Source organism: Zingiber officinale, chromosome 5B, assembly GCF_018446385.1.
Source record: "Zingiber officinale cultivar Zhangliang chromosome 5B, Zo_v1.1, whole genome shotgun sequence".
NCBI lineage: Eukaryota > Viridiplantae > Streptophyta > Magnoliopsida > Zingiberales > Zingiberaceae > Zingiber > Zingiber officinale.
Window position 1 is genome coordinate 54,586,237 of NC_055995.1, and position 72,089 is coordinate 54,658,325.

Here is a 72,089-nt window from a genome sequence, read left to right on the forward strand (position 1 = left end):
GCTAGGGCCGGCCAAGACCAAGTGGATGAGCCAAGTTGGTGGCCGGCCAAAGCTTGGGTCCCAAGCTTAGGTGGCCGGCCACTAGAATATTAAAAAGGATTTTTATTAAAATTATTTCTTATGTGGATATCATGTTTTTAAAAGAGAGTTTAAAAAATTAAAAATTTCCTTTTATAGCTTTCTACAAAAGATTAAGAGAAGAGATTAATCTCTTTCCTTATTTATAGATTAAAAGGATGGTTTTAATTTTTTTTTTTTGGTAAAAACTTTCCTTATTTGTAAATCATCCACATGTTTAATGGAGAGTTTAAAATTTGAAATCTTTCCTTATTTGTTGAAAAGGTGGATTTTAAATTTTAAGAAAACTTTCCTTTTTTAACCATGTTCATGATTTAAAAGAGAGTTTGAAAAATTAAATATTCTCTTTTATAAGTTTCTACAAAAGATTAAGAAAAGATTTGATATCTTTCCTTATTTATAGATTAAAAGAGATTTTAATTTTTAGAGATAACTTTCTTTTTATCCACATGTTAAAAAGAAAGATTTTAATTTATAAAATTTCCTTTTTATTAACCAATCATGAAGGGATGAAAATTATTCGAGAAATTTTTTAAATTTCCGGAGACAAATTAGGAAGTTTTAATTAATTAAAACTCTCCTTGTTTGTAGCTTTAATATGGCCGACCATTATAATTGATGAGAAGAAAATTGTTTTTAATTAAATAAATTTTCCTTTTCAATGGCAAAAGAATTAAGGAAGTTTTTATTAAATTTTCCTTATTTGCCAAGACCAAGGATTATAAAAGAGGGGGTAGAGGAGGCTTCATGGCTAACGACTCTATTCTATTTTCTCCCTCTTTTCTTCCTTGGTGTGGCTGGCCCTTCTCCTTTTCTCTCTTCCTCTTGTGTGGCCGAAATCCTTTATCTCTTGGAGCTTGGAGGAGGTGGCCGGATCTAGCTTGAGGAAGAAGGAGAGAAAGCTTGCATCCCTTGGAGCTTGGTTGGTGAAAAAAAAAGTTCTTCATCCTTTAGAAGATATACTTGGCCGAAACTTGAAGGAAGGAAGAAGAAGGTGCCTTGGTGGTTCTCGTCTCGGAAGATTGTTGCCCACACAACGTCCAGGATTAGAAGAGGAATACGGTAGAAGACCTAGAGGTTTTTGTTTGCAAAAAAAAAGGTATACTAGTATTTAATTTCCGCATCATACTAGTTTTATTTCTTTGTAAAAATACCAAATACAAGAGACATGCGATTCTAGTATTTCGAATTAGTTTTCGATGTTGTGTTCTTTTATTTTTATTTTTCTTGTGATTTGATTGTTCTTTTTGGTTGACCTAAAGTTATTTAAGGAAATTAAATATTAACTTTCCTTAAAAGACTTTGTCTAGGCGGTGGTGGTTGTTCCCATATCCAAGAAGGCCATGTGCCTCACCTTGCAGTCTTGGAAGCCAATTTGAGAAATTAATATTTAATGGAATTAATAACCTAGGTGATTTGGATCGAACGTGTTAAGTTCCACAGGAGATCCAAGTCTAAACCTAAAAGAACAAATAAATTAAACTTTGGATCAAACGTGTTAAGTTCCGCAGGCGATTCAGGTTTAATTTAAAAGAACACATGGTAGCTAGGAAAAGGTTCAGACCTTTGTATAAAATTTTTGTACAGTGGAACCATTAGGTTTTTCGAGTAGCAACCAACACCTTAGACCTGAAGTCACCATGGTTCCCTACATAAGGAGTTATGTACTTTGGTTTCGTCAAACGTCACCCATAACTGGGTGGACTATAAAGGCGATTACTGGGTATGTAACAAATTATGCGGAGGGATGTGAGTGATGTAGATGGGATCTATCCCTCCTATATGACGAGAGAGACATCGGTATTCTTGATAGAATGAGACCACGAAGTGCATGACCATGGCCAAATGAGTCAATATGAGATATTGAGCTCATTTGATTTAGTGAGTCTACTTGGAGTTCAGGATTTAGATTGATTAGAGGATGACACGCTCGCGTCACATTGATCAATCTGGATGTCTAGGATAGAAGGACACTTGTCATATTTTGCGAGGAGTCACAATTAGTAGTCACAAGGTGATGTTGGATCTCAACATTCTTGTAACTTGGGTAGTAATGATGTGTTGCTAGATACCTCTCATTACTTATGCTCCTAAATGGGTTTAGGGCATTGCCAACGTTACAAGAACCTATAGGGTCACACACTAAGGATAATTAGATGGAGATTAGGTGCATATGATGAACCAAGAGGATTAGATTCATTTGATGAATCAAATTGGATTAAGAGTATTCCTAATTGGGCTAATTGAGTTGGACTCAAGTTGATTCATGTGTTCAATGAGTCTAATTTAGATTATGACTCATTGAATTAATTTAATTAAATGAATTAGATTCATTATATTAAATTGGCTTGAATTAAATGGTTGGATTAGATCAACCATGAGAGAGATTAAGTCAAGTTTGACTTGACTTGAGAGGAAGAGGAAAAGTCAAGTTTGACTTGACTTTTTTCCACATCATTAGTGAGTTGGCAAGATTTGGACCAATGATGATGCTCCACATCATCATGGTTACTTAAGTGAGATGCCACCTCATGGAGGTTACAATTCTTCACTTTAATGGCTCCACATTAATTGCACTTAATGTGGAAATGGGGGTTACACCTTTTTGAAATTGGTCGGCCACTATTGTGAGGGGATGGAATGAATTTTTCATTCAAGGCACATTCACTTCATCCTCTTCCTCAAGCTCTCCCTCTCTCTCCTCCTCTACCATTGCCGAGATCCTTTGGAGTGCTAGCACACTCTAAGGCTCTCTCTCCATTGAGTTGTTTGTGGGGATACATATAGAGAGTTGTCTATGTTGACAACTTCGAGATCCGACACCATTTGGACGAGCGGGAACGCGAAGGGCTTCGCTTCAAAGGTATAACCTTTTTCCCTTGTAGATCTAAGTGTAGATCTAGGTAAACTCGTACTTGTAGTTTTTCAAAAAATTTTATTCTTCGCACGGATCCGTTGGCTAGGGAGATTCGGGGTTTCCGCGACGCGAAAAGCGGTTATCACCGCCCGAAAATCCCAACACTCACAAGGGTACCACTTTCTTTAGGAAAAATAAGCGACAAGTTGTAAGTATCCCCACACCTATGGTACAAGTTGTTTACGTATTTTCCATGAGGTTAGAATGCTTTAAAAAAAAACCTAGGATCACCTCCTTGAAGTTTCGGCCATGATCATCTCTAGGGTTCCAAGAAGCTTAAAATTAAATCTAACATGCTCATGGATCCCCTCATGATATGATATGAATTTAGCTAGATATTTATGCTTGTATGTTGGTAGAGCTTAATTTTCCCCTCCATGAATCTTTCGGCCATGATCATCTCTAGGGTTCCAAGAAGCTTAAAATTAAATCTAACATGCTCATGGATCCCCTCATGATATGATATGAATTTAGCTAGATATTTATGCTTGTATGTTGGTAGAGATTATTTTTCCTCTCCATGAAACTTTCGGCCATGAACATTACTAGGGTTCAAGGAAGCTTAAAATTAAATCTAGCATACTTATGGATCCCCTTATGATATGATATGAATGTAGCTAGATGTTTATGCTTGTATGTTGTTTAGGGCTTGATTTTCCTCTCCATGAAGCTTTCGGCCATGATCATCTCTAGGGTTCCAAGAAGCTTAAAACTAAATCTAACATGCTCATGGATCCCCTAATGATATGATATGAATTTAGCTAGATATTTATGCTTGTATGTTGTTAGAGCTTATTTTTCCTCTCCATGAAACTTTCGGCCATGAACATTTCTAGAGTTCAAGGAAGCTTAAAATTTAATCTAATATGCTCATGGATCCCCTCATGATATGATATGAATTTAGCTAGATAATTATGCTTGTATGTTGTTAGAGCTTATTTTTCCTCTCCATGAAACTTTCGGCAATGAATATTACTAGGGTTCAAGGAAGCTTAAAATTAAATCTAGCATGCGTATGGATCCCCTTATGATATGATATGAATGTAGCTAGATGTTTATGCTTGTATGTTGTTTAGAGCTTGGTCTTCTTCTTTATAAAGTTTCGGCCATGAACATTTCTAGGGTTCAAAGAAGCTTAAAAATTAAATCTAGCATGCCCATGGATCCCCTCATGATATGATATGAATTTAGCTAGATAATTATGCTTGTATGTTGTTAGAGCTTATTTTTCCTCTCCATGAGACTTTCGGCCATGAACATTACTAGGGTTCAAGGAAGCTTAAAAATTAAATCTAGCATGCTCATGGATCCCCTTATGATATGATATGAAATTAGCTTGATATTTATGCTTGTATGTTGTTTGGAGCTTATTTTCCTTCTTCATGAACTTTCGGCCATGAAAGGGATCAAGACCTAGGAAAGCTTAAAAATTGGATTAACATGCTTATGACTTTCCTTATGATATGATATGAAGTTAACATGAGATTCTTATGCTTGTATGTTGTTTAGAATTTAAGTTCATACTCTTGAACTTTCGGCCATGATGGGTTTAGGAGCCTAGATGTGCCTCACATGCTACGTTATGAATTAAGAGATGTTATTTAATGATTCCATGCATGATTATGTATTTTCTATGATAGGTGATGTGTTCATTTCCGTATACCTATGAACCATGCATAATAATGTCTCTTATGATGTGCTATGTGCTCAAGTATGCATGCTTTATGATATGACAAATAATATGCTCATTTATGTATGCTTATGATCCATGCATAATAATGTCTCTTATGATGTGCTATGGTTTAGGGCAAGTATGCATGCTTTATGATATGATAAGCAAAGGCCTAAGAGTTGCTTCCCTTTTTGTTGGGATTAAGAGCACTCTTTATGATATGATAAGTGAAGGCCTAAGAGTTGCTTCCCCTTAGGGACTAAGAGCACTCTTCATGATATGATAAGATATGATATGCTATGTTATGACATGAACCATGATATGTTATTTTACTTTGTATATCTTGTACCAAGGGTGGGCTCCATAAGCGCCCCTAGGCCAACGGACTATGAACGGGTCTAGTAAAGGGATGGGCTCCTTAGTATGCCCCTAGGTCGACGGTCATAGTACTAAGCTAGATCCCTAGTAGGTTCGGGGCTAGCTACCCTGTCCTAGGGATTGCGCGCATTTATGTATGTATGTGGTACAAGCCGGGCCCTCATGATGATATTATGTTCAAGTACTATATGATATGTTTTAAGACATCTTGCATATGACATGACACATGTTTTAAAAGACATCTTGCATGATATGATTTATGACATGATATGCTATGCCTTAGGATTTATATGACATGATGCTGATATGATTTATGACATGATATGCTATGCCTTAGGATTTATATGACATGATGCTCTTATGATTTATGATATGATATGCTTTTATGATTTATATGACATGATGCTCTTATGATTTATGATATGATATGTTTTTATGATTTATATGACATGATGCTCGTATGATTTACGATATGATATAGCATGATGATCTTTATGAGATGATATGATATAATGCTATGTTTCACAATATGATGTTAGATGATTATGTTTCCATCATCATATGCTTATGTGATTATGCTTTGATATATGATTTTTGTGAGTAGGAAAGGATCTTACTAAGAATGTGTGCTTATAGCTTACTTTCCTTGTACCGTAGATAAGGGCAAAGAATGGATGAACTAGGGGAGCTGTAGGAGAGGCAAGGAGATGTGTGTGGTGGTGGCTCGGCTAAGACAAATAAAAGACTTGCTTATGTTATTTTGTTATGTTGACATGAACTAAGTTTATTATGTTATTATCCCGCATGACTTCATGATATTTCTACTATTTTACTTTAGAAGAAATATTAATATGCATGTATGTTTCTGCAAAATAGTTAAGTAAAGTAACCCCGCCCCACTAGCAGGAGGGGCGGGTGTTACAAATTGTGCCAAAACCCTAGGTTTGAGACTCAAGTCCATCTCCAAACCACTTTGCACATTTCATGACCCCTCTAGACTCCCAAGTAAAATCCACTTGAGATCCATTGGCCATGAGTCCCAAATTGACTCTTTGAGCTCCCCCTAGAGCTCTTAGCCATAGCCACCTCCCTAGGTGACTCATCCACAATCGCTAGGCCACATCGGTACACCTCCGGTGACACTTGGCCTACAAACCTAACCTTCTTAACCTTGGAAACCTTGTCCTTGGTTAATTTCTCCTTACCTTTAAATGGCTTTACTTTGCCATTTATTGGTTTCTCCTTGCTATAGTCATATGCAACCCTAGCATAACACTTTTCCTTAACATTGGAAACCCTAGATCGGTATCCTAGACCCGATCTATCATTGTTGGGTCTTTGACTACCCAACACCATACCTAAACCCTTAGATCCAACATTGAATCTTTCTAGGATTTTTTCTAACTTATCAAGCTTTGCCTTCAAAGCTTTATTTTCCCTTTCTAGGTTCCTAAACCTAGAGTCAACATGTCCACCATGGACATTCCTAGACCAACCCATTTTTCTAGGCACATGTCTCCCCTTCTTGGGATTAATGCTTTGGGTCTCTTTAGGTCAACCATTTCTAGATTTATCATGAATTGGTCTCCTAGGGTTGTGATCTACAATTACCCTATTTCTATCATGATATCTAAAGTCAAAATTATGCATGGGTAAATAATAGCAATTATTTCTAGCATGCATGGAGGAATTTAAATTTGATTTCAAATTTAAACTAGGGTTTACCTTACCCTTTACCTTTGGAGATCCTCCTTGACATGAGCCTCTATTCTTCCTCTCTTTCTCCCATTTCTTCAATTGCGCTAGCTTCTTGATCTCTCCCTTCTTGGGGCATTTGGTGTGGTAGCGGCCCTTCTCCCCACACGTGAAGCACATAATGCGCAATTTCCTCCTTTGGGCTTCTTCATTCCTACAACCCATGTTAGTATTTAAAATAACTTGATTGGGTTTAGGATTTACCTTCTTCTTACCCCTAGGACATCTACTCTTGTAGTGTCCCTTTTCATTGCACCCGAAGCACACAATGTGATCTTTTGACTTTGCTTCGGTGAAGGTGCTCACTAGGTTGACTTCTTCCAAGATTTCTTCTTCATTCGTCTTGGACCCTTCTTCAACCCTTGAGGATGTAGATGCTACCTCATTTTCCTCATCCACACTTGTGGATGGCCTTTCTTCATCCTTCTCCTCCTCGGAAGTTGAGTGCTTGTCACCTTCCGGTTGCTCCCCTCATCTTGAGCCATTAAGCCCATCTCCTTGGGCTCTTCTTCTTCTTATGTAGGCTTAGGTTCTTCCCATTGAACCTTCTTTATCTTGTTCCACAAATCGTGGGCATTCTCGTATTTACCTACATGGCTCATCACGTCATTAGGTAAAATATCAATTAATATAGATATTACCTTGTCGTTTGCCTTTGACCGTGAGGTTTGCTCCTCCGTCCAATGTCGTGGTCGGAGCTTCTTCCCTTTCTTGTCCTTTGGGACTTCGAACGGGTCCTTGATCACCATCATGGTGTCCCAATCCGTGTCGAAGAAGACCTCCATCTTCATCATCCAAAATGTGATGTCCCCAAGGCTTCCTCCTTCAAACTTTGGAGGTTCAATCAAGCCGGTCATCTTCTTGTAGTTGCTCTTCTCGGTGGTTAGTCCGGTGAAGTATGAATCTCACTCTGATACCACTTGTTGGGGATCGATGGGTGGCTTGAAGGGGGGTTGGATAGACGGCACCCCCAAATTGATTGCTTCCTACACTCGTTAGTATGCGCAGCGGAAATACAAACTAACTACAAATATGAAAGCTAAACACTAAAGGAAAGAAAAACAAGCAAACCTCTAACACGTTCGTTTAACGTGGTTCAGAGATTAGGCCTCCTACTCCACGGCGTGTCCTTGAGGTGGATGATCCCGATCCGTCGGTGGATTAGCTCCCGACAAACTTCGGTATCTCAAGTAGCTCATTTTGGATGGAGAAACCTCACCATAATACTCACAAACACTTGAGAACAAGTAGACTACTAATTAGGTTTACCACCACTAATTTCGTCAGGGATAACCAAGCTTCCAAGCCTTGGTTATATAGGCCGAAGGTTGAAAACCCCACCCACCAGTCGACTGCCAAAACATGCATTCGACTGCCCTCTGTGAAAATTCGACCGTTACATCCCAACGGCTCGATACCAATCGACTGCAAAAACTAGCAGTCGATTGCTCCACACTGACCGAACGAACAGAAGCATTCTATTCGCTCTCAGTCGACTGCACCAGTCGAATGCTACAGTAATGCTACAGTAACGCTACAGTACTGCTACAATACGCTGTAGTAATACCCTAGAACTGGGATTTTATTCCGAGTACAATCTCTCATGCACTCGTACCCTCACCCTTATGACTCACTTGACGCTCCTTTGCAGCCTTGACCTCTTGCCTTCAAGCCTACTTCCTTTGGCTCTCGTCCCTCGGATGCATACAAGCCCACGGCTCGTCCCCAATGCCATCCTTCACGTATGCCTCGAAGTTGCTTCCCTCGGCCCTTGTCCTCGCTGCCTTGTTCACGGTCCCTCGGATGCTCCATCCTTCACCGGACCTGAAGCTATCAACCTGAGTCACATGTGTATCCTGCATACCTGCACACTCACATATATATATCAAATAATAAGGGTGAACCTAACTTAAACCCTTTGCCTAAATACCAAAACACATGGTCCCACGGACCATTGGGATTGCTCTAACACATGAGACATCAGAGATGGCTAGAGCTGGTCAAAGAATATGACTGTGAAATCCTCTATCATCCAGGGAAAGTGAAAAAGTGGCAGATGCACTAAGTAGGAAATATTGTGCAACGTTATTGTCTATATCTACTATGTCCCGTCCTCTACAAAAAGAAATAGTAAATTTTGGGCTTGAAATTATTACTGGGCAGCTCGACTCTGACACTAGTGTCAACCCTGCTTGATGATATACAAAAAGGGCAAGATGAAGATCTTAATTTTCAAAAGATCAAGCAGGGAATACAGAAAGGAGATAATGGGGAGTTCCGAGTATCAGACTGTGGGATACTATATTATGATAATCGCCTCTGTGCCCCTCATCAAGAAGAACTGCGAAAGAAAATTCTAGATGAAGCCCATGGAACAATCTATGTAATGCATCCAGGTTCCACTAAGATGTACCAAGATATAAAGGAACGCTTCTGGTGGTCTAGAATGAAAAGAGATGTTGCTTGATATATCAGTACCTGTCTGACTTGTCAACTGGTTAAAGCAGAACATCAGAGACCAGGGGGAGTTTTGCAGCCTATCCAGATCCCAGAGTGGAAGTGGGAGGATATATCTATGGATTTTATAGTAGGTTACGCAGAACCACAAATGGTTACGATGCTATCTGGGTAATAGTGGACAGATTGACTAAGTCTTCACATTTTCTAGCTATCAGAATATCCTACTCTATTGAACAGCTAGCGCAATTGTACGTTAAAGAGGTCATCAGATTGCATGAAGTTCCCAAAACTATAATTTCTGATAGAGATGGTCGTTTTACTTCACACTTCTGAGAGTATGTTCAGAGAGCTCTTGGCACTAAGCTGTGGTTTAGCACTGCATTTTACCCTCAAACTGACGGACAAACAGAACGAGTGAACCAAGTTTTGGAGGATATGCTACGGGCTTGTGCCTTGGATTTCAAAGGGAGCTGGTGAAATGACAAGTAAGTGCAAGTATAAGAAAATAGTATTTAAAAGAAAATATTTTACTTTAGAAAGGTATGTACTGGACACAAGGTCCATGGGTGGGCTCCTAGATCGCCCCTAGGCCCCTAGATCGCCTAGTAGTACCTTGATAGGTTCGGGATTAGATATCTCGGATCTTATTAAGGATGCGTGTAAAGTGGTACAATGCCAGGCCCAAAGCAAGTTGAATATTATTTTCACTAATTATATAATATAAAGTTTTCAAACTTCATGGTTTGTTTTAGTGGAAGTTTCCTAAGTAGAGAATTTGAGTCATATTGGGTAGCCTTGATGAACTTTATAAAATCCCAAGATTCCGGTGTTCCTTTCATTACTAGCAAGGTTTTTAAGTTGCTGGTTTGCATGATAAACTGGTTTAAAAATACATGTCATGTACATATTTTCGAAGTATGGTTTTAGTGTGAATTATAGTCAAGTGCATGTTATGTGTTTTCCCAAGTAGTTCTAAAAAGCATGTCCTCTTTTAATGTATCATTTTCTGAGTAGATGGTACTTACTAAGCATTTGCTTATAGATTTGCATTTCCTTATACTTCAGATAAAGGTAAAGGAGCTTGAGTAAGAGGGGGCAGCATGACCAATGCTTGGTGGGTGTGTGTGGGACGAAACCGTGGAAAGGATCCTGGAACTTACTAGTGCAGGGAATGCGTTAAAACTGGGTGTAGTGTAATTTCCTACTTTTTGGTTATGCATGAAATACTGTTAAGAGTTGCTTATGATGAATTTATAGTTTGCTAAAAATTAGTGTGTCAAAGACTCTTCCTCAAGTAAAGGCATAGAAGGGTAGACCAAGGAGGAGTACAAAGTGGAGAATAACTCCTTTTGTATGGCTGGGTGTGACCCTCACACGGCCCGTGACACGGTCGTGTGGATTCACACGGCCATGGTCCTTTCCCTTTCAGCCAAGGTGACACGGTCGTGTGAATTCACACAGTTGTGCACCTCCTGCTCTCGGCAAAGGTGACATGGTCGTGAGGTTTCACACGGCCATGCACCTCTTCCTGTCGGCGAGAGTGACACGGCCATGTGGATTCACACGAACGTGCACCCTTTTGGTCTCGGCCGAGGTAACACGGTCGTGCACCCCTTCTTTTCGGGTAAGATGACACGACCGTGTGACTTCACACTTAACACCCATAGGATCCCTAAGTTATTTTATGAGAATTATTGCATGATTTAACAAGCCTTATGTGAATATGACCAAAAATAAAAGAAAAAAAATAGAACCAAAAAGAGACATGACCAAGGTTTGAACCTTGGAACTCTTAGTAAGTAGTTCTATGTCATAACCAGTAGCCCCAGCAGGGGTGCGCTGTTAGAAAGGAAGGGACAAGATAGTTAAAGGTAAGGAAAAAGAAGGCTCTCTTCACTAAGAAGGAGAAGTTCAAGTTTTCTTCTTCTTCTTCCCATGAAAAGAGAGTTTGTTTTCTCCCTTCATTTAGGATGAGTAAAAAAAAGGGGAGGAAAAGTTCATTTTTCCTTCTTCCTCTCATTTGGAATAAAAGGAGAAAGAGAATAGAAAATTCATTTTTCTCTTCTTCCTCTTCCTTCCTCTCCCCACCGAACCTAAGCTCTCTCCCTCCTTGGTGCCGAATTCAAGCCAAGAGTCCTTTCTAAAGAAAAATATCACAAGGCAAGGTCATCTTCTTAGAGAATCAAGCGAGAGGAGGTAAGTATCCCCCTCACCTGCAGTACAAATAGCCTTCTACATTTTAATGTTTTGAAAACTTAGGATGGAACTTTGTTTCTTGAGTTTCGGCTATAAAAAGAATAAAGAGGTTAGGAAAGTTAAGATGTAAACCATGCTTGTACATGATCCTTTATGATTTGTAACTCACTACATGATGTTAGGTTAAGGTTTTAATGTTTGATGTTGCTTAAATCTTGGAACCTTGCTCCTTGAAGTTTCGGCCATGAAAAGATAAGGATGGTTAGAGAAAGTTTAAATGAAAACTATGCTTGTTTATGATCCCTTTATGATTTGTAACTCACTACATGATGATAGATTAAAGTTTTCATGCTTCATGTTGCTTAAAGATATGGAACCATGCTCATAAGGTTTCGGCCAAGAAGGAATAAAGGAATTAGAGGAAGTCTTAGAATCTAATTATGCTTGTTGATGAATCCTCATTATATGTCACCCACTATATGATGTTAGTTTAAGATTTTCATGCTTCATGTTGAAGAAAAAAAAAAGAGAACCATGCTACTAGGGTTCGGCCAAGAAGAAAAAAAAAAGCAAGAAAGGATTAGGTTAAAAGCTAACTAGGGTCTCTAAAGCTCTTACATGCTATGTCAAGTATTATAAGAACTCAAGTATTTAATTTCCATGTTTTATGTTACTTGAAAACCCAAGAAGCATGCTCACAAGTTTCGCCCAAGACAAGGGAATTAGGTTAGGAAGCTACCTAGGGTTCCTAAGGGACTCACTTGTTATACTAAATGTTATGAGAACTTAGGTATTTGATTTCCATGTTTTATGTTGCATAAGACCTAGGATTCATACTCTTGATGGTTCGGCCAAGTTAGGTTTTAGGGTTTGTAGGAAGTTCAAAACCCTAACCATGCATGATAATGATTCTACATGATATGGTATGAACTTTTATCCTATGATATGCTTTATGTTATCTACTCACATGCCATCATGTTATGATTCCTTAGGTTATGCTTTATGTTATGTATTCTATGCTATGATATGACAAGAACATGCTATGCTTCATAATATGCTAAGAACATGCTATGTTTCAAGATATACTAAGAACATGCTATGTTTCATGATATGCTAAGAACATGCTATGTTTCATGGTATGCTAAGAACATGCTATGTTTCATGATATGATAAGAACATGCTATGTTACATGATATGACAAGGACATGATATGTTTATGAAAGGCTTATGTAAGATGAAAATCCTAGAGATGCTTCCCTTAAGTTGGGATCAAGAGCACTCTTCATGATAAGACAAGAACATGATAAGCCAAGATATGACAAGAACATGATATGTATGATATGATAAGAAACATGATATTCTATTTTACTTTTGTATGGCTTGTACCAAGGGTGGGCTCCATAAGCGCCCCTAGGTCGATGGTCTATGAAACGGGCCTAGTAAAAGGGATGGGCTCCTAAGTTGCCCCTAGGTCGATGGTCTATGAAACGGGCCTAGTTCCTAGTAGGTTCAAGATTAGCTAGATTAGCTACCTTGGATCTACTTAGGATGCCCGTATTCATGTATGTATGTGGTACAAGCCGGGCCCTCATGTTGAGATTATGTTTAATTATGTATATGATATATGTTTTAAAAAGGACATCTTGCATATAAATTCATTTCATGATACATGTTTTCAAAAGAACATCTTGCATCTACAAGTTCATGCTATATGGTTTCCTTTATGCTTATTTAAGATGCTCTTGAAAATATGTCTATGATATGTATATGAACATGTTACCATTTTTATGATTATGCCCTCACATGATATGATATGATTTCATGATATGCTCTCACATGATATGATATGATTTTATGTTTATGTTCTCACATGCTATGTTATGATTTTATGTTTATGTTCTCACATGCTATGTTATGATGTTATGTTTATGCTCTCACATGATAGAATATGATTTCATGTTTATGTGCTCACATGATATGATATGATTTTATGTTTATGTTCTCACATGCTATGATGAGATTTTATGTTTACGCATGAGTTGTGGTTTTTGTGAGTAGGAAAGGGACTTACTAAGCCTATGTGCTTATAGTTTTATGTTTCCTTGTACTGCAGAAAAAGGAAAAGAGTGGCTAAGCTAAGAGGAGCAGCAGGAAGGGAAAGAATGTTGGGTTTTTCGGGCCGCGAAAACCGCTTTTCGCGTCGCGGAAACCCCGAATCACCCAAAGTCGTAGATCCGTGCAAGGAAAAATTTCGAAACCACAAATACGAGTTTTATACTACGATCTACAGTAGATCTACAAAGGAAAAACCATTTTACCTTCGATGCGTGCCCTTGCAAAATCCCGCTCGTCCAAGGTACTTGTCGGATCTCCAAAGTATCAAGGTAGATACTTCTCTAGTGATATCCACATGAACAAGGAGTGTCTCTCACACTCAAAGGATGGAGAAGAAAGCCCCAAGTGTGCTAGCAATTTCTAGAGCTTTCGAATGGGATTGGAAAGGAAGAAAAAGAAGAAGGTACAAAAGAAATCTTATACACTCACTAGTAGTATCCTTCCATTGTGACCTTCACTCTACCTTTGCTCTTGGATTCACTCAACCACCTTCTCCTCACCAAGGAAGTCACAGCAACCACCAGCCAAGAGAGGGAAGAAGCAAGGAAGAAGATAATAGAATGAATGCCCACATCAATACCAAAATCAAAACTACTCTCAACATTTGTGTGGCCGACCACACATTGTAACCCCCTTCATTAATGTGGTCGGCCACATTAAAACCCAAGGGAAGAGTGTAACCCCCATGAGGTGGCATACCTCATGAGGTGGAGGTGATGTGGCAAGAATGAGTCATCCTTATGATGTGGCAATACATCAAGTCAAACTTGATGTTTCAAATTCCATTTGGTCAAGTCAAAATTGACCAATTTCTTCCTTGTTGAGTTAAATCCAACCTTTGATTCAAGTCAATTTTAATTTAATGAATCTCAATTCATTAATATAAATTGACTCAATGAATCAAATTTAAATTAGACTCATTCAACAATTGAATATAATTGATTCTAACTCAATAAGTCTAATTTGAATCCAATCTTTGGTGCATCATATGAACATAATCCAATTGGTTCATCATATGAACCTAATCTCCATCCACTTGTTCTTTGTGTGTGACCCAATAGGTTCTTGTAACGTTAGCAATGTTTCTAAACTCCTTTAGAAACATAAGCAATGAGCGGCATCTAGCAATACATCATTGCTACCCAAGTTACAAGAAATGTCGAGATCCAACATCACCTTGTGACTACTAATTGTGACTCCTCACAATATGTGACATTGTCCTTCTATCCTAGACATCTAGATTGATCAATATGAGGCATAGACCTTGTCATCCTCTAATCAATCTAAATCTTGAACTCCAAGTAGACTCATTCGATCAAATGAGCTCAACATCTAATGTTGACTCATTTGGGCATGGCCATGCACTTCGTGGTATAACTCTATCAAGAATATTGATGTCGCTCCCGTCATATGGGAGGGATAGATCCCATCTACATCACTCACATCCCTCTGCATAATTTGTTACATACCCAGTAATCGCCTTTATAGTCCACCCTGTTACGGGTGACGTTTGACGAAACCAAAGTACATAACTCCTTATGTAGGGATCCATGGTGACTTCAGGTCTAAGGACTAATAGTCATACTAATAGCCACATGAGAAAGTATATGACACTCATATAACGATCCATGATATTTTCTCATGGCGGGTCATTCAGTATACATTCTCTAATGCATACCCATGTGTCAGCTTGATATCTCTATACCCATGACTTGCGAGATCAAGGCATAGAGCTGACCTACATGCTAGTCTTATTGTATTAACATTGTCCCTGAATGTTAATACTCGACTAGGAATAAATTAGAGTAGTGTTCCCTATATCATCTCACTATCGATTCAACTAATCGATTGGTATAGGTATGAACCTTCTACTCAAGGACGCTACTATACTTATTTTATCTGGCACTAATACAAATAAGCATAATAACCAAAAACCAAATGGCTTAATATATATATAAGAATATGATATACATGAGTCCATACAATCATCAAATGATTGGCTCTAGGGCTCTAACTAACAATCTCCCACTAGCACTAGTGCCAATCAGTATAGGCTCTAAGACCTAAAGACCTAGTGTGACCATCATGCTTCCTCTGTGCCAAAGCCTTGGTCAAGGGATCTACGATGTTAGCCTCTGTAGATACTCTGCAAATCTTCACATCTCCTCTATCGATAATCTCTCGAATGAGATGGAAGCGCCGTTGTATATGCTTGGTCCGCTGGTGTGAGCGAGGTTCCTTCTCCTGTGCTATAGCTCCATTGTTGTCACAATAGAGCTCAATGGGGTCAGCAATGCTGGGAACCACCCCTTCTTCTGATGATCCAAATAGCCTCCTTTCCCGCCTCCGATGCAACCACCCGCAATCCATTCTTGGACGAATCATTGTGGTACACAGCCACCAACTCGTCCCACCTCTATAGTCATCCTGATCGGTCTGGAAGCTAGCATCACTGTAACCCTTTACAGCTAGCTCATCATTGCCTCCATATATCAAGAAATATTCTTTAGTCCTTCTTAAATACTTAAGAATATTCTTGACCGCTATCCAGTGACTTTCACCTGGATCTGACTGGTATCTACTCGTCATGCTCAAAGCATACGAGACATCAGGTCGAGTACATAGCATAGCGTACATGATCGATCCTATGGCTGAGGCATAAGGGATCTGATCCATGCGGTCTCTCTCCTCTCTAGAAGAAGGACCTTGAGTCTTCGAAAGACTCACGCCATGTGACATCGGCAGAAATCCCTTCTTTGAATTCTGCATGGCAAACCGAAGGAGTACCTTGTCAATGTATGTACTCTGACTTAGGGCAAGCAATCTCTTAGATCTATCTCTATAGATCTGTATCCCTATAATGCGGGATGCCTCACCTTAGTCCTTCATTGAGAAGCAACTCCCTAGCCAAGTCTTGACAGACTGAAGCATAGGGATGCCCTTCCCAATGAGTAGTATGTCATCCACATACAATATGAGGAAGACAACTATGTCTCCTACAACCTTCTTGTAGACACAAGGTTCATCTTCGTTCTTGATGAAACCAAACTGTTTGATTGCATCATCGAATCGAAGATTCCAGCTCCGAGAAACTTGCTTTAGTCCATAAATGGACCTATGCAGCTTGCATACTCTGCTAGTATGCTGTGGATCTACAAAACCCTCAGGTTGTGTCATGTACACATCCTCGAGTAAGTTTCCATTCAGAAACGCGGTTTTGACATCCATCTGCCATATCTCATAGTCATGGTAGGCTGCAATAGCAAGCATGATCCTAATAGACTTAAACATCGCTACTGGAGAAAAGGTTTCATTATAGTCAATACAATGAATTTGCTTGAAACCTTTAGCTACCAAGCGACCCTTATAGATAAGTCCATCCATGTCAGTTTTTCTCTTAAAGACCTACTTACACCCAATGGGTTTTACCTCTTCAGGTGGATCAACCAAAGTCCATACTTGGTTGGTGTACATGGAATCCATTTCGGATCTCATGGCTTCTAGCCATTTCTCAGAATCTGGTCTAATCACAGCTTCCTGATAGGTGGTAGGCTCATCCTATATGAGCACAACGTCATCATGGTCAGAAAAGAGAAATGAGTATCTCTCAGGCTGACGACATACCCTATCAGACCTGCGAAGAGGTATGTCTACTTGAACTGGTTGTTGTTCCTCAACTCTTTGTGGAACAACATCATCCACAACACTTTGTGGTTCCAGTTCAACTTCCATCGAGGCATCAGTGCTATTGTTCGCATCTTGAACTTCTTCAAGATCGAACGCGCTCCCACTAGTCTTTCTAGAAATAAAGTCCCTTTCTAGAAAGACCCCAGTCTTTGCCACAACTACCTTGTGCTGACTGGGAATATAGAAGTAATATCCCTTAGTTTCCTTGGGATATTCGATGAAATAGCACTTGTCAGATTTGGGTCCTAATTTGTCTGAGACTTGACGTCGTACGTAAGCCTCACAACCCCAAATCCTCATGAAAGACACCTGGGCATCTCTCCCAGTCCATATCCTATATGGCGTCTTTATCACGGCCTTTGATGGAACTCGGTTGAGTATGAAAGCTGCCGTGTCTAGAGCATAACCCCAGAGGTATGTCGGAAGATCTGTGTGACTCATCATAGACCGTACCATATCTAATAAGGTACGATTCCACCTTTCGGATACACCATTCCACTGTGGTGTTCCAGGAGGAGTGAGTTGAGATAAAATCCCATACTTAGCTAAGTAGTCACGAAACTCATGGCTTAAGTATTCACCACCTCGATCGGATCAAAGTATCTTAATACTCTTGCCAAGCTGGTTCTCTACTTCATTCTTGAATTCTTTGAACTTTTCAAAGGATTCGGACTTATGTGTCATCAAGTACACATAACCGTATCTACTGAAGTCATCAGTAAATGTGATGAAGTACCTATAACCGCCTCTAGCAGTGACATTGAAATGGCCACATACATCACTATGTATGAGTCCTAACAAATCAGTCGCTCTCTCGCTGTGCCCACTAAAGGGAGTCTTGGTCATCTTGCCTCGTAGGCATGACTCGCATATCTCATATGATTCAAAATCAAATGAGTCCAGCAAACCATCCTTATGGAGCTGGGATAAGCGCTTGTCATTTATATGACCTAAGCGACAGTGCCAGAGATAGGTGTGGTTCGTATCGTTCGATTTGAACCTCTTGGTACTAACGTTATAGATAGAGCTCTCAAGGTCTAGAATATAGAGTCCGTTCATCAGAGGTGTACTACAATAGAACATATCGTTTAAATAGACAGAACAACATTTGTTCTTTATTATAAACGAGAATCCTTTCTTGTCCAAACAAGAAACTGATATAATGTTCTTAGTCAATGCAGGCACATAACAACAATCGTCTAACTCTAGTATAAGCCCGGAGGGCAGAGATAGAAAATAAGTCCCTGCAGCAACAGTAGCAACCCATGCTCCATTGCCTACTCGTAGGTCTATCTCGCCCTTTGTCAATGCTCTGCTATTTCTTAGTGCTTGTACATTAGTACAAATGTGCGAAGCACATCCGGTATCTAATACCCACGACGAAGAAATATAGAGGTTGACTTCTATAACATTTATACCTGAAGTTGAAATCTTATTTCTCTCCTTGTTAAGATCTTCCAGGTATCCTGTGAAGTTCCTCTTCCAATGCCCTGCTTGTCCTTGATATAGTTGACGAAGAAGTGCAACCATATCGTAAGCACCCATCAACTCATGTTGCTTCTGAAGCTCAGAGTTCATGGTTGCGAGCATTAGACAGGACACATCGAATGCGTCATCTTGATGCTTCTTGTAAGCATCTCGGTCTGCTCGCGTGGTAGTGGCAGGAGGAGCCTCCGGAATGGGCTGCTCTAGAATATACAGTTTACGTTCTTGGGTGAGAACTATTCTCAAGTTCCTGTACCAGTCCAGGAAATTTGCTCCGTTGAGCTTGTCCTTCTTAAGGACAGAACGCAGAGAGAAAAAGTTCGTATTCGACGTCATGGTTATCTACAACAGAAAATTTGCAGAAATAAATATCATATTCTTTTAAATCATCTAATTAGGCCTTTAATTAAATGATGCTTCCACTGAATTCTATAATGCTTGTGGGACAAGATCCACATCATACTAACCCTTGAGTTAGCTTTGGCTAATACGCCCAAGGCTTAGTATGATCGGTAGGTAACGATTACCAATTACATCTCTAAGCAACTCTTGTTTATAGAATCAATATCTGCATTTATATTAAAACTCGAGTTAGCTTTGGCTAATACGCCCGAGAGTTAATATGGATGTGATTTTGACCTATCTTTTCCAACCGTTGGAATAATGCTTATAGTTGACTCGATCCAACCGAGTAACTAGGAATACTCAATCTAATTGAGTTTGTATTCACCCATGCGTTGATAGGCGGGACCAAGATTGTCCCTCCGTACCCTTCCAAGATAATATGTATTGCTCTGCTTTGGCAGATTCAACAATACATGTGATCGAGGTAGTGATAGGTATCACGGCATGGTTAGGCATTTAAAGTTGGTTCGATCTAGATCTAATCTAATCGAGAAGGATGCATCTTGTGCATGACTTAGATCTAATCTAATCGCAAGGGTGCATCATGTGCACGACTTAGATCTAATCTAATCGTTAAGGCACTAATTAATTAATTAACTATTAAACATGCATCACATACATAACAATTAATTAATTAATCTATTTGTGAATTAGTCATGGCCCTAATACGATCTTCTCAAGCCAATGAGAAGATCGAATGGTCAACCTAGGGTCAACAGCTTCTCCAAGCTCCTCCCTTTGACCACCTTGTGTTGCTCGTGCCCGCCTCGGAACTCCGTCTCGTGTGGACCCTCCACCGCTCCAATTTGTACATTACATTTTGAAACTCGAGTTACATTCGAGTCTAAATCTAATTTACAACAAGAAAATAAGAGAAGGCACGACGCGCAGGTCGCGAATATAATACAACACTCGCAAACACATAACGGCACGTGGCAACCGCTTTTCGCGTCGTGGAAACCCCGAATCACCCAAAGCCATAGATCCGTCAAGGAAAAATTTCGAAACCACAAATACGAGTTTTATACTACGATCTACAGTAGATCTGCAAAGGAAAAACCATTTTACCTTCGATGCGTGCCCTTGCAAAATCCCGCTCGTCCAAGTTATTGTCGGATCTCCAAAGTATCAAGGTAGATACTTCTCTAGTGATATCCACACGAACAAGGAGTGTTTCTCACACTCAAAGGATGGAGAAGAAAGCCCCAAGTGTGCTAGCACTTTCTAGAGCTTTCGAATGGGATTGGAAAGGAAGAAAAAGAAGAAGGTACAAAAGAAATCTTATACACTCACTAGTAGTATCCTTCCTTTGTGACCTTCACTCTACCTTTGCTCTTGGATTCACTCAACCACCTTCTCCTCACCAAGGAAGTCACGGCAACCACCAGCCAAGAGAGGGAAGAAGCAAGGAAGAAGATAATAGAATGAATGCCCACATCAATACCAAAATCAAAACTACTCTCAACATTTGTGTGGCCGGCCACACAATGTAACCCCCTTCATTATTGTGGCCGGCCACATTAAAACCCAAGGGAAGAGTGTAACCCCCATGAGGTGGCATATCTCATGAGGTGGAGGTGATGTGGCAAGGATGAGTCATCCTTATGATGTGGCAATACATCAAGTCAAACTTGATGTTTCAAATTCCATTTGGTCAAGTCAAAATTGACCAATTTCTTCCTTGTTGATTTAAATCCAACCTTTGATTCAAGTCAATTTTAATTTAATAAATCTCAATTCATTAATATAAATTGACTCAATGAATCAAATTTAAATTAGACTCATTCAACAATTGAATCTAACTCAATAAGTCTAATTTGAATTCAATCTTTTGTGCATCATATGAACCTAATCCAATTGGTTCATCATATGAACCTAATCTCCATCCGCTTGTTCTTTGTGTGTGACCCAATAGGTTCTTGTAACGTTGGCAATGTTTCTAAACTCTTTTAGAAACATAAGCAATGAGCGGCATCTAGCAATACATCATTGCTACCCAAGTTACAAGAAATGTCAAGATCCAACATCACCTTGTGACTACTAATTGTGACTCCTCACAATATGTGACATTGTCCTTCTATCCTAGACATCTAGATTGATCAATATGAGGCATAGACCGTGTCATCCTCTAATCAATCTAAATCTTGAACTCCAAGTAGACTCACTCGATCAAATGAGCTCAACATCTAATGTTGACTCATTTGGGCATGGCCATGCACTTTGTGGTCTAACTCTATCAAGAATATTGATGTCGCTCCCGTCATATGGGAGGGATAGATCTCATCTACATCACTCACATCCCTCTGCATAATTTGTTACATACCCAGTAATCGCCTTTATAGTCTACCCTGTTACAGGTGACGTTTGACGAAACCAAAGTACATAACTCCTTATGTAGGGATCCATGGTGATTTCAGGTCTAAGGACTAATAGTCATACTAATAGCCACATGAGAAAGTATATGACACTCATATAACGATCCATGATACTTTCTCATGGCGGGTCATTCAGTATACATTCTCTAATGCATACCCATGTGTCAGCTTGATATCTCTATACCCATGACTTGCGAGATCAAGGCATAGAGCTGACCTACATGCTAGTCTTATTGTATTAACATTGTCCCTGAATGTTAATACTCGACTAGGAATAAATTAGAGTAGTGTTCCCTATATCATCTCACTATCGATTCAACTAATCGATTGGTATAGGTATGAACCTTCTACTCAAGGACGCTACTATACTTATTTTATCTGGCACTAATACAAATAAGCATAATAACCAAAAACCAAATGGCTTAATTGTTAGGATCCTTCGTACTCGGCTAGAGAGGGGGGTGTGAATAGCCGCCCCAAATCGATCGCGTTTCTTCCTACAATTCGTTAGCGCAGGGGAAAAATAAACAAGGAAACGAAAACAAGAAGATCAAACCTCAACGCGTCGATGTAACGAGGTTCGGAGATGATACTCCTACTCCTCGGCGTGTCCGTAAGGTGGACGAAGCCTCTCAATCCGTCGGTGGATGAGTCCCCGGAAAACCGGCTAATAATATACTCCTTGTGGGTGGAGAAACCTCACCACAAAGTCTCTTGCAACAGCAAGATAAGTGTACAAGAAATGCAGCAAGAAGCAAGAGCACTATGAATGTAAAAACAAACACTAGCTTGCCTTCGACTGGTTTCCGTTGACAAAGTAGCAACCCAGCCGAGGGAAGCTCACACGAAGCTTCACAAGTAGAGAGCTCAAGAAAGCCCAAAAGCACAACAGCACTTAGCAGAAGAGAAGAGGAAGATAAATCTGAGAAGCCCCCCTTTATACCGCGAAGAAGAAAGAGAACCATTGCGTGCTACTGCCATCGATGCGTGGACCGATCGGGCTCCATGTGGATCGGTCCACGGACCGATCCATTCTCTATCTGGGGTCCCCGATCGGTCCATGGACCGATCGAGCTCTGATCGGTCCACGACCGATCAGGAACCTCCGATCGGTCCAGACCGATCTCTTCTCGAACTTTGCGCCTCGATCGTTGTCGATCGGGCGCATCGATCAGAACTAATCGATCGGTCACCGCCCGATCAACAGAGCGTCGATCGGTCACCGCACCGATCGAGCAACAGATCACCGGATCGGTGCGGTGACCGATCCGAGCTTGGTTTTTGCCCAAACCAAGTTCCAAGACTTCCAAACCAATAACCGGTCAACCTTGACCTATTAGTACTTCATCCCAAGCATCCGGTCACTCCCTTGACCTGCTTAGAACTCCCCGCCAAGTGTCCGGTCAATCCCTTTGACCTACTTGGACTTTCCAACACCTGAAGTCCGATCATCCCCGATCCATCTGGATTTTCCCTTGCCCGGACTCACTGGACTTTCACCGCTTCACTCACCAGATTTCCACACCGCCAACATCCCAGAAGGACTTTCTCCCGGCTTCACTCATCGGACTTTCCCACCGCCTAGCTTCACTCACCAGGACTTTCCACACTGCCTAACATCCCAGTTAGGACTTTCTCATTCACCTAGCTTCACTCACTAGGATTTTCACCTGGCTTCACTCACCAGGATTTTCCAACTGCCTAACATCCCAGTTAGGACTTTCCCAGTGCCAAGTCTCCATACTTGGACTTTTCGCGTGCCAAGCCTCCATACTTGGACTTTTCCAGTGCCAAGCTCCCTGCTTGGACTTTTCCGTGCCAAGTCTCCATACTTGGACTTTTCCCGAATTAGGTCAACCAGGTCAACCTTGACCTACGGTTGCACCAATAATCTCCCAAACATCTATTCTTGTCTCACATCAAGAATAGAACTCTCTCACGAGTGTCAAACATCAACATGCAACACAACTAGGTCAACCTTGACCTAAGGTTGCACCGACAATCTTCCCAAGTCAAACATCAAAATACAACTCGAGTCACGTCAACTCGAGTCGGGTCAACCAGGTCAACCTTGACCTAAGGTTGCACCAACAATCTCCCCCTTTTTGATGTTTGACAAAACCATAATCAAGTTAGGTTAACCCGATAACCTAACTTAGGTTTTCCAACCATCTTCCAATGTCCAATGTTCTTTCCTTGAACATTCTCTGGACATTCTCCCCTTAGGTTAACCCGATAACCTAACTTGGGTTCTCCAATAATCCCCCTTTTTGACATACATCAAAAGAATTCCAATGTTCTTCCTCGAACATTCTCTGGACATTCTCCCCTAGCTTAGGTTAACCCGATAACCTAACTTGGGTTCTCCAATAATTCTCCAATGAGCGCTCTCCCCTTTTTGACACACATCAAAAAGAAAAAGGAGAGTATTAAGGTCAAGAGTTTCTTCCTAATGAAAGTCCCATACCTTTCATTGAAACTCTTAATTTCCCCTTGATACTAAACTCAACAATCCACTTAGTGATAATCCCATATCACTAATCCTCAAGGAGTAAAAACTCCCCCTAAAAGTCAACTCCCCCTTGACAATTAGGTAAACACTTCCCCTAAAGATCAACTCCCCCTTGACCATTGCACCAACAATGTCTTGGAGAGTTTCAAACCTTCAGAAATTCGAAACTCAACTTCAAAAACTGAAATTTCAGACACCTGCTGAAAATCAGAACCTGGCACGCACTGATCGGTCCCCAGACCGATCAGAAACCACCTGGATCGGTCCCCAGACCGATCAGGCCTTCCCTGGATCGGTCCGGTGACCGATCCACATTCTGAAATCAGATTTCTGATTTTCCTTCTCCGGAAATTCAGAAACTCCTAATAAATTCCAGAAAATTCCAAAAATCGTAAAATTTTGAGGATACACTCCTCATACCATATACTATCACAGAAAAATAATTTTCTATGAAAATAGTTTCCATTTTCAAATCTTGATACAAAATTCGAAAACTTTGAAATAGTTCAAAGTTAAGTCAATTTTGTATCATAATGTTCAATGATGAATGCAATCACTAGGAAAGCTTCATCAAGGTTTTTCAAATCAATTTTAAAATGCTTTTAAAACCATTTGAATTTAGGACCATAATCTTTGGGCTAGATGTACATGACTTGTACACAAGCTTTCCCTATGATCCTCCTTTCTTGAATTAGGCTCATCTAGGTACAAGGACTATGCACCTTGATCCTAACTCATGATCCTAATATCTCACACACATCTAAGGTGTATCAAACCACATTCAAGTCAATTTGATGTGAGATATGAGTTTAGGTATCTTAGACTAAGGTCTCATGCATTTTCTAAACACAAATTTGATCTCAATATCAAAATGTGTTTTTCATCCTTAAATCAATTCAATTGATTATTAATGCAAGAGATGATGACATGGCATAAAATGGTATCATAAATGAAAACATGTGCCAATGTCATGATGTCATGGCATAAAGTTTGAAACTAAACTAACACATGACATATAAATAACCTAAGCATTATCATGACATTTCAAATGATCATAAATTAAATATGATGTCATGACATGGCATATGGTAAACAATCATGGTAAGTTTAGCACAAATGAAATACCTAAATTCCCTATCTAAGTATCCTTAGCCTTAGCTAACTTAAAATCTAACCCTAGATTGCCCATATATCCCTAAGAGAAAACCAAAATCCCAATTATGGTTTTTCTCTAGGTTTCCTTAAATTGTGCCAAATAAGATTAAAATATTCTCACTTTGGCACACTTTACTCTTCCAAGGAGTGAATGATAATTCCATTTCATTTTCAAAGGTTCACAAAACCTTGAAAATGCTCCTTGAGTGTCAATTTCCTCAAAGTTGGGTTAACTACCCTTCTTATTGGAGTTGACACTCTCTAACCCATTTATGGGGTAGAGAAGATGCTCCTAGGAACCCAATACCTATTTGAGCTCATTGGGTTCACTAAATATTCACTAGGGATGACTTCCCTAGCAACCCTCCTAATGACCCTCTTAGGCTTTGAAGCCTTGGTCATTTGGGTCTCATCAAGGTCAACTATAGGGGTGACTCCCGTTGTGACCTTGGTGGTGGTCTTCCTAGCCCTAGGTTTTGTTCCATAATCGAATGGAACATTATGGTAAGTGGGCTTGACCAATTGGGACTTAGGTTTGTGACCCAAACCTTTCTTGTCCTTGGTCTTTGAAATTTGACCCTTAAACCCTAGAGATGACTTCTCCAAGTTCTTAAGAGTCTTTTCCAAAGTATCAAGTCTTGACCTCAAGACTTGATTCTCCTTCTCTAATACCTCAATTTTTGATTTATCATTTTTCTTTGAGGCATTCCTAGGCATGTGTCTAGTTGATTTGGGATTCCTACCTAGGTTCTCCTTAACCTTAGATGAGGTAATTCTAGGGTTGGCTTTCCTAGTGTTATCCTTATCTAGGCTCACATGTTTGGCACCTAAGCATGTGTATCGATTTCTAATGTTATCATGCTTATCATTATTGACTAGTGCAATAAAATTTCTAGCATGCATCTTACTAGTATTGCACGAATGAGACTTAAATGATACCTTAGGGTTTGCCTTAGCTCCCCCTATAGAAGTGCTCGGTCTCTTGCCCTTGTGAGGTTGCCTCCCCCTCGGACAATGACTCCGATAATGTCCCCTTCGCTTGCATTGGAAGCACACCACGTGCTCCTTGCCCTTGCGTGTCGGGACTCCGACTACCTTGACCTTTGGCGCCGGTGGAGTCTTCTTAGTCTTCTTTGGACATTTACTCTTGTAATGTCCAAATTCCCTACACTCAAAACACATTATATGCAATTTACTTGAACTTAAAGTGTTAGAGTTACCTAGGGTCGAGGATGGATGGATGCTCTCTTCTCCATCCCTCCCGGAGGTAGAAGCTTCTTCTTCGTGCTCCGATCTTGAAGAAGAACTCACCTCCTCTTCTTCTTTAGATGTTGAGTAGCCCTCAACTTCTAATTCCTCACCTCCACGATGTGAGCTACTTGGCTCACTATGCTCCTCTTCATGGCTTGAAGTGGGACTCTCCTCATGGAGTTTGGCCAAGTTGTTCCACAACTCCTTGGCATTATTGTATTCGCCTATCCTACACAACACATCATTAGGTAAAGAGAATTCAATGATTTTCGTTACCTCATCATTGATGGTTGATTGGTGGATTTGCTCCTTCGTCCACTCCTTCTTCTTGATAGGTTTTCCTTCCTCATCCATCGGAGGGGAAAACCCTTCTTGTACACAAAACCAATTTAACATATTAGTCCTAAGAAAATACATCATCCTTACCTTCCAATATATGAAGTTGTCGTGAGACTCGTAGAAGGGTTGAATCGTGACATCTTCTCCATAGAGATCCATTTCTAGCCCGTGCTCCCCCGGGTGTTGATCCGTCAAAGAGCGGCCTCGCTCTGATACCACTTGTTAGGATCCTTCGTACTCGGCTAGAGAGGGGGGTGTGAATAGCCGCCCCAAATCGATCGCGTTTCTTCCTACAATTCGTTAGCGCAGGGGAAAAATAAACAAGGAAACGAAAACAAGAAGATCAAACCTCAACGCGTCGATGTAACGAGGTTCGGAGATGATACTCCTACTCCTCGGCGTGTCCGTAAGGTGGACGAAGCCTCTCAATCCGTCGGTGGATGAGTCCCCGGAAAACCGGCTAATAATATACTCCTTGTGGGTGGAGAAACCTCACCACAAAGTCTCTTGCAACAGCAAGATAAGTGTACAAGAAATGCAGCAAGAAGCAAGAGCACTATGAATGTAAAAACAAACACTAGCTTGCCTTCGAAGGGAAGCTCACACTGAAGCTTCACAGTAGAGAGCTCAAGAAAGCCCAAAAGCAACAAGACTTAGCGTAAGAGAAGAGGAAGATAAATCAGAAGCCCTCCCCTTTATACCGCGAATAAGAAACAAGAGAACTAGCCGCGTCGCGGCTAGTGGATCCGTGGACCGATCAGCTCCATGTGGATCGGTCCACGGACCGATCCATTCTGGGGTCCCCGATCGGTCCATGGACCGATCGGAAGTCCGATCGGTGGACCGATCAGGAACCTCTGATCGGTCCGTAGACCGATCAGCTTCTCCGAACTTCTGCGCCTCGATTGTCCGATCGGCGGCGATCAGAACTAATCTGATCGGCCACCGATCGATCAAGAAACAGAGCTCGATCGGTCACCGCACCGATCGAGCAACAGATCACCGATCGTCGGTGACCGATCCAGCTTGGTTTTGCCCAAACCAAGTTCCAAGACTTCAAACCAATATCCGGTCAACCTTGACCTATTAGTACTTCATCCCAAGCATCCGGTCACTCCCTCCGCTTGGACTCCTCGCCAAGTGTCCGGTCAATCCCTTTGACCTACTTGGACTTTCCAACACCGGTCCGATCATCCCCGATCCATCTGGATTTTCCTTGGCTTCACTCACTGGACTTTCACCGCTTCACTCACCAGGATTTCCACACCGCCTAACATCCAGACTTTCTCACCGCTCGGCTTCACTCATCGACTTTCCCGCCTAGCTTCACTCACGACTTTCCACACCGCCTAACATCCCAGTTAGGACTTTCTCATTCACCTAGCTTCACTCACTAGGATTTTCACCGGCTTCACTCACAGGATTTTCCAACCGCCTAACATCCCAGTTAGGCTTTTCCCTGCCAAGTCTCCATACTTGGACTTTTCGCCAAGCCTCCATACTTGGACTTTTCCAGCCAAGCTCCCTGCGACTTTTCCGCCAAGTCTCCATACTTGGACTTTTCCCGAATTAGGTCAACCAGGTCAACCTTGACCTACGGTTGCACCAATAATCTCCCAAACATCTATTCTTGTCTCACATCAAGAATAGAACTCTCTCACGAGTGTCAAACATCAACATGCAACACAACTAGGTCAACCTTGACCTAAGGTTGCACCGACAATCTTCCCAAGTCAAACATCAAAATACAACTCGAGTCACGTCAACTCGAGTCGGGTCAACCAGGTCAACCTTGACCTAAGGTTGCACCAACATTAATATATATATAAGAATATGATATACATGAGTCCATACAATCATCAAATGATTGGCTCTAGGGCTCTAACTAACAATCTCCCACTAGCACTAGTGCCAATCTGTATAGGCTCTAAGACCTAAAGACCTAGTGTGACCATCATGCTTCCTCTGTGCCAAAGCCTTGGTCAAGGGATCTACGATGTTAGCCTCTGTAGGTACTCTGCAAATCTTCACATCTCCTCTATCGATAATCTCTCGAATGAGATGGAAGCGTCGTTGTATATGCTTGGTCCGCTGGTGTGAGCGAGGTTCCTTCTCCTGTGCTATAGCTCCATTGTTGTCACAATAGAGCTCAATGGGGTCAGCAATGGTAGGAACCACCCCAAGTTCAGTGATGAACTTGCGGATCCAAACTGCCCTGCCTCCGATGTAGCAATGTACTCGCTTCGTTGTAGAATCGCCATCGTATCCCGCTCAACTCTTCCGGTGACAGCCATCATTTATGCAAAATATGAACCCTGATCTATAGTCATCCCGATCGGTCTGGAAGCTAGCATCACTGTAACCCTTTACAGCTAGCTCATCATTGCCTCCATATATCAAGAAATATTCTTTAGTCCTTCTTAAATACTTAAGAATATTCTTGACCGCTATCCAGTGACTTTCACCTGGATCTGACTGGTATCTACTCGTCATGCTCAAAGTATACGAGACATCAGGTCGAGTACATAGCATAGCGTACATGATCGATCCTATGGCTGAGGCATAAGGGATCTGATCCATGCGGTCTCTCTCCTCTCTAGAAGAAGGACCTTTAGTCTTCGAAAGACTCACGCCATGTGACATCGGTTTGAATTCTGCATGGCAAACCGAAGGAGTACCTTGTCAATGTATGTACTCTGACTTAGGGCAAGCAATCTCTTAGATCTATCTCTATAGATCTGTATCCCTATAATGCGGGATGCCTCACCTAAGTTCTTCATTGAGAAGCAACTCCCTAGCCAAGTCTTGACAGACTGAAGCATAGGGATGCCCTTCCCAATGAGTAGTATGTCATCCACATACAATATGAGGAAGACAACTATGTCTCCTACAACCTTCTTGTAGACACAAGGTTCATCTTCGTTCTTGATGAAACCAAACTGTTTGATTGCATCATCGAATAGAAGATTCCAGCTCCGAGAAACTTGCTTTAGTCCATAAATGGACCTATGCAGCTTGCATACTCTGCTAGTATGCTGTGGATCTACAAAACCCTCAGGTTGTGTCATGTACACATCCTCGAGTAAGTTTCCATTCAGAAACGCGGTTTTGACATCCATCTGCCATATCTCATAGTCATGGTAGGCTGCAATAGCAAGCATGATCCTAATAGACTTAAACATCGCTACTGGAGAAAAGGTTTCATTATAGTCAATACAATGAATTTGCTTGAAACCTTTAGCTACCAAGCGACCCTTATAGATAAGTCCATCCATGTCAGTTTTTCTCTTAAAGACTTACTTACACCCAATGGGTTTTACCTCTTCAGGTGGATCAACCAAAGTCCATACTTGGTTGGTGTACATGGAATCCATTTCGGATCTCATGGCTTCTAGCCATTTCTCAGAATCTGGTCTAATCACAGCTTCCTGATAGGTGGTAGGCTCATCCTATATGAGCACAACGTCATCATGGTCAGAAAAGAGAAATGAGTATCTCTCAGGCTGACGACATACCCTATCAGACCTGCGAAGAGGTATGTCTACTTGAACTGGTTGTTGTTCCTCAACTCTTTGTGGAACAACATCATCCACAACACTTTGTGGTTCCAGTTCAACTTCCATCGAGGCATCAGTGCTATTGTTCGCATCTTGAACTTCTTTAAGATCGAACGCGCTCCCACTAGTCTTTCTAGAAATAAAGTCCCTTTCTAGAAAGACCCCAGTCTTTACCTTGTGCTGATGGGAATATAGAAGTAATATCCCTTAGTTTCCTTGGGATATTCGATGAAATAGCACTTGTCGGTTGGGTCCTAATTTGTCCGAGACTTGACGTCGACGTAAGCCTCACAACCCCAAATCCTCATGAAAGACACCGGGCATCTCTCCGGTCCATATCCTATATGGCGCCTTTATCACGGCCTTTGATGGAACTCGGTAAGCTATCGTGTCTAGAGCATAACCCCAGAGGTATGTCGGAAGATCTGTGTGACTCATCATAGACCGTACCATATCTAATAAGGTACGATTCCTCCTTTCGGATACACCATTCCACTGTGGTGTTCCAGGAGGAGTGAGTTGAGATAAAATCCCATACTCAGCTAAGTAGTCACGAAACTCATGGCTTAAGTATTCACCACCTCGATCGGATCGAAGTATCTTAATACTCTTGCCAAGCTGGTTCTCTACTTCATTCTTGAATTCTTTGAACTTTTCAAAGGATTCGGACTTATGTGTCATCAAGTACACATAACCGTATCTACTGAAGTCATCAGTAAATGTGATGAAGTACCTATAACCGCCTCTAGCAGTGACATTGAAATGACCACATACATCACTATGTATGAGTCCTAACAAATCAGTCGCTCTCTCGCTGTGCCCACTAAAGGGAGTCTTGGTCATCTTGCCTCGTAGGCATGACTCGCATATCTCATATGATTCAAAATCAAATGAGTCCAGCAAACCATCCTTATGGAGTGGGATAGCGCTTGTCATTTATATGACCTAAGCGACAGTGCCAAGATAGGTGTGGTTCGTATCGTTCGATTTGAACCTCTTGGTACTAACGTTATAGATAGAGCTCTCAAGGTCTAGAATATAGAGTCCGTTCATCGAGGTGTACTACAATAGAACATATCGTTTAAATACGTAACAACATTTGTTCTTTATTATAACGAGAATCCTTTCTTGTCCAAACAAGAAACCGATATAATGTTCTTAGTCAATGCAGCACATAACAACAATCGTCTAACTCTAGTATAAGCCCGAGGGCGAGATCGAAAATAAGTCCCTGAGCAACCCATGCTCCATTGCCTACTCGTAGGTCTATCTCGCCTTTTGTCAATGCTCTGGTATTTCTTAGTGCTTGTACATTAGTACAAATGTGCGAAGCACATCTAATACCCACGACGAAGAAATATAGAGGTTGACTTCTATAACATTTATACCGAAGTTGAAATCTTATTTCTCTCCTTGTTAAGATCTTCCGTATCTCAAATTCCTCTTCATGCCCTGCTTGTCCTTGATATAGTTGACGAAGATGTGCAACCATATCGTAAGCACCCATCAACTCATGTTGCTTCTGAAGCTCAGAGTTCATGGTTGCGAGCATTAGATAGGACACATCGAATGCGTCATCTTGATGCTTCTTGTAAGCATCTCGGTCTGCTCGCATGGTAGTGGCAGGAGGAGCCTCCGGAATGGGCTGCTCTAGAATGTATAGTTTACGTTCTTGGGTGAGAACTATTCTCAAGTTCCTGTACCAGTCCAGGAAATTTGCTCCGTTGAGCTTGTCCTTCTTAAGGACAGAACGCAGAGAGAAAAAGTTCGTATTCGACGTCATGGTTATCTACAATAGAAAATTTGCAGAAATAAATATCATATTCTTTTAAATCATCTAATTAGGCCTTTAATTAAATGATGCTTCCACTGAATTCTATAATGCTTGTGGGACAAGATCCACATCATACTAACCCTTGAGTTAGCTTTGGCTAATACGCCCAAGGCTTAGTATGATCGGTAGGTAACGATTACCAATTACATCTCTATGCAACTCTTGTTTATAGAATCAATATCTGCATTTATATTAAAACTCGAGTTAGCTTTGGCTAATACGCCCGAGAGTTAATATAGATGTGATTTTGACCTATCTTTTCCAACCGTTGGAATAATGCTTATAGTTGACTCGATCCAACCGAGTAACTACGAATACTCAATCTAATTGAGTTTGTATTCACCCATGCGTTGATAGGCGGGACCAAGATTGTCCCTCCGTACCCTTCCAAGATAATATGCTCTGCTTTGGCAGATTCAACAATACATGTGATCGAGGTAGTGATAGGTATCACGGCATGGTTAGGCATTTAAAGTTGGTTCGATCTAGATCTAATCTAATCGAGAAGGATGCATCTTGTGCATGACTTAGATCTAATCTAATCGCAAGGGTGCATCATGTGCACGACTTAGATCTAATCTAATCGTTAAGGCACTAATTAATTAATTAACTATTAAACATGCATCACATACATAACAATTAATTAATTAATCTATTTGTGATTTAGTCATGGCCCTACTACGATCTTCTCAAGCCAATGAGAAGATCGAATGGTCAACCTAGGGTCAACAGCTTCTCCAAGCTCCTCCCTTTGACCACCTTGTGTTGCTCGTGCCCGCCTCGGAATTCCGTCTCGTGTGGACCCTCCACCGCTCCAATTTGTACATTACATTTTGAAACTCGAGTTACATTCGAGTCTAAATCTAATTTACAACAAGAAAATAAGAGAAGGCACGACGCGCAGGTCGCGAATATAATACAACACTCGCAAACACATAACGGCACGCGGCAACCGCTTTTCGCGTCGTGGAAACCCCGAATCACCCAAAGCCATAGATCCGTCAAGGAAAAATTTTGAAACCACAAATACGAGTTTTATACTACGATCTACAGTAGATCTGCAAAGGAAAAACCATTTTACCTTCGATGCGTGCCGTTGCAAAATCCCGCTCGTCCAAGTTATTGTCGGATCTCCAAAGTATCAAGGTAGATACTTCTCTAGTGATATCCACACGAACAAGGAGTGTTTCTCACACTCAAAGGATGGAGAAGAAAGCCCCAAGTGTGCTAGCACTTTCTAGAGCTTTCGAATGGGATTGGAAAGGAAGAAAAAGCAGAAGGTACAAAAGAAATCTTATACACTCACTAGTAGTATCCTTCCTTTGTGACCTTCACTCTACCTTTGCTCTTGGATTCACTCAACCACCTTCTCCTCACCAAGGAAGTCACGGCAACCACCAGCCAAGAGAGGGAAGAAGCAAGGAAGAAGATAATAGAATGAATGCCCACATCAATACCAAAATCAAAACTACTCTCAACATTTGTGTGGCCGGCCACACAATGTAACCCCCTTCATTATTGTGGCCGGCCACATTAAAACCCAAGGGAAGAGTGTAACCCCCATGAGGTGGCATATCTCATGAGGTGGAGGTGATGTGGCAAGGATGAGTCATCCTTATGATGTGGCAATACATCAAGTCAAACTTGATGTTTCAAATTCCATTTGGTCAAGTCAAAATTGACCAATTTCTTCCTTGTTGATTTAAATCCAACCTTTGATTCAAGTCAATTTTAATTTAATGAATCTCAATTCATTAATATAAATTGACTCAATGAATCAAATTTAAATTAGACTCATTCAACAATTGAATCTAACTCAATAAGTCTAATTTGAATTCAATCTTTGGTGCATCATATGAACCTAATCCAATTGGTTCATCATATGAACCTAATCTCCATCCGCTTGTTCTTTGTGTGTGACCCAATAGGTTCTTGTAACGTTGGCAATGTTTCTAAACTCTTTTAGAAACATAAGCAATGAGCGGCATCTAGCAATACATCATTGCTACCCAAGTTACAAGAAATGTCAAGATCCAACATCACCTTGTGACTACTAATTGTGACTCCTCACAATATGTGACATTGTCCTTCTATCCTAGACATCTAGATTGATCAATATGAGGCATAGACCGTGTCATCCTCTAATCAATCTAAATCTTGAACTCCAAGTAGACTCACTCGATCAAATGAGCTCAACATCTAATGTTGACTCATTTGGGCATGGCCATGCACTTCGTGGTCTAACTCTATCAAGAATATTGATGTCGCTCCCGTCATATGGGAGGGATAGATCCCATCTACATCACTCACATCCCTCTGCATAATTTGTTACATACCCAGTAATCGCCTTTATAGTCTACCCTGTTACGAGTGACGTTTGACGAAACCAAAGTACATAACTCCTTATGTAGGGATCCATGGTGACTTCAGGTCTAAGGACTAATAGTCATACTAATAGCCACATGAGAAAGTATATGACACTCATATAACGATCCATGATACTTTCTCATGGCGGGTCATTCAGTATACATTCTCTAATGCATACCCATGTGTCAGCTTGATATCTCTATACCCATGACTTGCGAGATCAAGGCATAGAGCTGACCTACATGCTAGTCTTATTGTATTAACATTGTCCCTGAATGTTAATACTCGACTAGGAATAAATTAGAGTAGTGTTCCCTATATCATCTCACTATCGATTCAACTAATCGATTGGTATAGGTATAAACCTTCTACTCAAGGACGCTACTATACTTATTTTATCTGGCACTAATACAAATAAGCATAATAACCAAAAAACCAAATGCCTTAATATATATATAAGAATATGATATACATGAGTCCATACAATCATCAAATGATTGGCTCTAGGGCTCTAACTAACAATCTCCCACTAGCACTAGTGCCAATCAATATAGGCTCTAAGACCTAAAGACCTAGTGTGACCATCATGCTTCCTCTGTGCCAAAGCCTTGGTCAAGGGATCTACGATGTTAGCCTCTGTAGGTACTCTGCAAATCTTCACATCTCCTCTATCGATAATCTCTCGAATGAGATGGAAGTGCCGTTGTATAGGCTTGGTCCGCTGGTGTGAGCGAGGTTCCTTCTCCTGTGCTATAGCTCCATTGTTGTCACAATAGAGCTCAATGGGGTCAGCAATGGTAGGAACCACCCCAAGTTCAGTGATGAACTTGCGGATCCAAACTGCCTCCTTTGCTACCTCTGATGCAGCAATGTACTCGGCTTCTGTTGTAGAATCAGCTACTGTATCCTGCTTCGAACTCTTCCAGCTGACAGCACCATCATTTATGCAAAATATGAACCCCGACTGTGATCTATAGTCATCCTGATCGGTCTGGAAGCTAGCATCACTGTAACCCTTTACAGCTAGCTCATCATTGCCTCCATATATCAAGAAATATTCTTTAGTCCTTCTTAAATACTTAAGAATATTCTTGACCGCTATCCAGTGACTTTCACCTGGATCTGACTGGTATCTACTCGTCATGCTCAAAGCATACGAGACATCAGGTCGAGTACATAGCATAGCGTACATGATCGATCCTATGGCTGAGGCATAAGGGATCTGATCCATGCGGCTCTCCTCTCTAGAAGAAGGACCTTGAGTCTTGAAAGACTCACGCCATGTGACATCGCAGAAATCCCTTCTTGGAATTCTGCATGGCAAACCTTGTCAATGTATGTACTCTGACTTAGGCCAAGCAATCTCTTAGATCTATCTCTATATATCTGTATCCCTAGAATGCGGGATGCCTCACCTAAGTCCTTCATTGAGAAGCAACTCCCTAGCCAAGTCTTGACAGACTGAAGCATATGGATGTCCTTCCCAATGAGTAGTATGTCATCCACATACAATATGAGGAAGACAACTATGTCTCCTACAACCTTCTTGTAGACACAAGGTTCATCTTCGTTCTTGATAAAACCAAACTGTTTGATAGCATCATCGAATCGAAGATTCCAGCTCCGAGAAACTTGCTTTAGTCCATAAATGGACCTATGCAGCTTGCATACTCTGCTAGTATGCCGTGGATCTACAAAACCCTCAGGTTGTGTCATGTACACATCCTCGAGTAAGTTTCCATTCAGAAACGCGGTTTTGACATCCATCTGCCATATCTCATAGTCATGGTAGGCTGCAATAGCAAGCATGATCCGAATAGACTTAAACATCGCTACTGGAGAAAAGGTTTCATCATAGTCAATACCATGAATTTGCTTGAAACCTTTAGCTACCAAGCGACCTTTATAGATAAGTCCATCCATGTCAGTCTTTCTCTTAAATACCCACTTACACCCAATGGGTTTTACCCCTTCAGGTGGATCAACCAAAGTCCATACTTGGTTGGTGTACATGGAATCCATTTCGGATCTCATGGCTTCTAGCCATTTCTCGGAATCTGGTCTTCCTGATAGGTGGTAGGCTCATCCTCTATGAGCACAACGTCATCATGGTCAGACAAGAGAAATGAGTATCTCTCAGGCCGACGACGTACCCTATCAAACCTGCGAAGAGGTATGTCTACTTGAACTACTTGTTGTTCCTCAACTCTTTGTGGAACAACATCATCCACAACACTTTGTGGTTCCAGTTCAACTTCCATCGAGGCATCAGTGCTATTGTTCGCATCTTGAACTTCTTCAAGATCGAACGCGCTCCCACTAGTCTTTCTAGAAACAAAGTCCCTTTCTAGAAAGACCCCAGTCTTTGCCACAACTACCTTGTGCTGACTGGGAATGTAGAAGTAATATCCCTTAGTTTCCTTGGGATATCCGATGAAATAGCACTTGTCGGATTTGGGTCCTAATTTGTCTGAGACTTGACGTCGTACGTAAGCCTCACAACCCCAAATCCTCATGAAAGACACCTGGGCATCTCTCCCAGTCCATATCCTATATGGTGTCTTTATCACGGCCTTTGATGGAACTTGGTTGAGTATGAAAGCTGCCGTGTCTAGAGCATAACCCCAGAGGTATGTCGGAAGATCTGTGTGACTCATCATAGACCGTACCATATCTAATAAGGTACGATTCCTCCTTTCGGATACACCATTCCACTGTGGTGTTCCAGGAGGAGTGAGTTGAGATAAAATCCCATACTCAGCTAAGTAGTCACGAAACTCATGACTTAAATATTCACCACCTCGATCGGATCGAAGTATCTTAATACTCTTGCCAAGCTGGTTCTGTACTTGATTCTTGAATTCTTTGAACTTTTCAAAGGATTCGGACTTATGTGTTATCAAGTACACATAACCGTATCTACTGAAGTCATCAGTAAATGTGATGAAGTGCCTATAACCGCCTCTAGCAGCGACAATGAAAGGGCCACATACATCACTATGTATGAGTCCAAACAAATTAGTCGCTCTCTCGCTGTGCCCACTAAAGGGAGTCTTGGTCATCTTGCCTCATAGGCATGACTCGCATATCTCATATGATTCAAAATCAAATGAGTCCAGCAAACCATCCTTATGGAGCTGGGATAAGCGCTTGTCATTTATATGACCTAAGCGACAGTGCCAGAGATAGGTGTGGTTCATATCGTTCGATTTGAACCTCTTGGTACTAACGTTATAGATAGAGCTATCAAGGTCTAGAATATAGAGTCCGTTCATCAGAGGTGCACTATAATAGAACATATCGTTTAAATAGACAGAACAACATTTGTTCTTTATTATAAACGAGAATCCTTTCTTGTCCAAACAAGAAATTAATATAATGTTCTTAGTCAATGCAGGCACATAACAACAATCGTCTAACTCTAGTATAATCCCAGAGGGGAGAGTTAGAAAATAAGTCCCTACAGCAACAGCAGCAACCCGTGCTCCATTGCCTACTCGTAGGTCTTTCTCGCCCTTTGTCAATGCTCTGCTATTTCTTAGTGCTTGTACATTAGTACAAATGTGCGAAGCACATCCGGTATCTAATACCCACGACGAAGAAATAGAGAGGTTGACTTCTATAACATTTATACCTGAAGTAGAAATCTTATTTCTCTCCTTGTTAAGATCTTCCAGGTATCCTGTGAAGTTCCTCTTCCAGTGCCCTGCTTATCTTTGATATAGTTGACGAAGATGTGCAACCATATCGTAAGCACCCATCAACTCATGTTGCTTCTGAAGCTCAGAGTTCATGGTTGCGAGCATTAGACAGGACACATCGAATGCGTCATCTTGATGCTTCTTGTAAGCATCTCGGTCTGCTCGCGTGGCAGTGGCCTCCAGAACGTACAGTTTACGTTCTTGGGTGAGAACTATTCTCAAGTTCCTGTACCAGTCCAGGAAATTTGCTCCATTGAGCTTGTCCTTCTTAAGGACAGAACGCAGAGAGAAAAAGTTCGTATTCGACATCATGGTTATCTACAACAGAAAATTTGCAGAAATAAATATCATATTCTTTTAAATCATCTAATTAGGTCTTTAATTAAATGATGCTCCCACTGAATTCTATAATTCTTGTGGGACAAGATCCACATCATACTAACCCTTGAGTTAGCTTTGGCTAATACGCCCAAGACTTAGTATGATCGGTAGGTAACAATTACCAATTACATCTCTATGCAACTCTTGTTTATAGAATCAATATCTGTATTTATATTAAAACTCGAGTTAGCTTTGGCTAATACGCCCGAGAGTTAATATAGATGTGATTTTGACCTATCTTTTCTAACCGTTGGAATAATGCCTATAGTTGACTCGATCCAACTGAGTAATTAGGAATACTCAATCTAATTGAGTTTGTATTCACCCATGCATTGATAGGCGGGACCAAGATTGTCCCTCCGTACCCTACAAAGATAATATGTATTGCTCTGCTTTAGCAGATTCAACAATACATGTGATCGAGGTAGTGATAGGTATCACGGCATGGTTAAGCATTTAGAGTTGGTTCGATCTAGATCTAATCTAATCGAGAAGGATGCATCTTGTGCATGACTTTGATCTAATCTAATCACAAGAGTGCATCAAGTGCACGACTTAGATCTAATCTAATCGTTAAGGCACTAATTAATTAATTAACTATTAAACATGCATCAGATACATAACAATTAATTAATTAATCTATTTGTGATTTATTCATGGCCCTACTACGATCTTCTCAAGCCAATGAGAAGATCGAATGGTCAACCTAGGGTCAACAGCTTCTCCAAGCTCCTCCCTTTGACCACCTTGTGTTGCTCGTTCCTGCCTCGGAACTCCGTCTCGTGTGGACCCTCCACCGCTCCAATTTGTACATTACAATTTGAAACTCGAGTTACATTCGAGTCTAAATCTAATTTACAACAATAAAATAAGAGAAGGCACGACGCGCAGGTACTCGCAAACACATAACGGCACGCAGGCCGTATTATGAATTACAACACAACCAATCATATTGGGTTTTGGGCCATGACTATCACAAAATTAATATATAATTCAAAATTATATATTTTCATAATTTTTCTATAATTTTAAAACTAATTTTTATAATTTTATGAGTAAAATTTCCCGGCGGTCCCGTTTAGCGGTTTCGGGCGGGGCCTGGGGCAGCGCCCCTACCCGCGATCTAACCATCGCGAGGGTTCCTTTGTGATCCAACGCGCTTAAACCCGCTGTCCCAAAACGATTTGGGCGAGACATTGCCGTTTCGGAAAAATCTTCCTGGCTGGTTCGTTTTTAGCGATTTCGGATGCAATCGCGGAGCCCTTGCGGGTTAGGGGCAGTACCCTACCCACGATCTAACCATCGTGAGTTGCTCCTTTGCGATTTATTGGCACCCAAGCCCGCTGTCCCAAACGGATTTGGGGCAAAACGAAGCCGTTTAAGGGACACTTGTGCTTCGCTTCTACGGAAAAATTACCCATAAAAACTATAAAATCATAATTTTACAGAAAATTACAGAAACTTTAGTTTTCATAAAACCAAAAAACAAACTCGTATTCGCCTTGCACGTGGCTCTTTCGGGCCACGAAAACCACTTTTCGCGGCAACCGCTTTTCGCGTCGCGGAAACCCCGAATCACCCAAAGCCATAGATCCGTGCAAGGAAAAATTTCGAAACCACAAATACGAGTTTTATACTACGATCTACAGTAGATCTACAAAGGAAAAACCATTTTACCTTCGATGCGTGCCCTTGCAAAATCGATGCGTACAACACAACCAATCATATTGGGTTTTGGGCCATGACTATCACAAAATTAATATATAATTCAAAATTATATATTTTCATAATTTTTCTATAATTTTAAAACTAATTTTTACAATTTTATGAGTAAAATTTTCCGGCGGTCCCGTTTAGCGATTTCGGGCGCAATCGCGGAACGGATCCCCTTGCGGGGCCCAGGGGCAGCGCCCCTACCCGCGATCTAACCATCGCGAGGGTTTCGTTGCGATCCAACAGCGCCTAAACCCGCTGTCCCAAAATGATTTGGGCCGAGACATTGCCGTTTCGGAAAAATCTTCCCGGCGGGTTCGTTTTTAGCGATTTCGGATGCAATCGCAGAGCAAATCCCCTTGCGGGGTTAGGGGCAGTACCCCTACCCACGATCTAACCATCGTGAGTTGCTCCTTTGCGATTTAATGGCACCCAAGCCCGCTGTCCCAAACGGATTTGGGGCAAAACGAAGCCGTTTTGGAAAAATCTTTCCGGTAGCCGAAGGCTACAAGTGCCGAGACACTTGTGCTTCGCTTCTACGGAAAAATTACCCATAAAAACTATAAAATCATAATTTTACAGAAAATTACAGAAACTTTAGTTTTCATAAAACCAAAAAACAAACTCGTATTCGCCTTGCACGTGGCTCTTATACCACTGTTGGATTTTTCGGGCCGCGAAAACCGCTTTTCGCGTCGTGGATACCCCGAATTACCCAAATCCGTAGATCCGTGCAAGGAAAAATTTCAAAACCACAAATACGAGTTTTATACTACTATCTACAGTAGATCTACAAAGGAAAAACCATTTTACCTTCGATGCGTGCCCTTGCAAAATCCCGCTCGTCCAAGGTACTTGTCGGATCTCCAAAGTATCAAGGTAGATACTTCGCTAGTGATATCCACACAAACAAGGAGTGTCTCTCACACTCAAAGGATGGAGAAGAAAGCCCCAAGTGTGCTAGCACTTTCTAGAGCTTTCGAATGGGATTGGAAAGGAAGAAAAAGAAGAAGGTACAAAAGAAATCTTATACACTCACTAGTAGTATCCTTCCTTTGTGACCTTCACTCTACCTTTGCTCTTGGATTCACTCAACCACCTTCTCCTCACCAAGGAAGTCACGGCAACCACCAGCCAAGAGAGGGAAGAAGCAAGGAAGAAGATAATAGAATGAATGCCCACATCAATACCAAAATCAAAACTACTCTCAACATTTGTGTGGCCGGACACACAATGTAACCCCCTTCATTAATGTGGCCGGCCACATTAAAACCCAAGGGAAGAGTGTAACCCCCATGAGGTGGCATACCTCATGAGGTGGAGGTGATGTGGCAAGGATGAGTCATCCTTATGATGTGGCAATACATCAAGTCAAACTTGATGTTTCAAATTCCATTTGGTCAAGTCAAAATTGACCAATTTCTTCCTTGTTGAGTTAAATCCAACCTTTGATTCAAGTCAATTTTAATTTAATGAATCTCAATTCATTAATATAAATTGACTCAATGAATCAAATTTAAATTAGACTCATTCAACAATTGAATCTAATTGATTCTAACTCAATAAGTCTAATTTGAATCCAATCTTTGGTGCATCATATGAACCTAATCCAATTGGTTCATCATATGAACCTAATCTCCATCCACTTGTTCTTTGTGTGTGACCCAATAGGTTCTTGTAATGTTGGCAATGTTTCTAAACTCCTTTAGAAACATAAGCAATGAGCGGCATCTAGCAATACATCATTGCTACCCAAGTTACAAGAAATGTCAAGATCCAACATCACCTTGTGACTACTAATTGTGACTCCTCACAATATGTGACATTGTCCTTCTATCCTAGACATCTAGATTGATCAATATGAGGCATAGACCGTGTCATCCTCTAATCAATCTAAATCTTGAACTCCAAGTAGACTCACTCGATCAAATGAGCTCAACATCTAATGTTGACTCATTTGGGCATGGCCATGCACTTCGTTGTCTAACTCTATCAAGAATATTGATGTCGCTCCCGTCATATGGGAGGGATAGATCCCATCAACATCACTCACATCCCTCTGCATAATTTGTTACATACTCAGTAATCGCCTTTATAGTCCACCCTGTTACGGGTGACGTTTGACGAAACCAAAGTACATAACTCTTTATGTAGGGATCCATGGTGACTTCAGGTCTAAGGACTAATAGTCATACTAATAGCCACATGAGAAAGTATATGACACTCATATAACGATCCATGATACTTTCTCATTGCGGGTCATTCAGTATACATTCTCTAATGCATACCCATGTGTCAGCTTGATATCTCTATATCCATGACTTGTGAGATCAAGTCATCGAGCTGACCTACATGCTAGTCTTATTGTATTAACATTGTCCCTGAATGTTAATACTCGACTAGGAATAAATTAGAGTAGTGTTCCCTATATCATCTCACTATCGATTCAACTAATCGATTGATATAGGTATGAACCTTCTACTCAAGGACGCTACTATACTTATTTTATCTGGCACTAATACAAATAAGCATAATAACCAAAAACCAAATGCCTTAATATATATATAAGAATATGATATACATGAGTCCATACAATCATCAAATGATTGGCTCTAGGGCTCTAACTAACATGTGTGTGGAAGTGGCATGGTGGAATAGATCCCTTTGTGTTTCAGAACTTATATTATGCCTTGACCTTTTATGTGAACCATGTTTAACTATATGCTTGATAACTACTTGAATTAGCATGGATAGATTATGCTCTTATGTTTTATTGTTTCATGTTGGTATGCTCTGGATATCATGAATCATGTTTTAAGTAGTGATGATAAATCAAGTTACATGTTATGTTTGAAGAATTAGTATGTTAAGCATGTTTACTATGTTATATTATGATATTGTTCACATGTCATGTTCAGTTCATATGCATATGATTAAATTAAATTTTAGACAACCCACTTCCGCTTCCTTGAGTTCATATGCATATACATGTATGTATATCTTCAGTAGTAAGTGACCCCGTCCCCTCTCTAGTAGCAGTGGAGGGGCGGGCGTTACAGTTTGGTATCAGAGCAGGTCTACCTTTCCACTACACATAAACATCAAGCCTACATCCTGCTGCTCCAAGTTAGAATTTCTATGCCTACTCTATTTCTTTTATTATGTATGATAAGGAATGCTTTAATTTAAGTATGCATGTCTACTCTATTTTTAATTATGATAAGTCACAATTTTAGTCTAAGTATGCATGATGGTAGGTTAGGAATAATAATAACTTATGCTAGCCTTGTTGTCATTTATGAAGATAAGCATGGCTAGAAGGCGCAATCCAGAGCCGATGAAGCGGTACCCCCACCTGATCTGATGCATGTAGTCACTGAACTTCAGCGTCAGGTCACAGAACAGTAGCAAATAATAAATACTCTGATGAATCAGCAAGGGAACCCTACTACCCCACCCGAGAATCAGAATGCGATGCCAGTCATACCGACAGCTGCACCAGTGCCACCAGCACCAGTGGCAGATGTTGAAGCCGGAAGCTTTCTCTGGTAACTGTGAGCCATGGGACGCCCAAGCCTAGTTCAAGACTGTAGAGAGCATAGTGGAGCTATTGGATTGGCCTGAACACGAGAAGGTCAAGTGTGCATCGTTCTGCCTTACGGGCGATGCCAGAATGTGGTGGGATTAAGTCAAAGCAAAGAGACAAGTGAATCAAATGAGATGAACGGACTTCGAGACTGAATTCTTCGAGGAATTCTTCCACATGCGTGTGACCAACAAGCACTACGACGAGTTCACCGAGTTCCGACAAGGTGACCTACCAATTAATAAAGATGTGAAGAGATTCAACCGTTTAGCGCGCCTATACCCAGAATTGGTCAGCACAGAAAGAGAAAGGGTCAGACTTATGCTGAAGATGCTCAGACTCGAGATAGCTCTGAATGTGGCCGGCGGAGTTAATAGACCGCAGACTGCCGAAGAGTTAATCAGCAGTGCCCTGATCACCGAACACTATCTGAAGGCACTGAACGCGGGCAAGTGTCAAGTCCAGCCCGGAGGACAGAAACCTCAAAGCACCAGAACCAGCTAGAAAGGAAACCACAGTGGCAAGAGGAAGCAATGGAACGACTTTAAGGGTGGTCCAGCAAGCAAGCAACCCACGTTCTCTCAGTGTACCACATGTGGGAAGAAGCATCCATGAATATGTCGTATAGGCACAAATAGCTGCTACAACTGTGGATTGGAAGGACATATGGCCAGAAACTGTCCTACTCAGGTTCAGGCACCTCCCCAGCAGTATGTCCAGAACCAAGGTGCTCCCTCACAGCTACACCTGATGCAGGCTGCGATAGAAGGCCCTCAGATAAGCCAAAGGAGATTGGAAGCTCCGCTAGTTACGACGAATGCCAGGATCTTTTCCCTCACCAAGGAAGATGTGGAAAATGCTTCTACCGTTGTCACAGGTCAGATATTTATTTTTATTCAGCATGCTACTGTATTATTTGATATTGGGGCGATGCACTCGTTCGTCTCTACACTGTTCACAAGGAAAATAGACATACCACCCCAAGCCTTAGATTGCAAGTTCTTAACGACCCTACTATCAGGAGAGGTGATGCCATCCACTCATATGCTGCGAGCTGCATCCATCAGAATCGCAGATAGAGAACTCTACTGTGATCTGATAGTGCTTGACATGCAGGATTATGATATCATATTGGGCATGGATTTCGTGAGCAAGTACAGTGCTTCGATAGAGTACCGTAAGAGAAAAGTGATTTTCCAGCCTGAAGCAGAACCGATGTTTGAATTTATTGGGAAGCCAAGAGAAATTATGAGCTACGGGGTCGAAAATATGTCCGAACAGCTCTCTACCCTGACTATAGCACCGACGTTGTTCGACGATATATTGGGGAAGCAAACCCGTGACCCAAGCATCCAAAGGATCAAGTAAGAAGTCTTAGAGGGAAAGAATGATGGATTTCCTATCGCTAACAGTGGAATATTATACCTCAGTGATCGCTTATGTATTCCTGATGATCCAGAGTTGCGAAAGAAGATACTGGAAGAAGCCCATGCAACACCCTATGCGATGCATCCTGGATCCACCAAGATGTACCAAGACCTTAAAAAGAAATTCTGGTGGTTCGGTATGAAGAGAGATGTGACTCAGTATGTCAGTATGTAACGCCCGCCCTCCCTGCTAAAAACAAGGGACGGGGCTACGATACTCTACGTACGTATTACAGCGGAAGACTTAAAATTATTTTTCTTAACTTAATTAAAACCGAACTACACTAACATGGTTTCATAACATGGTAGCAAAATAAATAAAAACTTAACATCAAGTCACCCATATTGTATTACATTTCACAAAACCAAAGCATAGTTCTTAAAGGTTTTAAAGCAGGTTCTTTATTAGTTGCCTAGCCACCGCCACACACATCTTCGTTGCCCCTCCTGCTGCTCCTTTAACTCATCCAGCTTTTTCCTTTATCTGTGGTACAAGGAAAGTAAGCTATGAGCACTCATGGCTCAGTAAGTTTCTTTCCTACTCACTAAAATCAACAATCAGCACATAATCAAATAATGTCTCAACTTAACATGATCTCAACTAGTCATGGCATAACATATCATACTCTTTAAGCATATCATGCAACATAACAAACATTATAACTAGTCATGTCATATCACCTCTTAAATCATAGCATGAAACATAACATAATCATATCATGGCATATCATCTCTTAAAACATAGCATGAAACATAACATAATCATATCATGGCATATCTTAAATCATAGCCTCAACATAACATAATCATAGATTATATGCATCATGATTTTGAAAACATGTATCCGAAAAACATGTGTATGTCTCATGATCTTTTAAAACCATTTTCTTCTTTCATATATATACTTGAACATAATATCAACATATTTAGGGCCCCGGCTTGTACCATACATACATAACATAGATGCGCGCGTCCTAAGTATATCCAAGGTAGCAAGTCTTGAATCATACTAGGAACTAGGTCAAGATCACAAAGCATGGCCTAGGGGCGTACTTGAAGAGTCCATCCCTTATTAGCCTAGATCACAAAGCAAGGCTTAGCCCATATCACAAAGCAAGGCTTAGGGGTGTACTAAGGAGCCCATCCCTTATTAGCCTAGATCACAAAGCAAGGCTTAGCCTAGATCACAAAGCAAGGATTATAGACTGATTAGGAGTCCACCCTTGGTACAAGCCTTACAAAGTAAAGTAGCATGTATAAAAATGCATCATTTAGTCACATAGCATAGCATAAAAGTATGCATCACTTAGGCATACATTATGTCATAAAAGTATGCATCACTTAGGCATACATCATATCATAAAAAGTATGCATCACTTAGGCATACATCATGTCTTAAGAAAGTATGCATCACTTAGGCATACATCATGTCATAAAAGTATGCATCACTTAGGCATACATCATGTCTTAAGAAAGTATGCATCACTTAGGCATACATCATATCATAGAAAGTATGCATCACTTAAACATGTAGTATATCATTAAAGCATGCATATTTCTATCCACATAGCATATCATAAAAACATTCATATTCTAAGCACATAGCATATCATTAAAGCATGCATATTTCTACTCACATAGCATATCATAAAAGTATGCATATTCTAAGCACATAGCATATCATTAAAGCATGCATATTTCTTAAGCACATAACATATCATTAAAACATGTATATTTCTAAGCACATAACATATCTTTAAAATATGCATATCTCTATCCACATACCATATCATAAAAAGGTATAAATCACAAGCATACATGGTTAAGCATAAGGGTGTATCATGTGATTATACTATCATAAGAAACATGGTAACATAGTTAACTTGGGTTCTAAGCTTCCTAAACCCTTGGGTTCCTATCATGGCCGAACCCTCTTAGGTCTCAATTTAGGTAAAAACAACCTCCAAGCATGTGAAACCTAAATCATCATCACATAAATTTCATAGGAAGCATTATAAGCATGATTAACTTGGTTTCTAAGTTCTCCAAGTCCTTAAACTCATGTGGACGAACCCTATCAGTATATAAACAAGGTCCCAAATGTCATGAAAGCATGGAAACCTTAAACCATATTTATAGCATTTTTTTTTTCAAGTAACATAGTAAGCATATTGAGTTAGTTCCTAAGTCCTTCAATCCCTTAACATATGTCATGGTCAAACTTTTAACAAGTGTTCATTAGGGCTAAAAACAAACATACAAGCATGTGAACTTGAACTAACATCATGTATAAATTCATAACAAGGAATTATACAATATGTATGGCCGAAACTTACCCTAGCCACAATTAGGTCATTAAACAACATATAGCATGGGAACTTTGTCTTTCTACTTATCATATTCCATGTAAAGTGACATAAGCATATTTAATTCTTGTTCTAGGGTTTATAGGGCATCTATTCCTTCATGGCCGAAACATACAATAGTTCATTTAGGTCATGGAAAAATTATACAAATATGTGACACAATCAACACATTATCATATTTTCATAAGAAGCACTTTTAATACATTTGGTTTCATTTCTAAGGCCTCTAGGTCTTTTAAACCCTACTTGGCCGAAACTCACAAAATATAAACTTGCTTCAAATAGCCTAAAAGCATGAGAAATTATACAAGTTTCATAGCATGTGTAAGGACAAGCATAATAAACATACATGTGAATTGTGTTTTAGGCTTCCTAGGTTTCTTTCCCTTTTTCTTTTATTTCTCCTTATGGCCGAAACCTACCAATCTCTAAACTAAGTTTTAAGTGGCCTAAAGCATGGAAAAACTAAGTAAGTTTCATGGCAAAAATTACTAAGAACATCATATACAAAGTTGGTTCATAAACAAGCTAGGACCCTTGTGATCTTACATGTCATATATCATGTAACTAATTTTCTATACTCAATTTAAACATAAGAGCATTAAACAACTTTCATATCATAATATCACAGAGGTCTTGAGCATATTAGAATTTTGTTCAAGCTTTTCTAAACTATCCATCTTATCATAGCCAAAAATCTAAAATAAGAGTTCATGAATTTCTAGTAATGTACAACATGCAATTCTTTAAGAGAACTCTATATTCTATCATACAAACATGGTTATTTAAATTTAAAGGTCTTCCTAACCCTAAGCCCTTTTCTTGGCCGAAACATATAAATGGATTTCTTTGGTTCCAAGTAACTTTCAAGCAAGAAAACCAATAAAAACCCTTAGTGGTTCATGGGAGAAATTTTGTACTAGTTTAGTTAAACAATATTTTTCCCTAACCTCCTTAACATATTTTTGGCCGAAATTCTAGGGTTAGGTACTCCTCTGACCAAGCATCATTTAAGTATAAAAACATGGAGAAAATCCTTCCTACATAACATAGAAAGAATATCATGAAATAAGGACTTGTTTAAACCATCCTAGTTTTGAAAACCCTTTCTTTAGCCGAATTTTCTTAAATTCTTTCCTAGATTTTCTAATCTTTATAGAATCCGAAAATCACATAAAATCCTTGTACCACAGGTGAGGGGAAGCTTACATCCTTTTCGCTTGTGGATCTAAGGTATGGTGGAGAAGAAGTAGCCTCTTCTTCTAGTTCCTTTCCCTTGATTCCTTTGCTAAGTCCTCCTTGTATCTTAGGCTTTCTTAGGGAAAAAAAACTTGGCTTTGGGGCCGAAGATGTTCTCGGTGAGGGGAAGAGGGAGGATGAGGAAATGAGAGAAAAAATAACTTTCTCTTTTCTTGCTCCCTTTTATGTTAAGGGGGAAGAGGTAGCAAACTTAGTTTTTGCTTTCCTTCTCCCTTAGCCTTTTTTTTCTATTTTATTTTTATTTTTATTTATTTATTTATCCTCATCATTCATGGTGAAATAAGGGGGAATGAATCCCCTTAATTCCTCTTTAAATTTTCGGCAAAAATCAAAGAGGAAGAGGGAGAGAAAGGGAGGAAGGCAAGTTGCCCTTCTCTTGCTCTTTTCTTATTTTCTTTTGGCTAGCTTTTACTCTTACCTTTATCATGAGTTTCCCTCCTTTGCTATCAATATCTTCTCTCTATCACAATTGGTTTCTACTAATTAATTCAATGAAATATAATATAAGAGGTTTATGTTTCAATCCTTGACCTCCTCTTCTTTTTATTTCATTTTATTTCTTTTTTGCTTCAACTCACTTCCTATTATTTTTATAAGGAAAAATCCCATATTCATATATTTATCTTACAAGCTTAGTGGGTATTACAGTACCCCGTACCTCATAAAAAGTTCGTCCTCGAACTTTAAAATAGTTGCATCAGGTGGCACTGAACTTTCGGCTGAGTGCATCGGCCACTTTGTTCGCCTTTCCTAGGTGATAAAGAATCTCGCAGACGTAATCTTTAACTAGCTCGAGCCATCGGCGTTGCCTCATATGCAGGTCTTTTTGCGTGAAGAAATATTTCAGACTCTGATGGTCGGTATAAATCTTACACTGAGCTCCATATAAATAATGTCTCCATATTTTGAGAGCGAAGACCACGGCTGCTAGTTCTAAGTCGTGAATGGGATAATTCTTCTCATGTTCTTTAAGTTGTCTAGAAACGTAGGCAATGACTTTGCCATCTTGCATGAGTACAGCTCCAAGTCCTGTGAAGGAAGCATCGCAGTACATATCGAAGCCTCTGTTGGTTTCCGGAAGAGTAAGAATCGGAGCACTGGTCAGTCTCCTTCTTAATTCTGCGAAACTCTTCTCGCAAGCTTCTGTCCATTCATACTTTGTATTTTTCTTGGTGAGAGCTGTCATAGGGGCTGCGATTTTGGAGAAATTCTCTACAAATTTCCTGTAATAACCTGCTAGTCCGAGAAAACTCCTGACTTCGCTGGCATTCTTTGGTCGGTTCCAGTTATTTACAGCTTCGATTTTACTTGGATCCACCATAACTACATCTTTGGAGATGACATGACCTAGAAATATTACCCGGTCAAGCCAAAACTCGCATTTGGAGAATTTTGCATATAGTTGTTTCTCTTGAAGGATCTGTAGTACAGTATTCAGGTGTTCAGCATGTTCTTCTGGGGTTCTCGAGTAGATAAGTATATCGTCAATAAAGACGATTACAAACTTATCAAGATATGTCGAAAATACCCAATTCATTAGGTCCATAAATACTGCAGGAGCGTTGTTTACTCCGAAAGGCATAACTATGAACTCATAGTGTCCATATCGGGTTCGAAATGCTATTTTTGGTATATCATCTGGTTTCACCTTCACTTGATGATAACCGGATCGTAGATCTATCTTTGAGAAAACGGTCGCACCCTTCAGTTGGTCGAACAAGTCATCGATCCGTGGGAGTGGGTACCGGTTCTTGATCGTCACATTATTCAGTGCTCGGTAGTCTATACACATTCGCATAGACCCATCCTTCTTCTTTACAAACAGCACTGGAGCTCCCCATGGAGAGTGACTAGGACGAATAAGTCCCTTGTCGAGTAATTCAGATAACTATTCCAGAAGTTCCTTTAATTCAGCCGGAGCCATACGATAAGGTGCTTTTGAGATCGGCTGAGTACCAGGAATCAATTCGATTCCGAATTCTATCTCCCTGTCAGGGGCCAACCCTAGTAGTTCATCAGGAAATACTTTTGGATAGTTGCACACTACTCTGACATCTTCTAACTTCGGGTCTTTGACTTGATTGGTGTCAACCACGTGCGCTAGAAACCCCATACATCCTTTATCTAACATCTTTTGTGCTTTAATAGATGACAATAATTTCTCCGTTCCTTTTGATTCCCCATAAAATTCAAACTCTGGTTCATTTTCTGGTCGGAAAATCACTTTTCTTTTGCGGCACTCGATTGAAGCGCCGTACTTGCTAAGGAAATCCATGTTGGAGTGTATACTGAAAGCCTAAGCTTTGTAAACATTCATTATGAATAAAGAATCACATTTGGTCAAATTGTCTACATTTGTTTGTAGTTGTTCATTTAATTTATATTGTAGATAACATAGTATGTGGTGTCACATACAGAAGATGATGTTATCAGTACCTTATAAATTATAAACAGTAGCTCACGACTAAAATGGAAAGGAACAAACCATTAGTAGGTCGTAGTGTAATTAGGTATTAGTTTATCTTGACTATATAATTACACTAGTACACTCAGAGTGTATTGAGTAGGACCATTAGAGGTCGTTTCTTTTATACTGACTTTATAAAGGAACAAAGACCTCAGTTATTATGGAAGTGTGTGCTCTTAATCCTTATATAATAACAAGCACATATGTTTGATATTTATTTCTTTAATTTATCAATGAGTGAGATTTAATTCGATGAATCAATAAACTCGATAAGTTGGGAAATGGTATCACTTATAGTGTGTGTTGTTGATTATAGAAGGAAACTGTGTCCTAGAGATACTAGGTTGATAATGTCCTCAAGAGGAGCTCATAAAGATTGTCATGTTAAACCCTGCAGGTGGACTTAGTCCGACATGATAATAAGGTTGAGTGGTACTACTCTTGGACTTAGATATTAATTAAATGAGTTGTCAGTAACTCACTTAATTAGTGGACATTCGATATCATAAACATAGGGAGACTAACACACTCATAATAAGAAGGAGCCCAAAAATGTAATTTGGATTTGGTACGGTAGTTCAATGATAGTTCTCTAGTGGAATGAATTATCATTGATAAAATTAAGTTGTGTGTTCGGGGCGAATACGGGATGCTTAATTTTATCGGGAGACCAAAACCAATTCCTCCTCTCGGTCCCTATCGTAGCCTCTTATTTGTAGAGTTCTATACCCACCTATACCCACTTTCTATAACCACCAATAAGGGGTCGGCCAAGCTAGCTTGGGAACCAAGCTAGGGCCGGCCTAGGTATATTATTGGGTGGGCGGCCCTAGCTTGAACCCAAGCTAGTGGGGGCCGGCCAAAATAAATTAAAAAAGAAATTTAATTTTAATTTTTATTATTATGTGGAAGATATAATTTAATGAGAATTAAAATTAAAATATCTCTCTTGTAAAAGATCTACAAAAGATTAAAGAAAGATATTAGATCTCTTTCCTTATTTGTAGATTGGAGAGATGTTTTATTTTCTCTTTAAAAATTATTCACATGTTGATAAAATTAAAATTATAGAAATTTCCTTTTATCAACCATGAAGAGATTTTAAAGTGAAATTTTATTTTTTAAAATTTCCGGAAACAAATTAGGAAATTTTAATAATTGATTAAAACTAGTCCAATTTGTTCTCCAATGATGTGGCCGGCCATTGAAGTTTGATTTGGAAAATTTATTTTATTTTTCTAAATTAAATCATGTCAAGGAAATTGAGAAAATTTTATTGTAATTAAATTTCCTAATTTGCCTAGGCCAAGGAATATAAAAGAAGGGGTGAGGGTGCCTTCATGAGACACAACATCTATTATTTCTCTCCCTCTTTTGTTCCTTGGTGTGGCCGGCCAACCTCTCCCTCTCTTCCTCTTGTGGTGGCCGAATCTCCCTCTTCCATTGGAGCTCTTGTGGTGGCCGGATACTACTTGGAGAAGAAGAAGAAGAAGGAGAGAAAGCTAGCATCTCTTGGAGCTTGGTTAGTATTTTGGTTTTTCTCCTTGGTGAAGTTTTTCCTTTGTGGCCGAACCTTGCTTGGAGGAGAAGAAGGTGGTTGGTGTTTTCTCATCTTGGTAGATCGTTGCCCACATAACGTCCGAGGTTAGAAGAGGAATACGGTAGAAGATCAAGAGGTCTTTCTAGAAGGTATAACTAGTAGTTTTTCCTTTTCCGCATCATGCTAGTTATTTATGGAAATAATACCAAATACAAGAGGCTTACGTTCTAGTATTTCGAATATGTTTTTCGATGTTGTGTTCTTTTGTTTCTTTCTTTTCCTTGTGATTTGATTGTTCTCTTTGGTTAACCTAAAGTTATTTTAGGAAATTAAATATTAGTTTTCTATTAAAGGTTTTGTCTAGTCGGTGGTGGTTGCTCCCATATCCAAGAAGGCCATGTGCCTCGCCACGTCAGTACTGGGAACCTTTTATGGAAATTAATATTTAATGAAATTAATAACTTAAGGAGACTTGGGTCGAACGTGTTAAGTTCCGCAGGAGATCCAAGCCAAAACCTAAAAGAACAAATAGATTAAGTTTTGGATCAAACGTGTTAAGTTCCGCAGGCGATCCAAAATTTAATTTAAGAGAACACATGGTAGCTAGGAAAAGGTTCAGATCTTTGTACAGTGGAACCTATAGGTTTTCCGAGTAGCAACCAACAATTGGTATCAGAGCTAGGGTTTTGCCTCTGTGTATTTGATATTTAGTTTAATTATGCACATGTCATACATAATTTAGGCAGGTTAATAGTAGGATGTGCTAACTTTGTGGATGCAGGATCCAACTATTATGGCTTTTAGTTATTATGTGTGTGATTGGACCCTTGGACATGTCAAGGGCATTTATATGTGTGTGCATGATTGTATTAAAATACAGCAGGAGCTGTATTTAGTTTTATTAGGATTTTATTTTTGATCTAGATACATGTACATTCCTTTTATGGAATATAGGATCAAAAATGTAAAATTCTATTTATGTCGCGGATCGAATCTTGCAAAGCGTGGAACCTTCTAAGGACCAGAGGCGCAGCGAAACTAGGAGCAAGATGGATGCGACAGTTAGACCCGGTGGCAGCAGCTTCGGATGACAACACACGGAAGACAATTAAAGATAAAATCCATAATAGTTGAAAATTAGATTTTCTATTTATTGCTTTTATATTGTGCTGTGTGTGCATGTTAGTTTACAAGTTTAGTAGGTTAGCATAGTTAAAATTCCTCATTTATAAATAACTAAGTGGGAGAGGAATTTTTAAGTAAATCCCATGGTCTCCATTACTGGTTTGTAAGTGATGCAAACAAGCTTGCGCGTTGGCTCTGAGTGCCTTCCTCCATAACGGATGAGCTTGTTTGCGGATCACTAGAACAGACTTCCATTTTTGGATGACTATAGGAAGTTAATTAAGAGCGTGTGATCTTCCCCAACGGAAGGGGCATAATCTTATTAATGGACTTAGTGTCAAGTAATGGTGTACACTTAGACACATCTAATAGTATCCTCCCCAACGGAGTCACTGCTATTATTTGTGTGACCAAATAATACCAACTATTAATTTTATTTGTCAAAAAGTTAGGTTGACAAGATAATAAAATTAATGGGTTAAAACCCTCTTTTTACAAATGTTGAAATTGTATACGTCCACACTAACGTGGCATACAAAATTCACGGTGTTATGAGGTGTTGGTTAATTTAAAATAGTATTGTTTGAGGAATCAATATTATTCTAAATTTAGAGTTCTGACCAAAAGTTATTTGTGATTCTTCGGATGACTTTCAACCCACTGTCCATCATACTTCAACAAAATAGACTTACTGGACCAAATTACATAGACTGGAAAAGAAACCTGGATATTGTCTTAACTATTGAAAGCTATAAATTTGTACTATCAGATCTATGTCCAGATGCACCTAATGGTGAATCTACCCAAGAGGAGATTGAATATCATAAGAGATGGGTAAAGGCAGATGAGATGGTGCGGTGTTACATTTTGGCTTCAATGTCAAATGTATTGCAATATCAGCATAAAGATTTACCAACAGCTTATGATATTATGAACAATCTCAAGGAACTCTTTGGTCATCAGGATAGGGCTTCTAGACAAGAAGCTATGAGAAAGATAATGACAGCCACCATGCAAGAGGGTACTCCTGTGAGGGATCATATCCTAAAGATGATGGCTTATCTGAACGAGATACAGATCCTTGGAGGAGAAATTGATGGGGAAACCCAGATCGATATGATCCTCCAAACGCTACCTAGAAGTTTTGAGCAGTTCCGCCTGAACTATAATATGAATAAGAGGATTTATTCATTAGGGGAACTACTGACAGAACTTCAAGCGACAGAAGGATTATTTCGTCACAATTCTCAAATTCACTATGCTGAAAATGGTTCTACTTCTAAACCGAGAGGAAAGAAGAAGAAGAAACAAGCTGGTTCAGCAAAGAAAGTGAATAAATCTCATAGTACGGGATTTAAAGCTGGAGTGAAGAAGCCGAAGGGCAAGTGCTTCATCTGCAAGCAGGCAGGACATTAGAAGGCGGACTGTCCTCGTAAGAACCAAAACAAAGGTATATCTCATGCTCTAGTTGTTGAAACATGTTTAGCGGTGTTATCTACCAGCACCTGGTGTGTAGATACGGGAGCCACTGATCATGTCTGCAATTCCTTGCAGGGGTTCCAGGAAACCCGACGACTATCTGAAGGGGAGATTACCGTCTACATGGGCAATGCTACTAAGGTGCCAGCTGTTGCAGTGGGAGACGTCTACTTATCTTTTAGTAGTAATAAAAATTTGGTTTTAAGAAATTGCCTTTATGTACCCAGTTTTAGAAAGAATTTAATTTCAGTTTCTAAACTGTTTTTAGATGGATATTCAGTTTCTTTCAGTAACGATGTAGTTATTAAAAGAAATAAAGTGATTATCTGTTCTGGTGCATTAGTTGGCAATTTGTATACTTTAAATCCAATTTCTTCCACAAAGCAAAACATGGAAATTTATAATTCATCTTCTAACTCAAATAAGAGAAAAGAACCTTCAGAAATGAACCAAGCATATCTTTGGCATCTAAGGCTTGGTCATATTAACTTAAGTAGGATTCAGAGGCTTATAGCCGATGGACTTTTGGGTTAATTAGAGTTGGAAAATTTTCCAACTTGTGAATCTTGCTTGGAAGGTAAAATGACCAAGAGGCCTTTTAAGGCCAAGGGGTATAGAGCCAAAGAAGTGTTAGAATTGGTTCACTCTGATTTGTGTGGTCCTATGTCTGTCCAGGCAAGAGGAGGTTTTGAATATTTTGTCTCTTTCATAGACGATTATTCAAGATACGGATATATTTACCTAATGCGCCGCAAGTCCGAGTGCTTTGATAAGTTCAAAGAATACAAGGCTGATGTGGAAAAACGATTAGGTAAAAGTATCAAGACACTACGATCTGATCGTGGTGGCGAATACCTCTTAGGAGAGTTTAGGAATTACTTATCGAGGCTGGGATTCAATCCCAATTGTCGCACTGGAACACCCCAACAGAATGGTGTAGCAGAACGAAGGAATAGGACTCTTATGGAGATGGTTAGATCGATGATGAGTTATTCAGAATTACCAAATTCATTTTGGGGATATGCTCGGGAAACAGCAGTATACGTTCTGAACTTAGTACCTTCTAAATCAGTTTCTTCTACTCCCATAGAATTGTGGAATGGGTGAAAATCCAGTCTAAGACATATTCGGATTTAGGTAGTCCAGCACTGCTGAAACCAGATCTTGATAAGTTAGAATCTCGTACATAAGTTCGCGTGTTTGTAGGATATCCCAAAGGAACGAAGGTGGTTTATTTTATAGTCCTAAAGACCGTAAGGTCATTGTTAGCACCAATGCCCGCTTTTAGAAGAAGACTATATAATGGATCACAAGCCCAGAGTAAAGTTGTTTTAGAAGAACTTAGAGGACATGTCTACTTCAGTACCGACAAGACAAGATGAAGTACCACAAGAGACCGCAACACGTGTCACACATGATACACAACCACGGACATCGTCGGAGTGGGAGGGTTGTAAGGCAGCAGAAGATTCATGTTTTGGGAGAGTCTTCGACTTGATCCCAAACATGAACCTGATCCACGAACATATGACGAAGCACTCCAAGATATAGATGCAAGATCTTGGCAAAAGGCAATGAATTCAAATAGAGTCTATGTACTCTAATAAGGTCTGGAGCTTGTAGAACCACCGATGGTGTAAAAGCCGTTGGATGCAAGTGGATCTACAAAAGGAAAAGAGGGATGACGGAAGGTAGAAACCTTCAAAGCTAGGCTTGTTGCGAAGGGTACACTCGTAAAGAGGGAATCGATTATGAGGAAACCTTTTCACCGTAGCCATGCTTAAGTCTATCCGGATACTCTTATCCATTCGCTCATATGGATTATGAGATTTGGCAAATGGATGTCAAGACAGCTTTCCTTAATGGAAGTCTTGAAGAGAACATCCATATGAAGCAACCAGAAGGATTTATTGAAAAAGGCAAAGAGCATCTAGTGTGCAAGCTCAATCGGTCCATTTATGGATTAAAGCAAGCTTCAAGATCTTGGAACATCCGGTTTAATGAAGTAATCCAGTCATATAGATTTATTCAAAGTCCGGATGAGTCTTGTGTATATAAGAAGTGTAACGGAAACGTGGTGGTATTTCTCGTACTATACGTAGATGATATTTTGTTAATTGGCAACAATGTCAAGGTATTATCAGACGTAAGGGTATGGTTGTCCAAACAATTTGATATGAAGGACTTAGGAGATTGTGCACACATTCTTGGGATCAAAGTTATAAGGGATCGTAAGAAAAGAATGTTATGTCTATCCCAAGCTTCATATATAGATACAATCCTTGCTCGTTTTAGCATGCAGGATTCCAAGAAAGGTTTCTTACCTTTTAGACATGGAGTAGCTCTATCTAAATAGATGTCTCCAAAGACATCGAAAGAGATAGAGGACATGAAAGTAGTTCCTTATGCTTCAGCTGTAGGAAGCCTAATGTATGCAATGCTATGTACGAGACCTGATATCTGTTTTGCCGTGGGCATGGTCAGCAGATATCAGAGTAACCCTGGACAAGGACATTGGACTGCGGTAAAGCATATATTAAAGTACCTGAGAAGGACTAGAGATTATATGCTAGTTTACCAAGCAGACGATCCGCTCCCTTTGGGTTACACGGATTCAGATTTCCAATCAGATAGGGATAACAGTAAGTCTACATCAGGCTATGTGTTTACTTTAGGAGGTGGAGCCATTTCATGGAGGAGTGTTAAGCAGAAATGCGTTTCGGACTCAACCATGGAAGCTGAGTATGTAGCAGCCTCTGAGGCAGCTAAAGAAGCAGTATGGCTCAGGAACTTTCTAATGGACTTAGATGTGATTCCTGGTTTGCCCAAAATCATCACAATTTATTGTGATAATAGTGGTGCAGTTGCAAACTCGAAGGTCACGAGCCCATAAGGCAAGTAAACATATAGAGCGCAAGTACCACCTGATACGAGACATAGTGAAGCGAGGAGAAGTTGTCATCGCCAAGATTGCATCAGCGGATAACCTGGCAGATCCTTTCACTGAGGCCCATCCGGCGAAAGCTTTCGATCGGCATGTGGAGGGAATGGGAATCAGATGTATGGTAGAAGATATGTCAGCTTAGTCATTAGTATAAGTGGGATATTGTTGGAGTGTATACTGAAAGCCTAAGCTTTGTAAACATTCATTATGAATAAAGAATCACATTTGGTCAAATTTTCTACATTTGTTTGTAGTTGTTCATTTAATTTATATTGTAAATAACATAGTATGTGGTGTCACATACAGAAGATGATGTTATCAGTACCTTATAAATTATAAACAGTAGCTCACGACTAAAATGGAAAGGAACAAACCATTAGTAGGTCATAGTGTAATTAGGTATTAGTTTATCTTGACTATATAATTACACTAGTACACTCAGAGTGTATTGAGTAGGACCATTAGAGGTCGTTTCTTTTATACTAACTTTATAAAGGAACAAAGACCTCAGTTATTATGGAAGTGTGTGCTCTTAATCCTTATATAATAACAAGCACATATGTTTGATATTTATTTTTTTAATTTATCAATGAGTGAGATTTAATTCGATGAATCAATAAACTCGATAAGTTGGGAAATGGTATCACTTATAGTGTGTGTTGTTGATTATAGAAGGAAACTGTGTCCTAGAGATACTAGGTTGATAATGTCCTCAAGAGGAGCTCATAAAGATTGTCATGTTAAACCCTGCAGGTGGACTTAGTCCGACATGATAATAAGGTTGAGTGGTACTACTCTTGGACTTAGATATTAATTAAATGAGTTGTCAGTAACTCACTTAATTAGTGGACATTCGATATCTTAAACACAGGGAGACAAACACACTCATAATAAGAAGGAGCCCAAAAATGTAATTTGGGATTGGTGCGGTAGTTCAATGATAGTTCTCTAGTGGAATGAATTATCATTGATAAAATTAAGTTGTGTGTTCGGGGTGAACACGGGATGCTTAATTTTATCGGGAGACCAAAACCAATTCCTCCTCTCGGTCCCTATCGTAGCCTCTTATTTGTAGAGTTCTATACCCACCTATACCCACTTTCTATAACCACCAATAAGGGGTCGGCCAAGCTAGCTTGGGAACCAAGCTTGGGCCGGCCTAGGTATATTATTGGGTGGGCGGCCCTAGCTTGAACCCAAGCTAGTGGGGGCCGGCCAAAATAAATTTAAAAAGAAATTTAATTTTAATTTTTATTATTATGTGGAAGATATAATTTAAAGAGAATTAAAATTAAAATATCTCTCTTGTAAAAGATCTACAAAAGATTAAAAAAAGATATTAGATCTCTTTCCTTATTTGTAGATTGGAGAGATGTTTTATTTTCTCTTTAAAAATTATTCACATGTTGATAAAATTAAAATTATAGAAATTTCCTTTTATCAACCATGAAGAGATTTTAAAGAGAAATTTTATTTTTTAAAATTTCCGGAAACAATTAGGAAGTTTTAATTATTGATTAAAACTTGTCCAATTTGTTCTCCAATGATGTGGCCGGCCATTGAAGTTTGATTTGGAAAATTTATTTTATTTTTCTAAATTAAATCATGTCAAGGAAATTGAGGAAATTTTATTGTAATTAAATTTCCTAATTTGCCTAGGCCAAGGAATATAAAAGAAGGGGTGAGGGTGCCTTCATGAGACACAACATCTATTATTTCTCTCCCTCTTTTGTTTCTTGGTGTGGCCGGCCAACCTCTCCCTCTCTTCCTCTTGTGGTGGCCGAATCTCCCTCTTCCATTGGAGCTCTTGTGGTGGCCGGATACTACTTGGAGAAGAAGAAGAAGAAGCAGAGAAATCTAGCATCTCTTGGAGCTTGGTTAGTATTTTGGTTTTCCTCCTTGGTGAAGTTTTTCCTTTGTGGCCGAACCTTGCTTGGAGGAGAAGAAGGTAGTTGGTGTTTTCTCATCTTGGTAGATCGTTGCCCACATAACGTCCGAGGTTAGAAGAGGAATACGGTAGAAGATCAAGAGGTCTTTCTAGAAGGTATAACTAGTAGTTTTTCCTTTTCCGCATCATGCTAGTTATTTATGGAAATAATACCAAATACAAGAGGCTTACGTTCTAGTATTTCGAATATGTTTTTCGATGTTGTGTTCTTTTGTTTCTTTCTTTTCCTTGTGATTTGATTGTTCTCTTTGGTTAACATAAAGTTATTTTAGGAAATTAAATATTAGCTTTCTATTAAAGGTTTTGTCTAGTCGGTGGTGGTTGCTCCCATATCCAAGAAGGTCATGTGCCTCGCCACGTCAGTACTGGGAACCTTTTATGGAAATTAATATTTAATGGAATTAATAACTTAAGGAGACTTGGGTCGAACGTGTTAAGTTCCGCAGGAGATCCAAGTCAAAACCTAAAAGAACAAATAGATTAAGTTTTGGATCAAACGTGTTAAGTTCCGCAGGCGATCTAAAATTTAATTTAAAAGAACACATGGTAGCTAGGAAAAGGTTCAGATCTTTGTACAAAATTTTTGTACAGTGGAACCTATAGGTTTTCCGAGTAGCAACCAACAATCCATACCCAAAATTATATCATAGTCTTGCATATCAAGTACTATCAGATTGCAGTAGAGTTCTCTATTTGCGATCCGAATGAGTACTGCTTGCAGCATATAGTCTGATGGCATAATCTCTCCGGATGGTAAGGTTATTAAGAATGTGTCCTCTAGAGTTCGGAGTGGTATATCTAGCTTCTTCATGAAAGGGATTGAGATAAACTAGTGCGTTGCCCCGGTATCAAATAATACTGCAGCATACTGATTGTAAATAAGTAGCTGACCTGTGACAACGGTAGAGGCATTCGCCACGTCCTCCTTGGTAAGGGAGTAGACTCTGGCGTCCGTCATAGTAGGAGGGGCCTCCAATCTTCCTTGGCTGATTGAAGTCCCTTCTATGGCAGCTTGCATCTGGTGAAGCTGTGCGGGGGCACTCCTGTTCTGGAAGTTCTGCGAAGGTGGTGCTTGAAGCTGAGTAGGGCAATCTCTTATCAAATGACCTTCCTTTCCGCAATTGTAGCACTTTCTGGTGCTCAGACGACATACTCCAGAATGCATCTTCCCACGTGTGGCACACTGAGGGTACTTGGTCTGCTTATTGGCTGGACCACCTTTTGTTTTATCCCACTGTTTCCTCTTTCCACTTGAGTTTCCTTTCCAGTCAGTTCTGGTACTGTGTGATTTTTATCCTCCGGTCAGTACTTGGTTCTTGCCCTTATTCATTGCTTCCTGATAGTGCTCGCTGACCAGCTCCTCTGCAGTCTGCGGTCTATTAACTCCGCCGGCTACGTTCAGAGCTATCTCGGGTCGGAGCATTTTTAACATTAACCGGACCCTTTCTTTTTCAGTTCGGACCAGTTCTGGGCACAGTCGGGCCAGGCGGTTGAACCTCTTGATGGCTTCATTGACTGACAGATCACCTTGCCGAAACTCAGTGAACTCGTCATAGTGCTTGTTGGTCACTTGCATATGGAAAAATTCCTCTAAGAACTCTGTCTCAAAATCTGTCCACTACATTTGGTTTATTTGCCTTTTCGCCTTTACTCTGTCCCACCACATCCGGGCATCTCCGGTAAGACAGAATGACGCGCATTTGACCTTCTCGTGTTCAGGCCAATCCAATAGTTCCATTATGTTCTCCACGGTTTTGAGCCAGGCTTGCGCATCCCATGGTTCACAATTTCCCGAGAATGCTTCCGGCTTAAGCCTTTGCCACTGAATTAGATAGGCCTCTTGTCGGACCATCGGAGTAGGAGCTGCCGGGGGCACTGGTGCGGCTGTAGGTACAACAGGTAGTGGATTCAAGGTAGTGATCAGCTGTTGTTGTTCTGCGATCTGATGCTGGAGGTCTGCGACTACCTGCGTCAGATCTGGTGGAGTCACTGTCCCTCCGGTTCGGGCATTGCGTGTCCTAACCATGTTTATCTAAAAGAAATAGACTAGTGTAAGTGGTAATCAATTTTAGCCAATCTAACGTACTGGTTTGTTTCTATCTATTTGTTATGGTATTATTCATAACCTACCAATATGTACTCCTAATCTAATTTATAACTAAAAGCATAGAATAAAGCATCAAATATAAGCAAGTAAAACATGAATCCAAAGCATAAACAACATAAGGAAAAATAAGGAATATAATGACAAAAATGTAACATAAGGAAATAAAGCATAAGCAATGTAGTAAAGAAATAAAACATAGGCAATATGACAAGAAAGAAAAATAAAGCATAAGTTATATAACATGAAACTAAACATACGCATGTAACAAGAAAATTAAACATAAGCATATAACAAGTAAATTAAGCATAAACATTCTTACTTGGAGCGGCAGGTAGGAGGCTTGATGTGTGTGTAGTGAGCTAGCAATAAACTTGGCTCTGATACCAACCTATAACGCCCGCCCTCCCTGCTAACAACAAGGGACGGGGTTACGATACTCTACGTACGTATTACAGCGGAAGACTTAAAATTATTTTTCTTAACTTAATTAAAACCGAACTACACTAACATGGTTTCATAACATGGTAGCAAAATAAATAAAAACATAACATCAAGTCACCCATATTGTTTTAGATTTCACAAAACCAAAGCATAGTTCTTAAAGGTTTTAAAGCAGGTCCTTAATTAGTTGCCTAGCCACCGCCACACACATCTTCGTTGCCCCTCCTGCTGCTCCTTTAACTCATCCAGCTTTTTCCTTTATCTGTGGTACAAGGAAAGTAAGCTATGAGCACTCATGGCTTAGTAAGTTCCTTTCCTACTCACTAAAACCAACAATCAGCACATAATCAAATAATGTCTCAACTTAACATGATCTCAACTAGTCATGGCATAACATATCATACTCTTTAAGCATATCATGCAACATAACAAACATTATAACTAGTCATGTCATATCACCTCTTAAAGCATAGCATGAAACATAACATAATCATATCATGGCATATCATCTCTTAAAACATAGCATGAAACATAACATAATCATATCATGGCATATCTTAAATCATAGCCTCAACATAACATAATCATAGATTATATGCATCATGATTTTGAAAACATGTATCCGAAAAACATGTGTATGTCTCATGATCTTTTAAAACCATTTTCTTCTTACATATATATACTTGAACATAATATCAACATATTTAGGGCCCCGGCTTGTACCTTACATACATAACATAGATGCGGGCGTCCTAAGTATATCCAAGGTAGCAAGTCTTGAATCATACTAGGAACTAGGTCAAGATCACAAAGCATGGCCTAGGGGCGTACTTGAAGAGTCCATCCCTTATTAGCCTAGATCACAAAGCAAGGCTTAGCCCAGATCACAAAGCAAGGCTTAGGGGTGTACTAAGGAACCCATCCCTTATTAGCCTAGATCACAAAGCAAGGCTTAGCCTAGATCACAAAGCAAGGCCTATAGACTGATTAGGAGTCCACCCTTGGTACAAGCCTTACAAAGTAAAGTAGCATGTATAAAAATGCATCATTTAGTCACATAGCATAGCATAAAAGTATGCATCACTTAGGTATACATTATGTCATAAAAGTATGCATCACTTAGGCATACATCATATCATAAAAAGTATGCATCACTTAGGCATACATCATGTCTTAAGAAAGTATGCATCACTTAGGCATACATCATGTCATAAAAGTATGCATCACTTAGGCATACATCATGTCTTAAGAAAGTATGCATCACTTAGGCATACATCATATCATAGAAAGTATGCATCACTTAAACATGTAGTATATCATTAAAGCATGCATATTTCTATCCACATAGCATATCATAAAAACATTCATATTCTAAGCACATAGCATATCATTAAAGCATGCATATTTCTACTCACATAGCATATCATAAAAGTATGCATATTCTAAGCACATAGCATATCATTAAAGCATGCATATTTCTAAGCACATAACATATCATTAAAACATGCATATTTCTAAGCACATAACATATCATTAAAATATGCATATCTCTATCCACATACCATATCATAAAAAGGTATAAATCACAAGCATACATGGTTAAGCATAAGGGTGTATCATGTGATTATACTATCATAAGAAACATGGTAACATAATTAACTTGGGTTCTAAGCTTCCTAAACCCTTGGGTTCCTATCATGGCCGAACCCTCTTAGGTCTCAATTTAGGTAAAAACAACCTCCAAGCATGTGAAACCTAAATCATCATCACATAAATTTCATAGGAAGCATTATAAGCATGATTAACTTGGTTTCTAAGTTCTCTAAGTCCTTAAACTCATGTGGCCGAACCCTATCAGTATATAAACAAGTCCCAAATGTCATGAAAGCATGGAAACCTTAAACCATATTTATAGCATTTTTTTTTTCAAGTAACATAGTAAGCATATTGAGCTAGTTCCTAAGTCCTTCAAGCCCTTAACATATGTCATGGTTAAACTTTTAACAAGTGTTCATTAGGGCTAAAAACAAACATACAAGCATGTGAACTTGAACTAACATCATGTATAAATTCATAACAAGGCATTATACAATATGTATGGCCGAAACTTACCCTAGCCACAATTAGGTCATTAAACAACATATAGCATGGGAACTTTGTCTTTCTACTTATCATATTCCATGTAAAGTGACATAAGCATATTTAATTCTTGTTTTAGGGTTTCTGGGAATCTATTCCTTCATGGCCGAAACATACAATAGTTCATTTAGGTGTCACGCTCCACAAGTGTACGGAAATGTCGCAAGTAATATAAAAGATTATCGTATCCACAGGGACTGTTGATTAAGCATTAGTTAACTTCGCACGGCGAATTATCTAGACAATCGAAAAGTGGTTTACAAATGTTAGGATAAGAAATAGAAGAGAAAAGAAAAAGAGTAAGAAGGGAGAGAATGAGCGTAGTGAATGGAGGGGAATAGATACTAGGATTTTGGTTTCTTTGTGATGTTATTCAATGTAAACGGTTCACCAATTCTTATCCCTCAATTGCCAAACACTTGCAGAAAGTTGCCGGTTCTCTCTTGCAATAGATAACCGGCTAAGGACTGAGAAATGTATCTAGATATGATCAATTAGACGTGAACCTACGTTGTCCTTACACAGAAGCGCACCTATTACTATGCCTTCCTCGGTTATCAACATAGAAGCCCACAACTTATTAATCTATCAAGATACAAGAAACTAATTACAAGATCCATCCTACTCTCTTGAATATTCCTATTTCCTCTTCAAGATTATCTCTCAAACGTCCTTACACGGGCTTGCACCTGTAACGCCCGCCCTCCCTGCTAACCCTAAGGGACGGGGCTACGATAATCTACGTACGTATTACAGCGGAAGACTTAAAAATTATTTTTCTTAACTTATTTCAAACCCAACTTCACTAACATGGTTTCATAAAATGATAACAAAATCAATAAAAACTTAATATCAAGTCACCAATAGTGTATTACATTTCACAAAACCAAAGCATAGTTCTTAAAGGTTTTAAAGGAGGTTCTTAATTAGTTGCCTAGCCACTGCCACACACATCTTCGTTGCCCCTCCTGCTGCTCCTTTAGCTCATCCAGCTTTTCCCTTTATCTGTGGTACAAGGAAAGTAAGCTATGAGCACTCATGGCTCAGTAAGTTCCTTTCCTACTCACTAAAGCCAAAAATCAGCACATAATCAAGAATGTATCAACAAGTCATAATCTCAACTAATCATGGCATAACCTAGCATTCTATTCAAGCATATCACGCATCATAATATAATCACCACTAGTCATGGCATATCAAACATCATCATGGCCGAAACATATATACCTAGTGCATTGCATAAAACATAGCTAGACAATGGCATAACAACCAAGTATCATGGTATATCAAAGCATGGCCGAAACATGTATATCAAAGCATCATAACTATGGCCGAACATGTACATCAAGGCATCATCATATCCATGGCCGAAATCTATATATCAAGCATCAACATATCCATGGCCGAATCATGTCTATAAGGTATAGCATGAACATAACATAATCATACCTTATCATGGCATATCATAATCAAGAGCATAGCATGAAACATAGCATAATCATAAGGTGTATGCAATATGATTTTGGAAAACATGTATCCGAAAAACATGTGTATGTCTCATGATCTTTAAAACCATTTTCTTTTACATATATATACTTGAAAGTAATCTCAACATAAGGGGGATCCCGGCTATGTACCACTTACATATTGCGCGCAACCTTGTAGGTCCAAGGTAGCAAGTCTTGAACCCTACGAGGCAAACATACTAGGTCCTTAGTCCTAGAGCACTTAGGAGCCCATCCCTAACGAGGTCCTTAGTCCCCGGGGCGCTTATGGAGCCCACCCTTGGTACAAGCCACTCACACATAAAGTAAAGTACATGTCATACATATCATGTGTCATAAAAGCATGCATCACTTAGGCACACATCATATCATAAAGGTATGCATCACTTAGGCATACATCATGTCATAAAAGTATGCATCACTTAGGCATACATCATATCATAAGGTATGCATCACTTAGGCATCCATCATGTCATAAAGGTATGCATCACTTAGGCATACATCACATCATAAAGGCATGCATAACTTAGGCATACATCATATCATAACAATATGCATCACTTAGGCATAGATCATAAAAACATGCATATCTTAAGCATAAAGCATATCATCAAGCATGCATGATTTAACCACATAGCATATCATGAAAGCATGCATATTTTAAGCACTAAACATAGCATTAAAGCATGAATAATTTAACCACATATCATAACATAAGCATGCATATTTTTAGCACAAAGCATATCATGTCATAAAAGCATGCATATCATATCATAAGTCATAAATCACAAGCATACATATTAAGCATAAGGGTGTATCTTGTGATTAATCTATCATAGGAAACATGGTATCATATTCATCTTGGTTCTAAGCTTCCTAAACCCTTGTGGCCGAAACCCCTTTAGAGCTTAATTTAGGTTAAACACAACATCCAAGCATGTGGCACCTAAATTATCATCATAACATTTTCATAGGAAGCATTATAAACATGATTAACTTAGTTTCTAAGTTCTTCAAGTCCCTCATTTCATGTGGCCGAAACCTTAAGGTGTGAAACAAGGTTCCATATGACATAAAAGCATGAACAACTTTAAATCATATTTATAACATTTTTACCAAGGAACAAGGTAAACACATTTGACACATTTGAATTAGTTTCTAAGTTCTTTAAGCCCTTAACATATGTCATGGCCGAAATTTAACAAGTTCTCATTAGGGCTACAAACAAGCATACAAGCATGTGAACTTGGACTAACCTTATGTATAAATTCATACAAGGCATCATACAATAGTTATGGCCGAAACATACCCTAGCATCATTTTAGGTCATAAAACAACATATAGCAATTGAACCTTGGCTTTCTACTTATCATATTTCATGTAGAGTGACATGAGCATATTTAATTTAAGTCCTAGGGTCTCTAGGGCATCTAAACCTTCATGGCCGAGACTTACAATGGTCCACTTAGGTCATGGAAAAATTATACAAGCACGTGACACAAGCAATAGGTTATCATATTTTCATAAGAAGCATTTTAACACCTTTGGTTTAAATTCTAAGGCCTCTAGGTCATTTAAACCCTACTTGGCCGAAACTCATCAGTGTTTAAACTTGCTTCAAATAACATAAAAACATATGAAGTCATATGAGTTTCATAGCATATGTAAAGACAAGCATAATGAGTATACATATGAATTGTGTCTTAGGCTTTCTAGGTTTCTATTTCTCTTTTTCTTTTATTTTTTTTTCTCATGGCCGAAACCTACCATTCTTTAGCTAGGTTCTTGAGTGGCCTAAATCATGAAAAACCTAAGTAAGTTTCATGGCAAAAGTTACTAAGAAACATATATACAAATTGGTTCATGAATAAGCTAGGACCCCTTGTGGTCATACATGTTATATGTCGTGCAACTAATTTTTCTACACCCTAATTAAGCATGAGGGCATTAAACAACTTTCATATCTAAATAGCACAGAGGTCTTGAGCATATTAAAATTTTGTTTAAGCTTTTCTAGGCTATCCATCTCATCATGGCCAAAAAACCCTAAGAAGGAGTTCATGAAATTCTAGCAATATTCAAGCATACAAATCCTTTAAGATCTTTGTATTCTATCACATGAGCATGGTTATTTAAATTTAAAGGTCTTCCTAACCCTAAACCCTTTCTTGAACGAATCATATGAGTGGGTTTTCTTTTAGTTTCAAATATCTTCTAAGGAAGAAAACTAATACATGATCCTTAATACTTCATAGGGAGAACCTTGTACTAGTTGGGTAAAACAATAAATTTCCCTAGCCTCTTAAGAATATTTTTGGCCAAAATTCTAGGGTTCAGTACTCCTCTGATCAAGCATCATATAGGTATAAAAGCATGAAGAAGAACCCCTCTACATAGCATAGAAAAATCTATCATGTAGTGAAGACTAGTTTAAACATCATTAGATTTTTGAAAGCCCTTCTTGGCCGAATTTTCCCAAACTTGTTTCTAGGTTTTAAAATCTTCATAAAATCCGAAAAACACTTAAAACGCCTTGTACCACAGGTGAGGGGAAGCTTACATCCTTTTCGCTTGTGGATCTAAGGTATGGTGAAGAAGAAGTAGTCTCTTCTTCTAGTTCCTTTCCCTTGATTCCTTTGCTAAGTCCTCCTTGTATCTTAGGCTTTCTTAGGGAAAAACTTGGCTTTGGGGCCGAAAATGGAGGAGAGGGGGAACTGAGGTTTCAGTGAGGGAGAGGAGAGAATGAGAAAAAATGAGAGAAAATAGAATTTTCCCTTTACATATTCTCTTTTATGTTACGGGGGAAGAGGTAGCAAACTTAGTTTTTGCTTTCCTTCTCCCTTAGCCTTTTTTTCTATTTTATTTTTATTTTTATTTATTTATTTATCCTCATCATTCATGGTGAAATAAGGGGGAATGAATCCCCTTAATTAACCTCTTTTATTTTCGGCAAAATCAAAGAGGAAGAGGGAGAGGAAGGGAGGAAGGCAAGTTGCCTTTCTCTTGCTCTTTTCTTATTTTCTTTTGGCTAGCTTTTACTCTTACCTTTATCATAAGTTTCCCTCCTTTGCTATCAATATCTTCTCTCTATCCCAATTGGTTTCTACTAATTAATTCTATGAAATATAATATAAGAGGTTCAAGGTTCAATCCTTGACCTCTCCCTATTTTTATTTCTTTTTATTTCCTTTTTTGGTTCAACTCACTTCCTATTATTTTCTAAGGCAAAATCCCACATTCATATATTTATCTTAAAAGCTTAGTGGGTATTACAGCACCTGTCACGTGGATCCCTCGGATGATCGAGTGAGAGTTTATCTTTACAAAGTCCACAAGAAATCCAAACATTCAATCAAGCATGGTCATTAAGCCAAATCACCATATTCCACACAAGATCAAATAGGTACAAACAAGGCAATATCATGGAAACAAGAAAATGACAAATCCACAAAGGTTTGCATACAATCACATTACATCAAACAAGAACAATGCATCAACAAGTCATTGAATAGAATCATGGTGTCTTCATAGTTTTACATCATTCATCTCATCACAAATACTTCCTACATCCTAGATCTAAAGATCTACTCCATTGCAAGATAATTACAATCAAGAGACAAGAAATAAAGCTATCTACAACTCAAAACATAAGGAGAAGAGAAGGGAAAGCTTATCCATGTAGCACCGGTCTTCTTGGATGCAATCTTTGCTCCGGAGGTGGACGGATCGGCGAAGGATCGAAGATCTAGGGTTCCCCCAAGGGGGAAAACCCTTCCCCAAGCAATGGGAAAGAGCCCCAAGCCAAAGACCAGCCCAAGATGAGAGAAAAGGGGAAGAAAACCCCTTTTATAGGCTTGGCACGAGTGCCACACGGCCCCGTGGCACGACCGTGTGAGGCTCACACGGCCTGCATTACTTCCTTCTCTACCAACCTCACACGGCCGTGTGCGGAACACGGTTGTAACACCCCTAGAAAGCCTAGATAAGAAAGTAAGAATAATGAGAGTTTGAAGGTAGTGAAAAGAAGGTGTAAATATTCTAAGTTGAATATTAAGATGGGAAGGATTTAGATGATTTATATTCTCAACTTTATTTTCTTTCATAAAGTTTTAATCATCTAAATCCTTCCCATCTTAATATTCAACTTAGAATATTTACACCTTCTTTTCACTACCTTCAAACTCTCATTATTCTTACTTTCTTATCTAGGCTTTCTAGGGGTGTTACAATCTCCCCTACTTATTGAATGTTCGTCCCCGAACTTAGAATGACAATTTCTGCTCAGATTCCTTAGACGTTGGTGGAGCTTCCAATCTCCCTTGACTCATTGAAGGTCCCTCAATAGAAGTCTGCAGTTGGTGTAACCTTGCGGGACCACCTTGATTCAGAACATATTGTGGTGCTTTAGTTTTGGTAGGGCAGTCTCTAGATAGATGTCCTTCCAGTCCACAGTCGTAGCATTTAATTTTGCCCTTACGACAGTCTTTTGCTTTATGACCCTCTATCCCACAGTTGTAACACTTATTAGTGCTCGTACGACATGTTCCTGGATGTTTCTTCCCACATGTATTGCACTGAGAAAACTTGAGCTGCTTGTTGGATGGACCATTCTTAGTGTCGTTCCGTCGCTTTCCCTTTCCACCGTGGTTCCCTTTCCAGTTGGCCTTGATATTTTCCAGTTCTTCCATCTGAGCTTGCTTCTTGTCCTTGCCTAGTGCCTTCAGGTAGTGTTCAGTATTCAGGGCACTGCTAATTAACTCCTCTGTGGTCCGCGGCCTGTTAACTCCGCCGGCCACATTAAGTGCTATCTCGGGTCTGAGCATCTTTAGCATAAGCCTGACCCTTTCTCCCTCCGTCCTAACTAATTCCGGGCATAGTCGTGCCAGGCGGTTGAATCTTTTCATCGCTTCTTCTACCGTTAGGTCACCTTGCCGAAATTCGGTGAATTCATCATAGTGCCTACTTGTCACCCGAGTGTGGAAGAATTCTTCGAAGAATTCCGTCTCAAAATCTGCCCAACTCATTTGGTTTATCGGTCTTTTCACTTTCACTCGTCCCACAACATTCGGCGTCTCCGTGAGATAGAATGATACGCATTTGACCTTTTCATGCTCAGGCCAATCCAATAGTTCTATCATGCTCTCCATTGTCTTAAACCAAGCTTGCGCCCATGCTTCATAATTACCAAAGAATTTCTCCGCCTCGCCTTTGCCATCGGATCGATCGCCTCTTGACGAACTACGGTGCGATTCACTAGTGGCACCGGTCATCGCCCGGTTCAACCTCGTATGGTTGGCGATTATTCGATTTGGGGTAGCAGATTCCTTGTTGATTCATCATGGCAGCAATCATCTGTTGCTGTTCCATACTACATGTGCCCAATCAGGTGGAGGTACGGTCTCCTCCGTTCTGGCATTTCGTC